Source organism: Pseudophryne corroboree, unplaced genomic scaffold (genome assembly GCF_028390025.1).
Source record: "Pseudophryne corroboree isolate aPseCor3 unplaced genomic scaffold, aPseCor3.hap2 scaffold_129, whole genome shotgun sequence".
NCBI classification, from domain to species: Eukaryota; Metazoa; Chordata; class Amphibia; order Anura; family Myobatrachidae; genus Pseudophryne; species Pseudophryne corroboree.
The window spans coordinates 994,271-1,066,359 of NW_026967915.1; the positions used below are offsets into that span (position 1 = coordinate 994,271).

The 72,089-nt window shown below is 34.3% G+C and overlaps 17 non-coding genes across 17 annotated transcripts; all 17 read right to left on the reverse strand.

Moving 5' to 3' along the window:
• Positions 1 to 3,727: 3,727 nt before the first annotated feature.
• Positions 3,728 to 3,800, reverse strand: TRNAR-CCU (transfer RNA arginine (anticodon CCU)). Its single transcript has one exon. It is a non-coding gene; the product is annotated as a tRNA-Arg (tRNA).
• Positions 3,801 to 6,639: 2,839 nt separating this feature from the next.
• TRNAR-CCU (transfer RNA arginine (anticodon CCU)) lies at positions 6,640 to 6,712 on the reverse strand. The gene has a single exon. It is a non-coding gene; the product is annotated as a tRNA-Arg (tRNA).
• Positions 6,713 to 12,369: 5,657 nt separating this feature from the next.
• Positions 12,370 to 12,442, reverse strand: TRNAR-UCU (transfer RNA arginine (anticodon UCU)). Its single transcript has one exon. It is a non-coding gene; the product is annotated as a tRNA-Arg (tRNA).
• A 907-nt stretch (positions 12,443 to 13,349) lies between these two features.
• On the reverse strand, positions 13,350 to 13,422 carry TRNAR-CCU (transfer RNA arginine (anticodon CCU)). Its single transcript has one exon. It is a non-coding gene; the product is annotated as a tRNA-Arg (tRNA).
• A 927-nt stretch (positions 13,423 to 14,349) lies between these two features.
• TRNAR-CCU (transfer RNA arginine (anticodon CCU)) lies at positions 14,350 to 14,422 on the reverse strand. The gene has a single exon. It is a non-coding gene; the product is annotated as a tRNA-Arg (tRNA).
• A 900-nt stretch (positions 14,423 to 15,322) lies between these two features.
• TRNAR-CCU (transfer RNA arginine (anticodon CCU)) lies at positions 15,323 to 15,395 on the reverse strand. The gene has a single exon. It is a non-coding gene; the product is annotated as a tRNA-Arg (tRNA).
• Positions 15,396 to 17,209: 1,814 nt separating this feature from the next.
• TRNAR-CCU (transfer RNA arginine (anticodon CCU)) lies at positions 17,210 to 17,282 on the reverse strand. Its single transcript has one exon. It is a non-coding gene; the product is annotated as a tRNA-Arg (tRNA).
• A 4,748-nt stretch (positions 17,283 to 22,030) lies between these two features.
• On the reverse strand, positions 22,031 to 22,106 carry TRNAR-CCU (transfer RNA arginine (anticodon CCU)). The gene has a single exon. It is a non-coding gene; the product is annotated as a tRNA-Arg (tRNA).
• An 860-nt stretch (positions 22,107 to 22,966) lies between these two features.
• TRNAR-CCU (transfer RNA arginine (anticodon CCU)) lies at positions 22,967 to 23,039 on the reverse strand. The gene has a single exon. It is a non-coding gene; the product is annotated as a tRNA-Arg (tRNA).
• Positions 23,040 to 23,941: 902 nt separating this feature from the next.
• Positions 23,942 to 24,014, reverse strand: TRNAR-CCU (transfer RNA arginine (anticodon CCU)). Its single transcript has one exon. It is a non-coding gene; the product is annotated as a tRNA-Arg (tRNA).
• An 873-nt stretch (positions 24,015 to 24,887) lies between these two features.
• TRNAR-CCU (transfer RNA arginine (anticodon CCU)) lies at positions 24,888 to 24,960 on the reverse strand. Its single transcript has one exon. It is a non-coding gene; the product is annotated as a tRNA-Arg (tRNA).
• A 3,729-nt stretch (positions 24,961 to 28,689) lies between these two features.
• On the reverse strand, positions 28,690 to 28,762 carry TRNAR-CCU (transfer RNA arginine (anticodon CCU)). Its single transcript has one exon. It is a non-coding gene; the product is annotated as a tRNA-Arg (tRNA).
• Positions 28,763 to 29,650: 888 nt separating this feature from the next.
• TRNAR-CCU (transfer RNA arginine (anticodon CCU)) lies at positions 29,651 to 29,723 on the reverse strand. The gene has a single exon. It is a non-coding gene; the product is annotated as a tRNA-Arg (tRNA).
• An 873-nt stretch (positions 29,724 to 30,596) lies between these two features.
• On the reverse strand, positions 30,597 to 30,669 carry TRNAR-CCU (transfer RNA arginine (anticodon CCU)). Its single transcript has one exon. It is a non-coding gene; the product is annotated as a tRNA-Arg (tRNA).
• A 2,842-nt stretch (positions 30,670 to 33,511) lies between these two features.
• TRNAR-CCU (transfer RNA arginine (anticodon CCU)) lies at positions 33,512 to 33,584 on the reverse strand. The gene has a single exon. It is a non-coding gene; the product is annotated as a tRNA-Arg (tRNA).
• A 905-nt stretch (positions 33,585 to 34,489) lies between these two features.
• On the reverse strand, positions 34,490 to 34,562 carry TRNAR-CCU (transfer RNA arginine (anticodon CCU)). Its single transcript has one exon. It is a non-coding gene; the product is annotated as a tRNA-Arg (tRNA).
• A 3,905-nt stretch (positions 34,563 to 38,467) lies between these two features.
• TRNAS-GCU (transfer RNA serine (anticodon GCU)) lies at positions 38,468 to 38,541 on the reverse strand. Its single transcript has one exon. It is a non-coding gene; the product is annotated as a tRNA-Ser (tRNA).
• Between the last annotated feature and the right edge of the window lie 33,548 nt (positions 38,542 to 72,089).

Below are 72,089 nucleotides of genomic sequence, written 5' to 3' on the forward strand. Positions count from 1 at the left end.
TGCATTACCAAGTCCAGCAAGAAATGTGCTGGTACTATCCAGAGCTGTCAGTATGGATTATCATGCTATATTGCAAAAAATCTATTTGATGCAACTGCTTTACCAACAGTGTGTTAATCTTTTCAATTGCTGTTTTGTTGGCTGACTGAAGGAAGATATGCAGTGCATTTGAACCAAAGCAGATGTGTGCTGACAACTTAAATTCACAATCATAATTGTGTTTTTTCTTTCTTTCTTTCTTTCTTTCTTTCTTTCTTTCTTTCTTTCTTTCTTTCTTTCTTTCTTTCTTTCTTTCTCTCTTTCTTTCTTTCTTTCTTTCTTTCTTCCATCCTTTGTAATATCATATTAAATATTAAGGTAGAAGATTATAATCAATGACTAATGACATAAGAAAAAGGAAAAAAACTGTAAACAAAACTGCTTCAGGTGAGACTTGAATTCACAACCTTGACATTGCTCAACAGATACTGTCTTATAAGTAACACACGCTGTCCAATTGCACCACTGGAGCACTTTGCAGCATAAAACAGTTATGCTAGATGTGGATTTTATTCAATACAATCAGTACAGTCATAAGAATTTAAAAAGAAAATCATTTTTGGTGATGAATGATGAGCAACAAAGGATCATGTATGCCAGATGGCACTTGAATAAGCTTTCCACAGTGATAGAAAAGTAAACAAAAACCCCACAACAATGTTATAATAAATGTCATTTTTAGCTTCTGTGGTCATGTTTTTGCAATCTAAACACTACAAGACTGTTGTACAGTTGAAGCAAGGATAAAATATTAACTCTAGTGACGACACAGCTGCTTTAATGAGTTCCACCCCAGATGGGACTTGAACCCACAATCCCTGGTTTAGTAGGCCAGTGCCTTATCCAAAGGGCCACTGGGGCTTACTGACTTTCTCATTCAAAACTGATAGGTTTTTAATAGTCAATTATTTATTTTTGAGAAAAAGTGAAGCTGTTTACTGTGTTCTTTGCATTACCAAGTTCAGCATGAAATGTGCTAGTACTATCCAGAGCTGCCAGTATGGATTATCATGCTCTATTGCAAAAAATCAATTTGATGCAACTGCTTTACCTACAGTATGTTAATCTTTTCCATTGTTGTTTTGTTGGCTGACTGAAGGAAGATATGCAGTGCATTTGAACCAAAGCAGATGTGTGCTGACAACTTAAATTCACAATCATGTTTGTGTTTTTTCTGTCTTTCTTTCTTTCTTTCTTTCTTTCTTTCTTTCTTTCTTTCTTTCTTTCTTTCTTTCTTTCTTTCTTTCTTTCTTTCTTCCATCCTTTGTAATATCATATTAAATATTAAGGTAGAAGATTATAATCAATGACTAATGACATAAGAAAAAGGAAAAAAACTGTAAACAAAACTGCTCCAGGTGAGGCTTGAATTCACAACCTTTATATTGCTCAACAGATACTGTCTTATAAGTACCACGCTCTGACCAATTGCACCACTGGAGCACTTTGCAGCATAAAACAGTTATGCTAGATGTGGATTTTATTCAATACAATCAGTACAGTCATAAGAATTTAAAAAGAAAATCATTTTTGGTGATGAATGATGAGCAACAAAGGATCGTGCATGCCAGATGGCACTTGAATAAGCTTTCCACAGTGATAGAAAAGTAAAAAAAAAAACCACAACAATGTTATAATAAATGTCATTTTTAGCTTCTGTGGTCATGTTTTTGCAATCTAAACACTACAAGACTGTTGTACAGTTGAAGCAAAGATAAAATATCAACTCTAGTGATGACACAGCTGCTTTAATGAGTTCCACACCAGATAGGACTTAAACCCACAATCTCTGTTTTAGGAGGCCAGTGTCTTATCCATTAGGCCACTGGTGCTTACTGACTTTCTTCGTCAAGACTGATAGGTTTTTAATAGTCAATTATTTATTTTTGAGAAAAAGTGAAGCTGTTTACTGTGTTCTTTGCATTACCAAGTCCAGCATGAAATGTGCTGGTACTATCCACAGCTGCCAGTATGGATTATCATGCTCTATTGCAAAAAATCTATTTGATGCAACTGCTTTACCAACAGTGTGTTAATCTTTTCAATTGCTGTTTTGTTGGCTGACTGAAGGAAGATATGCAGTGCATTTGAACCAAAGCAGATGTGTGCTGACAACTTAAATTCACAATCATAATTGTGTTTTTTCTTTCTTTCTTTCTTTCTTTCTTTCTTTCTTTCTTTCTTTCTTTCTTTCTTTCTTTCTTTCTTTCTTTCTCTCTTTCTTTCTTTCTTCCATCCTTTGTAATATCATATTAAATATTAAGGTAGAAGATTATAATCAATGACTAATGACATAAGAAAAAGGAAAAAAACTGTAAACAAAACTGCTTCAGGTGAGACTTGAATTCACAACCTTGACATTGCTCAACAGATACTGTCTTATAAGTAACACACGCTGTCCAATTGCACCACTGGAGCACTTTGCAGCATAAAACAGTTATGCTAGATGTGGATTTTATTCAATACAATCAGTACAGTCATAAGAATTTAAAAAGAAAATCATTTTTGGTGATGAATGATGAGCAACAAAGGATCATGCATGCCAGATGGCACTTGAATAAGCTTTCCACAGTGATAGAAAAGTAAACAAAAAACCCACAACAATGTTATAATAAATGTCATTTTTAGCTTCTGTGGTCATGTTTTTGCAATCTAAACACTACAAGACTGTTGTACAGTTGAAGCAAGGATAAAATATTAACTCTAGTGACGACACAGCTGCTTTAATGAGTTCCACCCCAGATGGGACTTGAACCCACAATCCCTGGTTTAGGAGGCCAGTGCCTTATCCAAAGGGCCATTGGGGCTTACTTACTTTCTCCTTCAAAACTGATAGGTTTTTAATAGTCAATTATTTATTTTTGAGAAAAAGTGAAGCTGTTTACTGTGTTCTTTGCATTACCAAGTCCAGCATGAAATGTGCTGGTACTATCCAGAGCTGCCAGTATGGATTATCATGCTCTATTGCAAAAAATCAATTTGATGCAACTGCTTTACCTACAGTATGTTAATCTTTTCCATTGTTGTTTTGTTGGCTGACTGAAGGAAGATATGCAGTGCATTTGAACCAAAGCAGATGTGTGCTGACAACTTAAATTCACAAACATGTTTGTGTTTTTTCTTTCTTTCTTTTTTTCTTTCTTTCTTTCTTTCTTTCTTTCTTTCTTTCTTTCTTTCTTTCTTTCTTCCTTCCTTTGTAATATCATTTTAAATATTAAGGTAGAAGATTATAATCAATGACTAATGACATAAGAAAAAGGAAAAAAACTGTAAACAAAACTGCTTCAGGTGAGACTTGAATTCACAACCTTGACATTGCTCAACAGATACTGTCTTATAAGTACCACGCGCTGTCCAATTGCACCACTGGAGCTCTTTGCAGCATAAAACAGTTATGCTAGATGTGGATTTTATTCAATACAATCAGTACAGTCATAAGAATTAAAAAAAAAAATCATTTTTGGTGATGAATGATGAGCAACAAAGGATCATGCATGCCAGATGGCACTTGAATAAGCTTTCCACAGTGATAGAAAAGTTAAAAAAAAAACACAACAATGTTATAATAAATGTAATTTTTAGCTTCTGTGGTCATGTTTTTGCAATCTAAACACTACAAGACTGTTGTACAGTTGAAGCAAGGATAAAATATCAACTCTAATGACAACACAGCAGCTTTAATTAGTTCCACCCCACATGGGACTTGAACCCACAACCCCTGGCTTAGGAGGCCAGTGCCTTATCCATTAGGCTACTGGGGCTTACTGACTTTCTCATTCAAGACTGATAGGTTTTTAATAGTCAATTATTTATTTTTGAGAAAAAGTGAAGCTGTTTACTGTGTTCTTTGCATTACCAAGTCCAGCATGATATGTGCTGGTACTATCCAGAGCTGCCAGTATGGATTATCATGCTCTATTGCAAAAAATCAATTTGATGCAACTGCTTTACCTACAGTATGTTAATCTTTTCCATTGTTGTTTTGTTGGCTGACTGAAGGAAGATATGCAGTGCATTTGAACCAAAGCAGATGTGTGCTGACAACTTAAATTCACAATCATGTTTGTGTTTTTTCTTTCTTTCTTTCTTTCTTTCTTTCTTTCTTTCTTTCTTTCTTTCTTTCTTTCTTTCTTTCTTTCTTTCTTTCTTTCTTTCTTTCTTCCATCCTTTGTAATATCATATTAAATATTAAGGTAGAAGATTATAATCAATGACTAATGACATAAGAAAAAGGAAAAAAACTGTAAACAAAACTGCTTCAGGTGAGACTTGAATTCACAACCTTGACATTGCTCAACAGATACTGTCTTATAAGTAACACACGCTGTCCAATTGCACCACTGGAGCACTTTGCAGCATAAAACAGTTATGCTAGATGTGGATTTTATTCAATACAATCAGTACAGTCATAAGAATTTAAAAAGAAAATCATTTTTGGTGATGAATGATGAGCAACAAAGGATCATGCATGCCAGATGGCACTTGAATAAGCTTTCCACAGTGATAGAAAAGTAAACAAAAAACCCACAACAATGTTATAATAAATGTCATTTTTAGCTTCTGTGGTCATGTTTTTGCAATCTAAACACTACAAGACTGTTGTACAGTTGAAGCAAGGATAAAATATTAACTCTAGTGACGACACAGCTGCTTTAATGAGTTCCACCCCAAATGGGACATGAACCCACAATCCCTGGTTTAGGAGGCCAGTGCCTTATCCAAAGGGCCACTGGGGCTTACTTACTTTCTCCTTCAAAACTGATAGGTTTTTAATAGTCAATTATTTATTTTTGAGAAAAAGTGAAGCTGTTTACTGTGTTCTTTGCATTACCAAGTCCAGCATGAAATGTGCTGGTACTATCCAGAGCTGCCAGTATGGATTATCATGCTCTATTGCAAAAAATCAATTTGATGCAACTGCTTTACCTACAGTATGTTAATCTTTTCCATTGTTGTTTTGTTGGCTGACTGAAGGAAGATATGCAGTGCATTTGAACCAAAGCAGATGTGTGCTGACAACTTAAATTCACAATCATGTTTGTGTTTTTTCTTTCTTTCTTTCTTTCTTTCTTTCTTTCTTTCTTTCTTTCTTTCTTTCTTTCTTTCTTTCTTTCTTTCTTTCTTTCTTCCATCCTTTGTAATATCATATTAAATATTAAGGTAGAAGATTATAATCAATGACTAATGACATAAGAAAAAGGAAAAAAACTGTAAACAAAACTGCTCCAGGTGAGGCTTGAATTCACAACCTTGATATTGCTCAACAGATACTGTCTTATAAGTACCACGCTCTGACCAATTGCACCACTGGAGCACTTTGCAGCATAAAACAGTTATGCTAGATGTGGATTTTATTCAATACAATCAGTACAGTCATAAGAATTTAAAAAGAAAATCATTTTTGGTGATGAATGATGAGCAACAAAGGATCGTGCATGCCAGATGGCACTTGAATAAGCTTTCCACAGTGATAGAAAAGTATAAAAAAAAACACAACAATGTTATAATAAATGTCATTTTTAGCTTCTGTGGTCATGTTTTTGCAATCTAAACACTACAAGACTGTTGTACAGTTGAAGCAAGGATAAAATATCAACTCTAGTGATGACACAGCTGCTTTAATTAGTTCCACCCCAGATAGGACTTGAACCCACAATCCCTGTTTTAGGAGGCCAGTGCCTTATCCATTAGGCCACTGGTGCTTACTGACTTTCTCATTCAAGACTGATAGGTTTTTAATAGTTAATTATTTATTTTTGAGAAAAAGTGAAGCTGTTTACTGTGTTCTTTGCATTACCAAGTCCAGCAAGAAATGTGCTGGTACTATCCAGAGCTGTCAGTATGGATTATCATGCTATATTGCAAAAAATCTATTTGATGCAACTGCTTTACCAACAGTGTGTTAATCTTTTCAATTGCTGTTTTGTTGGCTGACTCAAGGAAGATATGCAGTGCATTTGAACCAAAGCAGATGTGTGCTGACAACTTAAATTCACAATCATGTTTGTGTTTTTTCTTTCTTTCTTTCTTTCTTTCTTTCTTTCTTTCTTTCTTTCTTTCTTTCTTTCTTTCTTTCTTTCTTTCTTTCTTTCTTTCTTCCATCCTTTGTAATATCATATTAAATATTAAGGTAGAAGATTATAATCAATGACTAATGACATAAGAAAAAGGAAAAAAACTGTAAACAAAACTGCTTCAGGTGAGACTTGAATTCACAACCTTGATATTGCTCAACATATACTGTCTTATAAGTACCACGCTCTGACCAATTGCACCACTGGAGCACTTTGCACCATAAAACAGTTATGCTAGATGTGGATTTTATTCAATACAATCAGTACAGTCATAAGAATTTAAAAATAAAATCATTTTTGGTGATGAATGATGAGCAACAAAGGATCATGCATGCCAGATGGCACTTGAATAAGCTTTCCACAGTGATAGAAAAGTTAAAAAAAAACCACAACAATGTTATAATAAATGTCATTTTTTAGCTTCTGTGGTCATGTTTTTGCAATCTAAACACTACAAGACTGTTGTACAGTTGAAGCAAGGATAAAATATCAACTCTAGTGACGACACAGCTGCTTTAATGAGTTCCACCCCAGATGGGACTTGAACCCACAATCCCTGGCTTAGGAGGCCAGTGCCTTATCCATTAGTCCACTGGGGCTTACTGATTTTCTCCTTCAAGACTGATAGGTTTTTAATAGTCAATTATTTATTTTTGAGAAAAAGTGAAGCTGTTTACTGTGTTCTTTGCATTACCAAGTCCAGCATGAAATGTGCTGGTACTATCCAGAGCTGCCAGTATGGATTATCATGCTCTATTGCAAAAAATCAATTTGATGCAACTGCTTTACCTACAGTATGTTAATCTTTTCCATTGTTGTTTTGTTGGCTGACTGAAGGAAGATATGCAGTGCATTTGAACCAAAGCAGATGTGTGCTGACAACTTAAATTCACAATCATGTTTGTGTTTTTTCTTTCTTTCTTTCTTTCTTTCTTTCTTTCTTTCTTTCTTTCTTTCTTTCTTTCTTTCTTTCTTTCTTTCTTTCTTTCTTTCTTTCTTCCATCCTTTGTAATATCATATTAAATATTAAGGTAGAAGATTATAATCAATGACTAATAACATAAGAAAAAGGAAAAAAACTGTAAACAAAACTGCTCCAGGTGAGGCTTGAATTCACAACCTTGATATTGCTCAACAGATACTGTCTTATAAGTACCACGCTCTGACCAATTGCACCACTGGAGCACTTTGCAGCATAAAACAGTTATGCTAGATGTGGATTTTATTCAATACAATCAGTACAGTCATTAGAATTTAAAAAGAAAATCATTTTTGGTGATGAATGATGAGCAACAAAGGATCGTGCATGCCAGATGGCACTTGAATAAGCTTTCCACAGTGATAGAAAAGTAAAAAAAAAAAACCACACAATGTTATAATAAATGTCATTTTTAGCTTCTGTGGTAATGTTTTTGCAATCTAAACACTACAAGACTGTTGTACAGTTGAAGCAAGGATAAAATATCAACTCTAATGACGACACAGCTGCTTTAATGAGTTCCACCCCAGATAGGACTTGAACCCACAATCCCTGTTTTAGGAGGCCAGTGACTTATCCATTAGGCCACTGGTGCTTACTGACTTTCTTAGTCAAGACTGATAGGTTTTTAATAGTCAATTATTTATTTTTGAGAAAAAGTGAAGCTGTTTACTGTGTTCTTTGCATTACCAAGTCCAGCATGAAATGTGCTGGTACTATCCAGAGCTGCCAGTATGGATTATCATGCTCTATTGCAAAAAATCAATTTGATGCAACAGCTTTACCTACAGTATGTTAATCTTTTCCATTATTGTTTTGTTGGCTGACTGAAGGAAGATATGCAGTGCATTTGAACCAAAGCAGATGTGTGCTGACAACTTAAATTCACAATCATAATTGTGTTTTTTCTTTCTTTCTTTCTTTCTTTCTTTCTTTCTTTCTTTCTTTCTTTCTTACTTTCTTTCTTTCTTTCTTTCTTTCTTTCTTCCATCCTTTGTAATATATTAAATATTAAGGTAGAAGATTATAATCAATGACTAATGACATAAGAAAAAGGAAAAAAACTGTAAACAAAACTGCTTCAGGTGAGACTTGAATTCACAACCTTGACATTGCTCAACAGATACTGTCTTATAAGTAACACACGCTGTCCAATTGCACCACTGGAGCACTTTGCAGCATAAAACAGTTATGCTAGATGTGGATTTTATTCAATACAATCAGTACAGTCATAAGAATTTAAAAAGAAAATCATTTTTTGGTGATGAATGATGAGCAACAAAGGATCATGCATGCCAGATGGCACTTGAATAAGCTTTCCACAGTGATAGAAAAGTAAACAAAAAACCCACAACAATGTTATAATAAATGTCATTTTTAGCTTCTGTGGTCATGTTTTTGCAATCTAAACACTACAAGACTGTTGTACAGTTGAAGCAAGGATAAAATATCAACTCTAGTGACGACACAGCTGCTTTAATGAGTTCCACCCCAGATGGGACTTGAACCCACAATCCCTGGTTTAGGAGGCCAGTGCCTTATCCAAAGGGCCACTGGGGCTTACTTACTTTCTCCTTCAAAACTGATAGGTTTTTAATAGTCAATTATTTATTTTTGAGAAAAAGTGAAGCTGTTTACTGTGTTCTTTGCATTACCAAGTCCAGCATGAAATGTGCTGGTACTATCCAGAGCTGCCAGTATGGATTATCATGCTCTATTGCAAAAAATCAAATTGATGCAACTGCTTTACCTACAGTATGTTAATCTTTTCCATTGTTGTTTTGTTGGCTGACTGAAGGAAGATATGCAGTGCATTTGAACCAAAGCAGATGTGTGCTGACAACTTAAATTCACAATCATGTTTGTGTTTTTTCTTTCTTTCTTTCTTTCTTTCTTTCTTTCTTTCTTTCTTTCTTTCTTTCTTTCTTTCTTTCTTTCTTTCTTAAATCCTTTGTAATATCATATTAAATATTAAGGTAGAAGATTATAATCAATGACTAATGACATAAGAAAAAGGAAAAAAACTGTAAACAAAACTGCTTCAGGTGAGACTTGAATTCACAACCTTGACATTGCTCAACAGATACTGTCTTATAAGTACCACGCGCTGTCCAATTGCACCACTGGAGCACTTTGCAGCATAAAACAGTTATGCTAGATGTGGATTTTATTCAATACAATCAGTACAGTCATAAGAATTAAAAAAAAAATCATTTTTGGTGAAGAATGATGAGCAACAAAGGATCATGCATGCCAGATGGCACTTGAATAAGCTTTCCACAGTGATAGAAAAGTTAAAAAAAAACCACAACAATGTTATAATAAATGTCATTTTTAGCTTCTGTGGTCATGTTTTTGCAATCTAAACACTACAAGACTGTTGTACAGTTGAAGCAAGGATAAAATATCAACTCTAATGACAACACAGCTGCTTTAATGAGTTCCACCCCAGATAGGACTTGAACCCACAATCCCTGTTTTAGGAGGCCTGTGACTTATCCATTAGGCCACTGGTGCTTACTGACTTTCTTAATCAAGACTGATAGGTTTTTAATAGTCAATTATTTATTTTTGAGAAAAAGTGAAGCTGTTTACTGTGTTCTTTGCATTACCAAGTCCAGCATGAAATGTGCTGGTACTATCCAGAGCTGCCAGTATGGATTATCATGCTTTATTGCAAAAATCAATTTGATGCAACAGCTTTACCTACAGTATGTTAATCTTTTCCATTATTGTTTTGTTGGCTGACTGAAGGAAGATATGCAGTGCATTTGAACCAAAGCAGATGTGTGCTGACAACTTAAATTCACAATCATAATTGTGTTTTTTCTTTCTTTCTTTCTTTCTTTCTTTCTTTCTTTCTTTCTTTCTTTCTTTCTTTCTTTCTTCCATCCTTTGTAATATATTAAATATTAAGGTAGAAGATTATAATCAATGACTAATGACATAAGAAAAAGGAAAAAAACTGTAAACAAAACTGCTTCAGGTGAGACTTGAATTCACAACCTTGACATTGCTCAACAGATACTGTCTTATAAGTAACACACGCTGTCCAATTGCACCACTGGAGCACTTTGCAGCATAAAACAGTTATGCTAGATGTGGATTTTATTCAATACAATCAGTACAGTCATAAGAATTTAAAAAGAAAATCATTTTTTGGTGATGAATGATGAGCAACAAAGGATCATGCATGCCAGATGGCACTTGAATATGCTTTCCACAGTGATAGAAAAGTAAACAAAAAACCCACAACAATGTTATAATAAATGTCATTTTTAGCTTCTGTGGTCATGTTTTTGCAATCTAAACACTACAAGACTGTTGTACAGTTGAAGCAAGGATAAAATATTAACTCTAGTGACGACACAGCTGCTTTAATGAGTTCCACCCCAGATGGGACTTGAACCCACAATCCCTGGTTTAGGAGGCCAGTGCCTTATCCAAAGGGCCACTGGGGCTTACTTACTTTCTCCTTCAAAACTGATAGGTTTTTAATAGTCAATTATTTATTTTTGAGAAAAAGTGAAGCTGTTTACTGTGTTCTTTGCATTACCAAGTCCAGCATGAAATGTGCTGGTACTATCCAGAGCTGCCAGTATGGATTATCATGCTCTATTGCAAAAAATCAAATTGATGCAACTGCTTTACCTACAGTATGTTAATCTTTTCCATTGTTGTTTTGTTGGCTGACTGAAGGAAGATATGCAGTGCATTTGAACCAAAGCAGATGTGTGCTGACAACTTAAATTCACAATCATGTTTGTGTTTTTTCTTTCTTTCTTTCTTTCTTTCTTTCTTTCTTTCTTTCTTTCTTTCTTTCTTTCTTAAATCCTTTGTAATATCATATTAAATATTAAGGTAGAAGATTATAATCAATGACTAATGACATAAGAAAAAGGAAAAAAACTGTAAACAAAACTGCTTCAGGTGAGACTTGAATTCACAACCTTGACATTGCTCAACAGATACTGTCTTATAAGTACCACGCGCTGTCCAATTGCACCACTGGAGCACTTTGCAGCATAAAACAGTTATGCTAGATGTGGATTTTATTCAATACAATCAGTACAGTCATAAGAATTAAAAAAAAAATAATTTTTGGTGAAGAATGATGAGCAACAAAGGATCATGCATGCCAGATGGCACTTGAATAAGCTTTCCACAGTGATAGAAAAGTAAACAAAAAACCCACAACAATGTTATAATAAATGTCATTTTTAGCTTCTGTGGTCATGTTTTTGCAATCTAAACACTACAAGACTGTTGTACAGTTGAAGCAAGGATAAAATATCAACTCTAGTGACGACACAGCTGCTTTAATGAGTTCCACCCCAGATGGGACTTGAACCCACAATCCCTGGTTTAGGAGGCCAGTGCCTTATCCAAAGGGCCACTGGGGCTTACTGACTTTCTCCTTCAAAACTGATAGGTTTTTAATAGTCAATTATTTATTTTTGAGAAAAAGTGAAGCTGTTTACTGTGTTCTTTGCATTACCAAGTCCAGCATGAAATGTGCTGGTACTATCCAGAGCTGCCAGTATGGATTATCATGCTCTATTGCAAAAAATCAATTTGATGCAACTGCTTTACCTACAGTATGTTAATCTTTTCCATTGTTGTTTTGTTGGCTGACTGAAGGAAGATATGCAGTGCATTTGAACCAAAGCAGATGTGTGCTGACAACTTAAATTCACAATCATGTTTGTGTTTTTTCTTTCTTTCTTTCTTTCTTTCTTTCTTTCTTTCTTTCTTTCTTTCTTTCTTTCTTTCTTCCATCCTTTGTAATATCATATTAAATATTAAGGTAGAAGATTATAATCAATGACTAATGACATAAGAAAAAGGAAAAAAACTGTAAACTAAACTGCTTCAGGTGAGGCTTGAATTCACAACCTTGATATTGCTCAACAGATACTGTCTTATAAGTACCACGCTCTGACCAATTGCACCACTGGAGCACTTTGCAGCATAAAACAGTTATGCTAGATGTGGATTTTATTCAATACAATCAGTACAGTGATAAGAATTTAAAAATTTAATCATTTTTGGTGATGAATGATGAGCAACAAAGGATCATGCATGCCAGATGGCACTTGAATAAGCTTTCCACAGTGATAGAAAAGTAAAAAAAAAATCCACAACAATGTTATAATAAATATCATTTTTAGCTTCTGTGGTTATGTTTTTGCAATCTAAACACTACAAGACTGTTGTACAGTTGAAGCAAGGATAAAATATCAACTCTAGTGACGACACAGCTGCTTTAATGAGTTCCACCCCAGATGGGACTTGAACCCACAATCCCTTGCTTAGAAGGCCAGTGCCTTATCCATTAGGCCACTGGGGCTCACTGACTTTCTCATTCTAGACTGATAGGTTTTTAATAGTCAATTATTTATTTTTGAGAAAAAGTGAAGCTGTTTACTGTGTTCTTTGCATTACCAAGTCCAGCAAGAAATGTGCTGGTACTATCCAGAGCTGTCAGTATGGATTATAATGCTATATTGCAAAAAATCTATTTGATGCAACTGCTTTACCTACAGTGTGTTAATCTTTTCAATTGCTGTTTTGTTGGCTGACTGAAGGAAGATATGTAGTGCATCTGAACAAAAGCAGATGTGTGCTGACAACTTAAATTCACAATCATATTTGTGTTTTTTCTTTCTTTCTTTCTTTCTTTCTTTCTTTCTTTCTTTCTTTCTTTCTTTTCTTTCTTTCTTTCTTTCTTTCTTTCTTTCTTTCTTTCTTTCTTCCATCCTTTGTAATATCATATTAAATATTAAGGTAGAAGATTATAATCAATGACAAATGACATAAGAAAAAGGAAAAAAACTGTAAACAAAACTGCTTCAGGTGAGACTTGAATTCACAACCTTGACATTGCTCAACAGATACTGTCTTACAAGTAACACACGCTGTCCAATTGCACCACTGGAGCACTTTGCAGCATAAAACAGTTATGCTAGATGTGGATTTTATTCAATACAATCAGTACAGTCATAAGAATTTAAAAAGAAAATCATTTTTGGTGATGAATGATGAGCAACAAAGGATCATGCATGCCAGATGGCACTTGAATAAGCTTTCCACAGTGATAGAAAAGTAAACAAAAAACCCACAACAATGTTATAATAAATGTCATTTTTAGCTTCTGTGGTCATGTTTTTGCAATCTAAACACTACAAGACTGTTGTACAGTTGAAGCAAGGATAAAATATCAACTCTAATGACAACACAGCTGCTTTAATGAGTTCCACCCCAGATGGGACTTGAACCCACAATCCCCAGCTTAGGAGGCCAGTGCCTTATCCATTAGGCTACTGGGGCTTACTGACTTTCTCATTCAAGACTGATAGGTTTTTAATAGTCAATTATTTATTTTTGAGAAAAAGTGAAGCTGTTTACTGTGTTCTTTGCATTACCAAGTCCAGCAAGAAATGTGCTGGTACTATCCAGAGCTGTCAGTATGGATTATCATGCTATATTGCAAAAAATCTATTTGATGCAACTGCTTTACCAACAGTGTGTTAATCTTTTCAATTGCTGTTTTGTTGGCTGACTGAAGGAAGATATGCAGTGCATTTGAACCAAAGCAGATGTGTGCTGACAATTTAAATTCACAATCATAATTGTGTTTTTTCTTTCTTTCTTTCTTTCTTTCTTTCTTTCTTTCTTTCTTTCTTTCTTTCTTTCTTTCTTTCTTTCTTTCTTTCTTTCTTCTCTTTCTTTCTTTCTTTCTTTCTTTCTTTCTTCCATCCTTTGTAATATCATATTAAATATTAAGGTAGAAGATTATAATCAATGACTAATGACATAAGAAAAAGGAAAAAAACTGTAAACAAAACTGCTTCAGGTGAGACTTGAATTCACAACCTTGATATTGCTCAACATATACTGTCTTATAAGTACCACGCTCTGACTAATTGCACCACTGGAGCACTTTGCAGCATAAAACAGTTATGCTAGATGTGGATTTTATTCAATACAATCAGTACAGTCATAAGAATTTAAAAAGAAAATCATTTTTGGTGATGAATGATGTGCAACAAAGGATCATGCATGCCAGATGGCACTTGAATAAGCTTTCCACAGTGATAGAAAAGTAAACAAAAAAAACACAACAATGTTATAATAAATGTCATTTTTAGCTTCTGTGGTCTTGTTTTTGCAATCTAAACACTACAAGACTGTTGTACAGTTGAAGCAAGGATAAAATACCAACTCTAATGACAACACAGCTGCTTTAATTAGTTCTACCCCAGATGGGACTTGAACCCACAATCCCTGGCTTAGGAGGCCAGTGCCTTATCCATTAGGCTACTGGGGCTTACTGACTTTCTACTTAAAGACTGATAGGTTTTTAATAGTCAATTATTTATTTTTGAGAAAAAGTGAAGCTGTTTACTGTGTTCTTTGCATTACCAAGTCCAGCATGAAATATGCTGGTACTATCCAGAGCTGCCAGTATGGATTATCATGCTCTATTGCAAAAAATCAATTTGATGTAACAGCTTTACCTACAGTATGTTAATCTTTTCCATTGTTGTTTTGTTGGCTGACTGAAGGAAGATATGCAGTGCATTTGAACCAAAGCAGATGTGTGCTGACAACTTAAATTCACAATCATGTTTGTGTTTGTTTTTTCTTTCTTTCTTTCTTTCTTTCTTTCTTTCTTTCTTTCTTTCTTTCTTTCTTTCTTTCTTTCTTTCTTTCTTTCTTTCTTTCTTCCATCCTTTGTAATATCATATTAAATATTAAGGTAGAAGATTATAATCAATGACTAATGACAAGAAAAAGGAAAAAAACTGTAAACAAAACTGCTCCAGGTGAGGCTTGAATTCACAACCTTGATATTGCTCAACAGATACTGTCTTATAAGTACCACGCTCTGACCAATTGCACCACTGGAGCACTTTGCAGCATAAAACAGTTATGCTAGATGTGGATTTTATTCAATACAATCAGTACAGTCATACGAATTTAAAAAGAAAATCATTTTTGGTGATGAATGATGAGCAACAAAGGATCATGCATGCCAGATGGCACTTGAATAAGCTTTCCACAGTGATAGAAAAGTAAAAAAAAAATCCACAACAATGTTATAATAAATGTCATTTTTATCTTCTGTGGTCATGTTTTTGCAATATAAACACTACAAGACTGTTGTACAGTTGAAGCAAGGATAAAATATCAACTCTAGTGACGACACAGCTGCTTTAATGAGTTCCACCCCAGATGGGACTTGAACCAATATTCCCTGGCTTAGGAGGCCAGTGCCTTATCCATTAGGCCACTGGGGCTTTCTGACTTTCTCATTCAAGACTGATAGGTTTTTAATAGTCAATTATTATTTTTGAGAAAAAGTGAAGCTGTTTACTGTGTCCTTTGCATTACCAAGTCCAGCAAGAAATGTGCTGGTACTATCCAGAGCTGTCAGTATGGATTATCATGCTATATTGCAAAAATTCTATTTGATGCAACTGCTTTACCAACAGTGTGTTAATCTTTTCAATTGCTGTTTTGTTGGCTGACTGAAGGAAGATATGCAGTGCATTTGAACCATAGCAGATGTGTGCTGACAACTTAAATTCACAATCATATTTGTGTTTTTTCTTTCTTTCTTTCTTTCTTTCTTTCTTTCTTTCTTTCTTTCTTTCTTTCTTTCTTTCTTTCTTTCTTTCTTCCATCCTTTGTAATATCATATTAAATATTAAGGTAGAAGATTATAATCAATGACTAATGACATAAGAAAAAGGAAAAAAACTGTAAACAAAACTGCTTCAAGTGAGACTTGAATTCACAACCTTGATATTGCTCAACATATACTGTCTTATAAGTACCACGCTCTGACTAATTGCACCACTGGAGTACTTTGCAGCATAAAACAGTTATGCTAGATGTGGATTTTATTCAATACAATCAGTACAGTCATAAGAATTTAAAAAGAAAATCATTTTTGGTGATGAATTATGTGCAACAAAGGACCATGCATGCCAGATGGCACTTGAATAAGCTTTCCACAGTGATAGAAAAGTAAACAAAAAAAAACACAACAATGTTATAATAAATATCATTTTTAGCTTCTGTGGTCATGTTTTTGCAATCTAAACACTACAAGACTGTTGTACTGTTGAAGCAAGGATAAAATACCAACTCTAAAGACAACACAGCTGCTTTAATTAGTTCCAGCCCAGATGGGACTTGAACCCACAATCCCTGGCTTAAGAGGCCAGTGCCTTATCCATTAGGCTACTGGGGCTTACTGACTTTTTCATTCAAGACTGATAGGTTTTTAATAGTCAATTATTTATTTTTTAGAAAAAGTGAAGCTGTTTACTGTGTTCTTTGCATTACCAAGTCCAGCATGAAATGTGCTGGTACTATCCAGAGCTGCCAGTATGGATTATCATGCTCTATTGCAAAAAATCAATTTGATGCAACTGCTTTACCTACAGTATGTTAATCTTTTCCATTATTATTTTGTTGGCTGACTGAAGGAAGATATGCAGTGCATTTGAACCAAAGCAGATGTGTGCTGACAACTTAAATTCACAATCATGTTTGTGTTTTTTCTTTTTCTTTTTCTTTCTTTCTTTCTTTCTTTCTTTCTTCCATCCTTTGTAATATCATATTAAATATTAAGGCAGAAGATTATAATTAATGACTAATGACATAAGAAAAAGGAAAAAAACTGTAAACAAAACTGCTCCAGGTGAGGCTTGAATTCACAACCTTGATATTGCTCAACAGATACTGTCTTATAAGTACCACGCTCTGACCAATTGCACCACTGGAGCACTTTGCAGCATAAAACAGTTATGCTAGATGTGGATTTTATTCAATACAATCAGTACAGTCATAAGAATTTAAAAAGAAAATCATTTTTGGTGATGAATTATGTGCAACAAAGGACCATGCATGCCAGATGGCACTTGAATAAGCTTTCCACAGTGATAGAAAAGTAAACAAAAAAAAACACAACAATGTTATAATAAATATCATTTTTAGCTTCTGTGGTCATGTTTTTGCAATCTAAACACTACAAGACTGTTGTACAGTTGAAGCAAGGATAAAATACCAACTCTAATGACAACACAGCTGCTTTAATTAGTTCCACCCCAGATGGGTCTTGAACCCACAATCCCTGGCTTAGGAGGCCAGTGCCTTATCCATTAGGCTACTGGGGCTTACTGACTCTTTCATTCAAGACTGATAGGTTTTTAATAGTCAATTATTTATTTTTGAGAAAAAGTGAAGCTGTTTACTGTGTTCTTTGCATTACCAAGTCCAGCAAGAAATGTGCTGGTACTATCCAGATCTGTCAGTATGGATTATCATGCTATATTGCAAAAAATCTATTTGATGCAACTGCTTTACCAACAGTGTGTTAATCTTTTCAATTGCTGTTTTGTTGGCTGACTGAAGGAAGATATGCAGTGCATTTGAACCAAAGCAGATGTGTGCTGACAACTTAAATTCACAATCATAATTGTGTTTTTTCTTTCTTTCTTTCTTTCTTTCTTTCTTTCTTTCTTTCTTTCTTTCTTTCTTTCTTTCTTTCTTTCTTTCTTTCTTTCTTTCTTTCTTTCTTTCTTTTTTTCTTTCTTTCTTTCTTTCTTTCTTCCATCCTTTGTAATATCATATTAAATATTAAGGTAGAAGATTATAATCAATGACTAATGACATAAGAAAAAGGAAAAAAACTGTAAACAAAACTGCTCCAGGTGAGGCTTGAATTCACAACCTTGATATTGCTCAACAGATACTGTCTTATAAGTACCACGCTCTGACCATTTGCACGGAGCACTTTGCAGCATAAAACAGTTATGCTAGATGTGGATTTTATTCAATACAATCAGTACAGTCATAAGAATTTAAAAAGAAAATCATTTTTGGTGATGAATGATGAGCAACAAAGGATCATGCATGCCAGATGGCACTTGAATAAGCTTTCCACAGTGATAGAAAAGTAAAAAAAAAACCTCAACAATGTTATAATAAATGTCATTTTTAGCTTCTGTGGTCATGTTTTTGCAATCTAAACACTACAAGACTGTTGTACAGTTGAAGCAAGGATAAAATATCAACTCTAATGACAACACAGCTGCTTTAATGAGTTCTACCCCAGATGGGACTTGAACCCACAATCCCTGGCTTAGCATGCCAGTGCCTTATCCATTAAGCCACTGGGGGTTACTGACTTTCTCACTCAAGACTGATAGGTTTTTAATAGTCAATTATTTATTTTTGAGAAAAAGTGAAGCTGTTTACTGTGTCCTTTGCATTACCAAGTCCAGCAAGAAATGTGCTGGTACTATCCAGAGCTGTCAGTATGGATTATCATGCTATATTGCAAAAATTCTATTTGATGCAACTGCTTTACCAACAGTGTGCTAATCTTTTCAATTGCTGTTTTGTTGGCTGACTGAAGGAAGATATGCAGTGCATTTGAACCAAAGCAGATGTGTGCTGACAACTTAAATTCACAATCATATTTGTGTTTTTTCTTTCTTTCTTTCTTTCTTTCTTTCTTTCTTTCTTTCTTTCTTTCTTTCTTTCTTTCTTTCTTTCTTTCTTTCTTTCTTTCTTTCTTCCATCCTTTGTAATATCATATTAAATATTAAGGTAGAAGATTATAATCAATGACTAATGACATAAGAAAAAGGAAAAAAACTGTAAACAAAACTGCTTCAGGTGAGACTTGAATTCACAACCTTGATATTGCTCAACATATACTGTCTTATAAGTACCAAGCTCTTACTAATTGCACCACTGGAGCACTTTGCAGCATAAAACAGTTATGCTAGATGTGGATTTTATTCAATACAATCAGTACAGTCATAAGAATTTAAAAAGAAAATCATTTTTGGTGATGAATGATGAGCAACAAAGGATCATGCATGCCAGATGGCACTTGAATAAGCTTTCCACAGTGATAGAAAAGTTAAAAAAAAACCACAACAATGTTATAATAAATGTAATTTTTAGCTTCTGTGGTCATGTTTTTGCAATCTAAACACTACAAGACTGTTGTACAGTTGAAGCAAGGATAAAATATCAACTCTAATGACAACACAGCTGCTTTAATGAGTTCCACCCCAGATGGGACATGAACCCACAATCCATGGCTTAGCAGGCCAGTTCCTTATCCATTAGGCCACTGGGGCTTACTGACTTTCTTATTCAAGACTGATAGGTTTTTAATAGTCAATTATTTATTTTTGAGAAAAAGTGAAGCTGTTTACTGTGTTCTTTGCATTACCAAGTCCAGCATGAAATGTGCTGGTACTATCCAGAGCTGCCAGTATGGATTATCATGCTCTATTGCAAAAAATCAATTTGATGCAACTGCTTTACCTACAGTATGTTAATATTTTCCATTATTGTTTTGTTGGCTGACTGAAGGAAGATATGCAGTGCATTTGAACCAAAGCAGATGTGTGCTGACAACTTAAATTCACAATCATGTTTGTGTTTTTTCTTTCTTTCTTTCTTTCTTTCTTTCTTTCTTTCTTTCTTTCTTTCTTTCTTTCTTTCTTTCTTTCTTCCATCCTTTGTAATATCATATTAAATATTAAGGTAGAAGATTATAATCAATGACTAATGACATAAGAAAAAGGAAAAAAACTGTAAACAAAACTGCTTCAGGTGAGTGTTGAATTCACAACCTTGATATTGCTCAACATATACTGTCTTATAAGTACTACGCTCTTACTAATTGCACCACTGGAGCACTTTGCAGCATAAAACAGTTATGCTAGATGTGGATTTTATTCAATACAATCAGTACAGTCATAAGAATTTAAAAAGAAAATCATTTTTGGTGATGAATGATGAGCAACAAAGGATCATGCATGCCAGATGGCACTTGAATAAGCTTTCCACAGTGATAGAAAAGTAAAAAAAAAAACCACAACAATGTTATAATAAATGTCATTTTTAGCTTCTGTGGTCATGTTTTTGCAATCTAAACACTACAAGACTGTTGTACAGTTGAAGCAAGGATAAAATATCAACTCTAATGACAACACAGCTGCTTTTATGAGTTCCAGCCAAGATGGGACTTGAACCAACAATCCCTGGCTTAGGAGGCCAGTGCCTTATCCATTAGGCTACTGGGGCTTACTGACTTTCTGTTTCAAGACTGATAGGTTTTTAATAGTCAATTATTTATTTTTGAGAAAAAGTGAAGCTGTTTACTGTGTTCTTTGCATTACCAAGTCCAGCATGAAATGTGCTGGTACTATCCAGAGCTGCCAGTATGGATTATCATGCTCTATTGCAAAAAATCAATTTGATGCAACTGCTTTACCTATAGTATGTTAATATTTTCCATTATTATTTTGTTGGCTGACTGAAGGAAGATATGCAGTGCATTTGAACCAAAGCAGATGTGTGCTGACAACTTAAATTCACAATCATGTTTGTGTTTTTTCTTTCTTTCTTTCTTTCTTTCTTTCTTTCTTTCTTTCTTTCTTTCTTTCTTTCTTTCTTTCTTTCTTCCATCCTTTGTAATATCATATTAAATATTAAGGTAGAAGATTATAATCAATGACTAATGACATAAGAAAAAGGAAAAAAACTGTAAACAAAACTGCTCCAGGTGAGGCTTGAATTCACAACCTTGATATTGCTCAACAGATACTGTCTTATAAGTACCACGCTCTGACCAATTGCACAACTGGAGCACTTTGCAGCATAAAACAGTTATGCTAGATGTGGATTTTATTCAATACAATCAGTACAGTCATAAGAATTTAAAAATAAAATCATTTTTGGTGATGAATAATGAGCAACAAAGGATCGTGCATGCCAGATGGCACTTGAATAAGCTTTCCACAGTGATAGAAAAGTAGAAAAAAAACCCACAACAATGTTATAATAAATGTCATTTTTAGCTTCTGTGGTCATGTTTTTGCAATCTAAACACTACAAGACTGTTGTACAGTTGAAGCAAGGATAAAATATCAACTCTAGTGACGACACAGCTGCTTTGATGAGTTCCACCCCAGATAGGACTTGAACCCACAATCCCTGTTTTAGGAGGCCAGTGCCTTATCCATTAGGCCACTGGTGCTTACTGACTTGCTTAGTCAAGACTGATAGGTTTTTAGTAGACAATTATTTATTTTTGAGAAAAAGTGAAGCTGTTTACTGTGTTCTTTGCATTACCAAGTCCAGCAAGAAATGTGCTGGTACTATCCAGAGCTGTCAGTATGGATTATCAAGCTATATTGCAAAAAATCTATTTGATGCAACTGCTTTACCAACAGTGTGTTAATCTTTTCAATTGCTGTTTTGTTGGCTGACTGAAGGAAGAAATGCAGTGCATTTGAACCAAAGCAGATGTGTGCTGACAACTTAAATTCACAATCATAATTGTGTTTTTTCTTTCTTTCTTTCTTTCTTTCTTTCTTTCTTTCTTTCTTTCTTTCTTCCATCCTTTGTAATATCATATTAAATATTAAGGTAGAAGATTATAATCAATGACTAATGACATAAGAAAAAGGAAAAAAACTGTAAACAAAACTGCTTCAGGTGAGACTTGAATTCACAACCTTGATATTGCTCAACATATACTGTCTTATAAGTACCACGCTCTGACTAATTGCACCACTGGAGCACTTTGCAGCATAAAACAGTTATGCTAGATGTGGATTTTATTCAATACAATCAGTACAGTCATAAGAATTTAAAAAGAAAATCATTTTTGGTGATGAATGATAAGCAACAAAGGATCATGCATGCCAGATGGCACTTAAATAAGCTTTTTACAGTGATAGAAAAGTAAAAAAAAAACCACAACAATGTTATAATAAATGTCATTTTTAGCTTCTGTGGTCATGTTTTTGCAATCTAAACACTACAAGACTGTTGTACAGTTGAAGCAAGGATAAAATATCAACTCTAGTGACGACACAGCTGCTTTAATTAGTTCCACCCCAGATGGGACTTGAACCCACAATCCCTGGCTTAGGAGGCCAGTGCCTTATCCATTAGGCTACTGGGGATTACTGACTTTCTCCTTAAAGACTGATAGGTTTTTAATAGTCAATTATTTATTTTTGAGAAAAAGTGAAGCTGTTTACTGTGTTCTTTGCATTACCAAGTCCAGCATGAAATATGCTGGTACTATCCAGAGCTGCCAGTATGGATTATCATGCTCTATTGCAAAAAATCAATTTGATGTAACTGCTTTACCTACAGTATGTTAATCTTTTCCATTGTTGTTTTGTTGGCTGACTGAAGGAAGATATGCAGTGCATTTGAACCAAAGCAGATGTGTGCTGACAACTTAAATTCACAATCATGTTTGTGTTTGTTTTTTCTTTCTTTCTTTCTTTCTTTCTTTCTTTCTTTCTTTCTTTCTTCCATCCTTTGTAATATCTTATTAAATATTAAGGTAGAAGATTATAATCAATGACTAATGACAAGAAAAAGGAAAAAAACTGTAAACAAAACTGCTCCAGGTGAGGCTTGAATTCACAACCTTGATATTGCTCAACAGATACTGTCTTATAAGTACCACGCTCTGACCAATTGCACCACTGGAGCACTTTGCAGCATAAAACAGTTATGCTAGATGTGGATTTTATTCAATACAATCAGTACAGTCATACGAATTTAAAAAGAAAATCATTTTTGGTGATGAATGATGAGCAACAAAGGATCATGCATGCCAGATGGCACTTGAATAAGCTTTCCACAGTGATAGAAAAGTAAAAAAAAAATCCACAACAATGTTATAATAAATGTCATTTTTATCTTCTGTGGTCATGTTTTTGCAATATAAACACTACAAGACTGTTGTACAGTTGAAGCAAGGATAAAATATCAACTCTAGTGACGACACAGCTGCTTTAATGAGTTCCACCCCGGATGGGACTTGAACCCATATTCCCTGGCTTAGGAGGCCAGTGCCTTATCCATTAGGCCACTGGGGCTTTCTGACTTTCTCTTTCAAGACTGATAGGTTTTTAATAGTCAATTATTATTTTTGAGAAAAAGTGAAGCTGTTTACTGTGTCCTTTGCATTACCAAGTCCAGCAAGAAATGTGCTGGTACTATCCAGAGCTGTCAGTATGGATTATCATGCTATATTGCAAAAATTATATTTGATGCAACTGCTTTACCAACAGTGTGTTAATCTTTTCAATTGCTGTTTTGTTGGCTGACTGAAGGAAGATATGCAGTGCATTTGAACCAAAGCAGATGTGTGCTGACAACTTAAATTCACAATCATATTTGTGTTTTTTCTTTCTTTCTTTCTTTCTTTCTTTCTTTCTTTCTTTCTTTCTTTCTTTCTTTCTTTCTTTCTTTCTTTCTTTCTTTCTTTCTTTCTTCCATCCTTTGTAATATCATATTAAATATTAAGGTAGAAGATTATAATCAATGACTAATGACATAAGAAAAAGGAAAAAAACTGTAAACAAAACTGCTTCAGGTGAGACTTGTATTCACAACCTTGATATTGCTCAACATATACTGTCTTATAAGTACCACGCTCTGACTAATTGCACCACTGGAGTACTTTGCAGCATAAAACAGTTATGCTAGATGTGGATTTTATTCAATACAATCAGTACAGTCATAAGAATTTAAAAAGAAAATCATTTTTGGTGATGAATTATGTGCAACAAAGGACCATGCATGCCAGATGGCACTTGAATAAGCTTTCCACAGTGATAGAAAAGTAAACAAAAAAAAACACAACAATGTTATAATAAATATCATTTTTAGCTTCTGTGGTCATGTTTTTGCAATCTAAACACTACAAGACTGTTGTACAGTTGAAGCAAGGATAAAATACCAACTCTAATGACAACACAGCTGCTTTAATTAGTTCCACCCCAGATGGGACTTGAACCCACAATCCCTGGCTTAGGAGGCCAGTGCCTTATCCATTAGGCTACTGGGGCTTACTGACTTTTTCGTTCAAGACTGATAGGTTTTTAATAGTCAATTATTTATTTTTGAGAAAAAGTGAAGCTGTTTACTGTGTTCTTTGCATTACCAAGTCCAGCATGAAATATGCTGGTACTATCCAGAGCTGCCAGTATGGATTATCATGCTCTATTTCAAAAAATCAATTTGATGCAACTGCTTTACCTACAGTATGTTAATCTTTTCCATTGTTGTTTTGTTGGCTGACTGAAGGAAGATATGCAGTGCATTTGAACCAAAGCAGATGTGTGCTGACAACTTAAATTCACAATCATGTTTGTGTTTTTTCTTTCTTTCTTTCTTTCTTTCTTTCTTTCTTTCTTTCTTTCTTTCTTTCTTTCTTTCTTCCATCCTTTGTAATATCATATTAAATATTAAGGTAGAAGATTATAATCAATGACTAATGACATAAGAAAAAGGAAAAAAACTGTAAACAAAACTGCTTCAGGTGAGACTTGAATTCACAACCTTGACATTGCTCAACAGATACTGTCTTATAAGAACCATGCGCTGTCCAATTGCACCACTGGAGCACTTTACAGCATAAAACAGTTATGCTAGATGTGGATTTTATTCAATACAATCAGTACAGTCATAAGAATTTAAAAAGAAAATCATTTTTGGTGATGAATGATGAGCAACAAAGGATCATGCATGCCAGATGGCACTTGAATAAGCTTTCCACAGTGATAGAAAAGTAACAAAAAAACCACAACAATGTTATAATAAATGTCATTTTTAGCTTCTGTGGTCATGTTTTTGCAATCTAAACACTACAAGACTGTTGTACAGTTGAAGCAAGGATAAAATATCAACTCTAATGACAACACAGCTGCTTTAATGAGTTCCACCCCAGATGGGACTTGAACCCACAATTCTCGGCTTAGGAGGCCAGTGCCTTATCCATTAGGCTACTGGGGCTTACTGACTTTCTGTTTCAAGACTGATAGGTTTTTAATAGTCAATTATTTATTTTTGAGAAAAAGTGAAGCTGTTTACTGTGTTCTTTGCATTACCAAGTCCAGCATGAAATGTGCTGGTACTATCCAGAGCTGCCAGTATGGATTATCATGCTCTATTGCAAAAAATCAATTTGATGCAACTGCTTTACCTACAGTATGTTAATCTTTTCCATTATTGTTTTGTTGGCTGACTGAAGGAAGATATGCAGTGCATTTGAACCAAAGCAGATGTGTGCTGACAACTTAAATTCACAATCATGTTTGTGTTTTTTCTTTTTCTTTTTCTTTCTTTCTTTCTTTCTTTCTTTCTTTCTTTCTTTCTTTCTTTCTTTCTTTCTTTCTTTCTTTCTTCCATCCTTTGTAATATCATATTAAATATTAAGGTAGAAGATTATAATCAATGACTAATGACATAAGAAAAAGGAAAAAAACTGTAAACAAAACTGCTTCAGGTGAGACTTGAATTCACAACCTTGACATTGCTCAACAGATACTGTCTTATAAGTACCATGCGCTGTCCAATTGCACCACTGGAGCACTTTACAGCATAAAACAGTTATGCTAGATGTGGATTTTATTCAATATAATCAGTACAGTCATAAGAATTTAAAAAGAAAATCATTTTTGGTGATGAATGATGAGCAACAAAGGATCATGCAGGCCAGATGGCACTTGAATAAGCTTTCCACAGTGATAGAAAAGTAACAAAAAAACCACAACAATGTTATAATAAATGTCATTTTTAGCTTCTGTGGTCATGTTTTTGCAATCTAAACACTACAAGACTGTTGTACAGTTGAAGCAAGGATAACATATCAACTCTAATGACAACACAGCTGCTTTAATGAGTTCCACCCCAGATGGGACTTGAACCCACAATTCTCGGTTTAGGAGGCCAGTGCCTTATCCATTAGGCTACTGGGGCTTACTGACTTTCTCATACAAGACTGATAGGTTTTTAATAGTCAATTATTTATTTTTGAGAAAAAGTGAAGCTGTTTACTGTGTTCTTTGCATTACCAAGTCCAGCATGAAATGTGCTGGTACTATCCAGAGCTGCCAGTATGGATTATCATGCTCTATTGCAAAAAATCAATTTGATGCAACTGCTTTACCTACAGTATGTTAATCTTTTCCATTATTGTTTTGTTGGCTGATTGAAGGAAGATATGCAGTGCATTTGAACCAAAGCAGATGTGTGCTGACAACTTAAATTCACAATCATGTTTGTGTTTTTTCTTTTTCTTTTTCTTTCTTTCTTTCTTTCTTTCTTTCTTTCTTTCTTTCTTTCTTTCTTTCTTTCTTTCTTCCATCCTTTGTAATATCATATTAAATATTAAGGCAGAAGATTATAATTAATGACTAATGACATAAGAAAAAGGAAAAAAACTGTAAACAAAACTGCTCCAGGTGAGGCTTGAATTCACAACCTTGATATTGCTCAACAGATACTGTCTTATAAGTACCATGCTCTGACCAATTGCACCACTGGAGCACTTTGCAGCATAAAACAGTTATGCTAGATGTGGATTTTATTCAATACAATCAGTACAGTCATAAGAATTTAAAAAGAAAATCATTTTTGGTGATGAATTATGTGCAACAAAGGACCATGCATGCCAGATGGCACTTGAATAAGCTTTCCACAGTGATAGAAAAGTAAACAAAAAAAAACACAACAATGTTATAATAAATATCATTTTTAGCTTCTGTGGTCATGTTTTTGCAATCTAAACACTACAAGACTGTTGTACAGTTGAAGCAAGGATAAAATACCAACTCTAATGACAACACAGCTGCTTTAATTAGTTCCACCCCAGATGGGACTTGAACCCACAATCTCTGTTTTAGGAGGCCAGTGCCTTATCCATTAGGCTACTGGGGCTTACTGACTTTTTCATTCAAGACTGATAGGTTTTTAATAGTCAATTATTTATTTTTGAGAAAAAGTGAAGCTGTTTACTGTGTTCTTTGCATTACCAAGTCCAGCATGAAATATGCTGGTACTATCCAGAGCTGCCAGTATGGATTATCATGCTCTATTGCAAAAAATCAATTTGATGCAACTGCTTTACCTACAGTATGTTAATCTTTTCCATTGTTGTTTTGTTGGCTGACTGAAGGAAGATATGCAGTGCATTTGAACCAAAGCAGATGTGTGCTGACAACTTAAATTCACAATCATGTTTGTGTTTTTTCTTTCTTTCTTTCTTTCTTTCTTTCTTTCTTTCTTTCTTTCTTTCTTTCTTTCTTTCTTTCTTCCATCCTTTGCAATATCATATTAAATATTAAGGTAGAAGATTATAATCAATGACTAATGACATAAGAAAAAGGAAAAAAACTGTAAACAAAACTGCTTCAGGTGAGACTTGAATTCACAACCTTGACATTGCTCAACAGATACTGTCTTATAAGTACCATGCGCTGTCCAATTGCACCACTGGAGCACTTTACAGCATAAAACAGTTATGCTAGATGTGGATTTTATTCAATATAATCAGTACAGTCATAAGAATTTAAAAAGAAAATCATTTTTGGTGATGAATGATGAGCAACAAAGGATCATGCAGGCCAGATGGCACTTGAATAAGCTTTCCACAGTGATAGAAAAGTAACAAAAAAACCACAACAATGTTATAATAAATGTCATTTTTAGCTTCTGTGGTCATGTTTTTGCAATCTAAACACTACAAGACTGTTGTACAGTTGAAGCAAGGATAAAATATCAACTCTAATGACAACACAGCTGCTTTAATGAGTTCCACCCCAGATGGGACTTGAACCCACAATTCTCGGTTTAGGAGGTCAGTGCCTTATCCATTAGGCTACTGGGGCTTACTGACTTTCTCATTCAAGACTGATAGGTTTTTAATAGTCAATTATTTATTTTTGAGAAAAAGTGAAGCTGTTTACTGTGTTCTTTGCATTACCAAGTCCAGCATGAAATGTGCTGGTACTATCCAGAGCTGCCAGTATGGATTATCATGCTCTATTGCAAAAAATCAATTTGATGCAACTGCTTTACCTACAGTATGTTAATCTTTTCCATTATTGTTTTGTTGGCTGATTGAAGGAAGATATGCAGTGCATTTGAACCAAAGCAGATGTGTGCTGACAACTTAAATTCACAATCATGTTTGTGTTTTTTCTTTTTCTTTTTCTTTCTTTCTTTCTTTCTTTCTTTCTTCCATCCTTTGTAATATCATATTAAATATTAAGGCAGAAGATTATAATTAATGACTAATGACATAAGAAAAAGGAAAAAAACTGTAAACAAAACTGCTTCAGGTGAGACTTGAATTCACAACCTTGACATTGCTCAACAGATACTGTCTTATAAGAACCATGCGCTGTCCAATTGCACCACTGGAGCACTTTACAGCATAAAACAGTTATGCTAGATGTGGATTTTATTCAATACAATCAGTACAGTCATAAGAATTTAAAAAGAAAATCATTTTTGGTGATGAATGATGAGCAACAAAGGATCATGCATGCCAGATGGCACTTGAATAAGCTTTCCACAGTGATAGAAAAGTAACAAAAAAACCACAACAATGTTATAATAAATGTCATTTTTAGCTTCTGTGGTCATGTTTTTGCAATCTAAACACTACAAGACTGTTGTACAGTTGAAGCAAGGATAAAATATCAACTCTAATGACAACACAGCTGCTTTAATGAGTTCCACCCCAGATGGGACTTGAACCCACAATTCTCGGCTTAGGAGGCCAGTGCCTTATCCATTAGGCTACTGGGGCTTACTGACTTTCTGTTTCAAGACTGATAGGTTTTTAATAGTCAATTATTTATTTTTGAGAAAAAGTGAAGCTGTTTACTGTGTTCTTTGCATTACCAAGTCCAGCATGAAATGTGCTGGTACTATCCAGAGCTGCCAGTATGGATTATCATGCTCTATTGCAAAAAATCAATTTGATGCAACTGCTTTACCTACAGTATGTTAATCTTTTCCATTATTGTTTTGTTGGCTGACTGAAGGAAGATATGCAGTGCATTTGAACCAAAGCAGATGTGTGCTGACAACTTAAATTCACAATCATGTTTGTGTTTTTTCTTTTTCTTTTTCTTTCTTTCTTTCTTTCTTTCTTTCTTTCTTTCTTTCTTTCTTTCTTTCTTTCTTTCTTCCATCCTTTGTAATATCATATTAAATATTAAGGCAGAAGATTATAATTAATGACTAATGACATAAGAAAAAGGAAAAAAACTGTAAACAAAACTGCTCCAGGTGAGGCTTGAATTCACAACCTTGATATTGCCCAACAGATACTGTCTTATAAGTACCATGCTCTGACCAATTGCACCACTGGAGCACTTTGCAGCATAAAACAGTTATGCGAGATGTGGATTTTATTCAATACAATCAGTACAGTCATAAGAATTTAAAAAGAAAATCATTTTTGGTGATGAATTATGTGCAACAAAGGACCATGCATGCCAGATGGCACTTGAATAAGCTTTCCACAGTGATAGAAAAGTAAACAAAAAAAAAACACAACAATGTTATAATAAATATCATTTTTAGCTTCTGTGGTCATGTTTTTGCAATCTAAACACTACAAGACTGTTGTACAGTTGAAGCAAGGATAAAATACCAACTCTAATGACAACACAGCTGCTTTAATTAGTTCCACCCCAGATGGGACTTGAACCCACAATCCCTGGCTTAGGAGGCCAGTGCCTTATCCATTAGGCTACTGGGGCTTACTGACTTTTTCATTCAAGACTGATAGGTTTTTAATAGTCAATTATTTATTTTTGAGAAAAAGTGAAGCTGTTTACTGTGTTCTTTGCATTACCAAGTCCAGCATGAAATATGCTGGTACTATCCAGAGCTGCCAGTATGGATTATCATGCTCTATTTCAAAAAATCAATTTGATGCAACTGCTTTACCTACAGTATGTTAATCTTTTCCATTGTTGTTTTGTTGGCTGACTGAAGGAAGATATGCAGTGCATTTGAACCAAAGCAGATGTGTGCTGACAACTTAAATTCACAATCATGTTTGTGTTTTTTCTTTCTTTCTTTCTTTCTTTCTTTCTTTCTTTCTTTCTTTCTTTCTTTCTTTCTTTCTTCCATCCTTTGTAATATCATATTAAATATTAAGGTAGAAGATTATAATCAATGACTAATGACATAAGAAAAAGGAAAAAAACTGTAAACAAAACTGCTTCAGGTGAGACTTGAATTCACAACCTTGACATTGCTCAACAGATACTGTCTTATAAGAACCATGCGCTGTCCAATTGCACCACTGGAGCACTTTACAGCATAAAACAGTTATGCTAGATGTGGATTTTATTCAATACAATCAGTACAGTCATAAGAATTTAAAAAGAAAATCATTTTTGGTGATGAATGATGAGCAACAAAGGATCATGCATGCCAGATGGCACTTGAATAAGCTTTCCACAGTGATAGAAAAGTAACAAAAAAACCACAACAATGTTATAATAAATGTCATTTTTAGCTTCTGTGGTCATGTTTTTGCAATCTAAACACTACAAGACTGTTGTACAGTTGAAGCAAGGATAAAATATCAACTCTAATGACAACACAGCTGCTTTAATGAGTTCCACCCCAGATGGGACTTGAACCCACAATTCTCGGCTTAGGAGGCCAGTGCCTTATCCATTAGGCTACTGGGGCTTACTGACTTTCTGTTTCAAGACTGATAGGTTTTTAATAGTCAATTATTTATTTTTGAGAAAAAGTGAAGCTGTTTACTGTGTTCTTTGCATTACCAAGTCCAGCATGAAATGTGCTGGTACTATCCAGAGCTGCCAGTATGGATTATCATGCTCTATTGCAAAAAATCAATTTGATGCAACTGCTTTACCTACAGTATGTTAATCTTTTCCATTATTGTTTTGTTGGCTGACTGAAGGAAGATATGCAGTGCATTTGAACCAAAGCAGATGTGTGCTGACAACTTAAATTCACAATCATGTTTGTGTTTTTTCTTTTTCTTTTTCTTTCTTTCTTTCTTTCTTTCTTTCTTTCTTTCTTTCTTTCTTTCTTTCTTTCTTTCTTTCTTTCTTTCTTTCTTTCTTCCATCCTTTGTAATATCATATTAAATATTAAGGCAGAAGATTATAATTAATGACTAATGACATAAGAAAAAGGAAAAAAACTGTAAACAAAACTGCTCCAGGTGAGGCTTGAATTCACAACCTTGATATTGCTCAACAGATACTGTCTTATAAGTACCATGCTCTGACCAATTGCACCACTGGAGCACTTTGCAGCATAAAACAGTTATGCTAGATGTGGATTTTATTCAATACAATCAGTACAGTCATAAGAATTTAAAAAGAAAATCATTTTTGGTGATGAATTATGTGCAACAAAGGACCATGCATGCCAGATGGCACTTGAATAAGCTTTCCACAGTGATAGAAAAGTAAACAAAAAAAAACACAACAATGTTATAATAAATATCATTTTTAGCTTCTGTGGTCATGTTTTTGCAATCTAAACACTACAAGACTGTTGTACAGTTGAAGCAAGGATAAAATACCAACTCTAATGACAACACAGCTGCTTTAATTAGTTCCACCCCAGATGGGACTTGAACCCACAATCCCTGTTTTAGGAGGCCAGTGCCTTATCCATTAGGCTACTGGGGCTTACTGACTTTTTCATTCAAGACTGATAGGTTTTTAATAGTCAATTATTTATTTTTGAGAAAAAGTGAAGCTGTTTACTGTGTTCTTTGCATTACCAAGTCCAGCATGAAATATGCTGGTACTATCCAGAGCTGCCAGTATGGATTATCATGCTCTATTGCAAAAAATCAATTTGATGCAACTGCTTTACCTACAGTATGTTAATCTTTTCCATTGTTGTTTTGTTGGCTGACTGAAGGAAGATATGCAGTGCATTTGAACCAAAGCAGATGTGTGCTGACAACTTAAATTCACAATCATGTTTGTGTTTTTTCTTTCTTTCTTTCTTTCTTTCTTTCTTTCTTTCTTTCTTTCTTTCTTTCTTTCTTTCTTTCTTTCTTTCTTCCATCCTTTGTAATATCATATTAAATATTAAGGTAGAAGATTATAATCAATGACTAATGACATAAGAAAAAGGAAAAAAACTGTAAACAAAACTGCTTCAGGTGAGACTTGAATTCACAACCTTGACATTGCTCAACAGATACTGTCTTATAAGTACCATGCGCTGTCCAATTGCACCACTGGAGCACTTTACAGCATAAAACAGTTATGCTAGATGTGGATTTTATTCAATATAATCAGTACAGTCATAAGAATTTAAAAAGAAAATAATTTTTGGTGATGAATGATGAGCAACAAAGGATCATGCAGGCCAGATGGCACTTGAATAAGCTTTCCACAGTGATAGAAAAGTAACAAAAAAAACACAACAATGTTATAATAAATGTCATTTTTAGCTTCTGTGGTCATGTTTTTGCAATCTAAACACTACAAGACTGTTGTACAGTTGAAGCAAGGATAAAATATCAACTCTAATGACAACACAGCTGCTTTAATGAGTTCCACCCCAGATGGGACTTGAACCCACAATTCTCGGTTTAGGAGGCCAGTGCCTTATCCATTAGGCTACTGGGGCTTACTGACTTTCTCATTCAAGACTGATAGGTTTTTAATAGTCAATTATTTATTTTTGAGAAAAAGTGAAGCTGTTTACTGTGTTCTTTGCATTACCAAGTCCAGCATGAAATGTGCTGGTACTATCCAGAGCTGCCAGTATGGATTATCATGCTCTATTGCAAAAAATCAATTTGATGCAACTGCTTTACCTACAGTATGTTAATCTTTTCCATTATTGTTTTGTTGGCTGACTGAAGGAAGATATGCAGTGCATTTGAACCAAAGCAGATGTGTGCTGACAACTTAAATTCACAATCATGTTTGTGTTTTTTCTTTTTCTTTTTCTTTCTTTCTTTCTTTCTTTCTTTCTTTCTTTCTTTCTTTCTTTCTTTCTTTCTTTCTTTCTTTCTTTCTTTCTTCCATCCTTTGTAATATCATATTAAATATTAAGGCAGAAGATTATAATTAATGACTAATGACATAAGAAAAAGGAAAAAAACTGTAAACAAAACTGCTCCAGGTGAGGCTTGAATTCACAACCTTGATATTGCTCAACAGATACTGTCTTATAAGTACCATGCTCTGACCAATTGCACCACTGGAGCACTTTGCAGCATAAAACAGTTATGCTAGATGTGGATTTTATTCAATACAATCAGTACAGTCATAAGAATTTAAAAAGAAAATCATTTTTGGTGATGAATTATGTGCAACAAAGGACCATGCATGCCAGATGGCACTTGAATAAGCTTTCCACAGTGATAGAAAAGTAAACAAAAAAAAAACACAACAATGTTATAATAAATATCATTTTTAGCTTCTGTGGTCATGTTTTTGCAATCTAAACACTACAAGACTGTTGTACAGTTGAAGCAAGGATAAAATACCAACTCTAATGACAACACAGCTGCTTTAATTAGTTCCACCCCAGATGGGACTTGAACCCACAATCCCTGGCTTAGGAGGCCAGTGCCTTATCCATTAGGCTACTGGGGCTTACTGACTTTTTCATTCAAGACTGATAGGTTTTTAATAGTCAATTATTTATTTTTGAGAAAAAGTGAAGCTGTTTACTGTGTTCTTTGCATTACCAAGTCCAGCATGAAATATGCTGGTACTATCCAGAGCTGCCAGTATGGATTATCATGCTCTATTTCAAAAAATCAATTTGATGCAACTGCTTTACCTACAGTATGTTAATCTTTTCCATTGTTGTTTTGTTGGCTGACTGAAGGAAGATATGCAGTGCATTTGAACCAAAGCAGATGTGTGCTGACAACTTAAATTCACAATCATGTTTGTGTTTTTTCTTTCTTTCTTTCTTTCTTTCTTTCTTTCTTTCTTTCTTTCTTTCTTTCTTTCTTTCTTTCTTTCTTTCTTTCTTTCTTTCTTTCTTTCTTCCATCCTTTGTAATATCATATTAAATATTAAGGTAGAAGATTATAATCAATGACTAATGACATAAGAAAAAGGAAAAAAACTGTAAACAAAACTGCTTCAGGTGAGACTTGAATTCACAACCTTGACATTGCTCAACAGATACTGTCTTATAAGAACCATGCGCTGTCCAATTGCACCACTGGAGCACTTTACAGCATAAAACAGTTATGCTAGATGTGGATTTTATTCAATACAATCAGTACAGTCATAAGAATTTAAAAAGAAAATCATTTTTGGTGATGAATGATGAGCAACAAAGGATCATGCATGCCAGATGGCACTTGAATAAGCTTTCCACAGTGATAGAAAAGTAACAAAAAAACCACAACAATGTTATAATAAATGTCATTTTTAGCTTCTGTGGTCATGTTTTTGCAATCTAAACACTACAAGACTGTTGTACAGTTGAAGCAAGGATAAAATATCAACTCTAATGACAACACAGCTGCTTTAATGAGTTCCACCCCAGATGGGACTTGAACCCACAATTCTCGGCTTAGGAGGCCAGTGCCTTATCCATTAGGCTACTGGGGCTTACTGACTTTCTGTTTCAAGACTGATAGGTTTTTAATAGTCAATTATTTATTTTTGAGAAAAAGTGAAGCTGTTTACTGTGTTCTTTGCATTACCAAGTCCAGCATGAAATGTGCTGGTACTATCCAGAGCTGCCAGTATGGATTATCATGCTCTATTGCAAAAAATCAATTTGATGCAACTGCTTTACCTACAGTATGTTAATCTTTTCCATTATTGTTTTGTTGGCTGACTGAAGGAAGATATGCAGTGCATTTGAACCAAAGCAGATGTGTGCTGACAACTTAAATTCACAATCATGTTTGTGTTTTTTCTTTTTCTTTTTCTTTCTTTCTTTCTTTCTTTCTTTCTTTCTTTCTTTCTTTCTTTCTTTCTTTCTTTCTTTCTTCCATCCTTTGTAATATCATATTAAATATTAAGGCAGAAGATTATAATTAATGACTAATGACATAAGAAAAAGGAAAAAAACTGTAAACAAAACTGCTCCAGGTGAGGCTTGAATTCACAACCTTGATATTGCTCAACAGATACTGTCTTATAAGTACCATGCTCTGACCAATTGCACCACTGGAGCACTTTGCAGCATAAAACAGTTATGCTAGATGTGGATTTTATTCAATACAATCAGTACAGTCATAAGAATTTAAAAAGAAAATCATTTTTGGTGATGAATTATGTGCAACAAAGGACCATGCATGCCAGATGGCACTTGAATAAGCTTTCCACAGTGATAGAAAAGTAAACAAAAAAACACACAACAATGTTATAATAAATATCATTTTTAGCTTCTGTGGTCATGTTTTTGCAATCTAAACACTACAAGACTGTTGTACAGTTGAAGCAAGGATAAAATACCAACTCTAATGACAACACAGCTGCTTTAATTAGTTCCACCCCAGATGGGACTTGAACCCACAATCCCTGTTTTAGGAGGCCAGTGCCTTATCCATTAGGCTACTGGGGCTTACTGACTTTTTCATTCAAGACTGATAGGTTTTTAATAGTCAATTATTTATTTTTGAGAAAAGTGAAGCTGTTTACTGTGTTCTTTGCATTACCAAGTCCAGCATGAAATATGCTGGTACTATCCAGAGCTGCCAGTATGGATTATCATGCTCTATTGCAAAAAATCAATTTGATGCAACTGCTTTACCTACAGTATGTTAATCTTTTCCATTGTTGTTTTGTTGGCTGACTGAAGGAAGATATGCAGTGCATTTGAACCAAAGCAGATGTGTGCTGACAACTTAAATTCACAATCATGTTTGTGTTTTTTCTTTCTTTCTTTCTTTCTTTCTTTCTTTCTTTCTTTCTTTCTTTCTTTCTTTCTTTCTTTCTTTCTTTCTTTCTTTCTTTCTTTCTTTCTTTCTTCCATCCTTTGTAATATCATATTAAATATTAAGGTAGAAGATTATAATCAATGACTAATGACATAAGAAAAAGGAAAAAAACTGTAAACAAAACTGCTTCAGGTGAGACTTGAATTCACAACCTTGACATTGCTCAACAGATTCTGTCTTATAAGTACCATGCGCTGTCCAATTGCACCACTGGAGCACTTTACAGCATAAAACAGTTATGCTAGATGTGGATTTTATTCAATATAATCAGTACAGTCATAAGAATTTAAAAAGAAAATCATTTTTGGTGATGAATGATGAGCAACAAAGGATCATGCAGGCCAGATGGCACTTGAATAAGCTTTCCACAGTGATAGAAAAGTAACAAAAAAACCACAACAATGTTATAATAAATGTCATTTTTAGCTTCTGTGGTCATGTTTTTGCAATCTAAACACTACAAGACTGTTGTACAGTTGAAGCAAGGAAAAAATATCAACTCTAATGACAACACAGCTGCTTTAATGAGTTCCACCCCAGATGGGACTTGAACCCACAATTCTCGGTTTAGGAGGCCAGTGCCTTATCCATTAGGCTACTGGGGCTTACTGACTTTCTCATTCAAGACTGATAGGTTTTTAATAGTCAATTATTTATTTTTGAGAAAAAGTGAAGCTGTTTACTGTGTTCTTTGCATTACCAAGTCCAGCATGAAATGTGCTGGTACTATCCAGAGCTGCCAGTATGGATTATCATGCTCTATTGCAAAAAATCAATTTGATGCAACTGCTTTACCTACAGTATGTTAATCTTTTCCATTATTGTTTTGTTGGCTGATTGAAGGAAGATATGCAGTGCATTTGAACCAAAGCAGATGTGTGCTGACAACTTAAATTCACAATCATGTTTGTGTTTTTTCTTTTTCTTTTTCTTTCTTTCTTTCTTTCTTTCTTTCTTTCTTTCTTTCTTTCTTTCTTTCTTTCTTTCTTTCTTTCTTTCTTTCTTTCTTTCTTTCTTCCATCCTTTGTAATATCATATTAAATATTAAGGCAGAAGATTATAATTAATGACTAATGACATAAGAAAAAGGAAAAAAACTGTAAACAAAACTGCTCCAGGTGAGGCTTGAATTCACAACCTTGATATTGCTCAACAGATACTGTCTTATAAGTACCACGCTCTGACCAATTGCACCACTGGAGCACTTTGCAGCATAAAACAGTTATGCTAGATGTGGATTTTATTCAATACAATCAGTACAGTCATAAGAATTTAAAAAGAAAATCATTTTTGGTGATGAATGATGAGCAACAAAGGATCGTGCATGCCAGATGGCACTTGAATAAGCTTTCCACAGTGATAGAAAAGTAAAAAAAAAAACCACAACAATGTTATAATAAATGTCATTTTTAGCTTCTGTGGTCATGTTTTTGCAATCTAAACACTACAAGACTGTTGTACAGTTTAAGCAAGGATAAAATATCAACTCTAGTGATGACACAGCTGCTTTAATGAGTTCCACCCCAGATAGGACTTGAACCCACAATCCCTGTTTTAGGAGGCCAGTGCCTTATCCATTAGGCCACTGGTGCTTACTGACTTTCTTAGTCAAGACTGATAGGTTATTAATAGTCAATTATTTATTTTTGAGAAAAAGTGAAGCTGTTTACTGTGTTCTTTGCATTACCAAGTCCAGCAAGAAATGTGCTGGTACTATCCAGAGCTGTCAGTATGGATTATCATGCTATATTGCAAAAAATCTATTTGATGCAACTGCTTTACCAACAGTGTGTTAATCTTTTCAATTGCTGTTTTGTTGGCTGACTGAAGGAAGATATGCAGTGCATTTGAACCAAAGCAGATGTGTGCTGACAACTTAAATTCACAATCATAATTGTGTTTTTTCTTTCTTTCTTTCTTTCTTTCTTTCTTTCTTTCTTTCTTTCTTTCTTTCTTTCTTTCTTTCTTTCTTTCTTTCTTTCTTTCTTTCTTTCTTTCTTTCTTTCTTTCTTTCTTTCTTTTTTTCTTTCTTTCTTTCTTTCTTTCTTTCTTTCTTTCTTTCTTTCTTCCATCTTTTGTAATATCATATTAAATATTAAGGTAGAAGATTATAATCAATGACTAATGACATAAGAAAAAGGAAAAAAACTGTAAACAAAACTGCTCCAGGTGAGGCTTGAATTCACAACCTTGATATTGCTCAACAGATACTGTCTTATAAGTACCACGCTCTGACCGTTTGCACGGAGCACTTTGCAGCATAAAACAGTTATGCTAGATGTGGATTTTATTCAATACAATCAGTACAGTCATAAGAATTTAAAAAGAAAATCATTTTTGGTGATGAATGATGAGCAACAAAGGATCATGCATGCCAGATGGCACTTGAATAAGCTTTCCACAGTGATAGAAAAGTAAAAAAAAAACCACAACAATGTTATAATAAATGTCATTTTTAGCTTCTGTGGTCATGTTTTTGCAATCTAAACACTACAAGACTGTTGTACAGTTGAAGCAAGGATAAAATATCAACTCTAATGACAACACAGCTGCTTTAATGAGTTCTACCCCAGATGGGACTTGAACCCACAATCCCTGGCTTAGCAGGCCAGTGCCTTATCCATTAAGCCACTGGGGGTTACTGACTTTCTCACTCAAGACTGATAGGTTTTTAATAGTCAATTATTTATTTTTGAGAAAAAGTGAAGCTGTTTAATGTGTCCTTTGCATTACCAAGTCCTGCAAGAAATGTGCTGGTACTATCCAGAGCTGTCAGTATGGATTATCATGCTATATTGCAAAAATTCTATTTGATGCAACTGCTTTACCAACAGTGTGCTAATCTTTTCAATTGCTGTTTTGTTGGCTGACTGAAGGAAGATATGCAGTGCATTTGAACCAAAGCAGATGTGTGCTGACAACTTAAATTCACAATCATATTTGTGTTTTTTCTTTCTTTCTTTCTTTCTTTCTTTCTTTCTTTCTTTCTTTCTTTCTTTCTTTCTTTCTTCCATCCTTTGTAATATCATATTAAATATTAAGGTAGAAGATTATAATCAATAACTAATGACATAAGAAAAAGGAAAAAAACTGTAAACAAAACTGCTTCAGGTGAGACTTGAATTCACAACCTTGATATTGCTCAACATATACTGTCTTATAAGTACCAAGCTTTTACTAATTGCACCACTGGAGCACTTTGCAGCATAAAACAGTTATGCTAGATGTGGATTTTATTCAATACAATCAGTACAGTCATAAGAATTTAAAAAGAAAATCATTTTTGGTGATGAATGATGAGCAACAAAGGATCATGCATGCCAGATGGCACTTGAATAAGCTTTCCACAGTGATAGAAAAGTAAAAAAAAACCCACAACAATGTTATAATAAATGTCATTTTTAGCTTCTGTGGTCATGTTTTTGCAATCTAAACACTACAAGACTGTTGTACAGTTGAAGCAAGGATAAAATATCAACTCTAGTGATGACACAGCTGCTTTAATGAGTTCCACCCCAGATGGGACTTGAACCCACAATCGATGGCTTAGGAGGCCAGTTCCTTATCCATTAGGCCACTGGGGCTTACTGACTTTCTTATTCAAGACTGATAGGTTTTTAATAGTCAATTATTTATTTTTGAGAAAAAGTGAAGCTGTTTACTGTGTTCTTTGCATTACCAAGTCCAGCATGAAATGTGCTGGTACTATCCAGAGCTGCCAGTATGGATTATCATGCTCTATTGCAAAAAATCAATTTGATGCAACTGCTTTACCTACAGTATGTTAATATTTTCCATTATTGTTTTGTTGGCTGACTGAAGGAAGATATGCAGTGCATTTGAACCAAAGCAGATGTGTGCTGACAACTTAAATTCACAATCATGTTTGTGTTTTTTCTTTCTTTCTTTCTTTCTTTCTTTCTTTCTTTCTTTCTTTCTTTCTTTCTTTCTTTCTTTCTTTCTTTCTTTCTTTCTTTCTTTCTTCCATCCTTTGTAATATCATATTAAATATTAAGGTAGAAGATTATAATCAATGACTAATGACATAAGAAAAAGGAAAAAAACTGTAAACAAAACTGCTCCAGGTGAGGCTTGAATTCACAACCTTGATATTGCTCAACAGATACTGTCTTATAAGTACCACGCTCTGACCAATTGCACCACTGGAGCACTTTGCAGCATAAAACAGTTATGCTAGATGTGGATTTTATTCAATACAATCAGTACAGTCATAAGAATTTAAAAATAAAATCATTTTTGGTGATGAATAATGAGCAACAAAGGATCGTGCATGCCAGATGGCACTTGAATAAGCTTTCCACAGTGATAGAAAAGTAGAAAAAAACCCCACAACAATGTTATAATAAATGTCATTTTTAGCTTCTGTGGTCATGTTTTTGCAATCTAAACACTACAAGACTGTTGTACAGTTGAAGCAAGGATAAAATATCAACTCTAGTGACGACACAGCTGCTTTAATGAGTTCCACCCCAGATGCGACTTGAACCCACAATCCCTGGCTTAAGAGGCCAGTGCCTTATCCATTAGGCCACTGGGGCTTACGGACTTTCTCATTCAAGACTGATAGGTTTTTAATAGTCAATTATTAATTTTTGAGATAAAGTGAAGCTGTTTACTGTGTTCTTTGCATTACCAAGTCCAGCAAGAAATGTGCTGGTACTATCCAGAGCTGTCAGTATGGATTATCATGCTATATTGCAAAAAATCTATTTGATGCAACTGCTTTACCAACAGTGTGTTAATCTTTTCAATTGCTGTTTTGTTGGCTGACTGAAGGAAGATATGCAGTGCATTTGAACCAAAGCAGATGTGTGCTGACAACTTAAATTCACAATCATAATTGTGTTTTTTCTTTCTTTCTTTCTTTCTTTCTTTCTTTCTTTCTTTCTTTCTTTCTTTCTTTCTTTCTTTCTTTCTTTCTTTCTTTCTTTCATTCTTTCTTTCTTTCTTTCTTTCTTTCTTTCTTTCTTTCTTCCATCCTTTGTAATATCATATTAAATATTAAGGTAGAAGATTATAATCAATAACTAATGACATAAGAAAAAGGAAAAAAACTGTAAACAAAACTGCTCCAGGTGAGGTTTGAATTCACAACCTTGATATTGCTCAACAGATACTGTCTTATAAGTACCACGCTCTGACCTATTGCACCACTGGAGCACTTTGCAGCATAAAACAGTTATGCTAGATGTGGATTTTATTCAATACAATCAGTACAGTCATAAGAATTTAAAAAGAAAATCATTTTTGGTGATGAATGATGAGCAAAAAAGGATCATGCATGCCAGATGGCACTTGAATAAGCTTTCCACAGTGATAGAAAAGTAAACAAAAAAAAAACACAACAATGTTATAATAAATGTAATTTTTAGCTTCTGTGGTCATGTTTTTGCAATCTAAACACTACAAGACTGTTGTACAGTTGAAGCAAGGATAAAATATCAACTCTAATGACAACACAGCTGCTTTAATGAGTTCCACCACAGATGGGACTTGAACCCACAATCCCTGGCTTAAGAGGCCAGTGCCTTATCCATTAGAACACTGGGGCTTACTGACTTTCTCAATCAAGACTGATAGGTTTTTAATAGTCAATTATTTATTTTTGAGAAAAAGTGAAGCTGTTTACTGTGTTCTTTGCATTACCAAGTCCAGCATGAAATGTGCTGGTACTATCCAGAGCTGCCAGTATGGATTATCATGCTCTATTGCAAAAAATCAATTTGATGCAACTGCTTTACCTACAGTATGTTAATCTTTTCCATTATTGTTTTGTTGTCTGACTGAAGGAAGATATGCAGTGCATTTGAACCAAAGCAGATGTGTGCTGACAACTTAAATTCACAATCATAATTGTGTTTTTTCTTTCTTTCTTTCTTTCTTTCTTTCTTTCTTTCTTTCTTTCTTTCTTTCTTTCTTTCTTTCTTTCTTTCTTTCTTTCTTTCTTTCTTTCTTCCATCCTTTGTAATATCATATTAAATATTAAGGTAGAAGATTATAATCAATGACTAATGACATAAGAAAAAGAAAAAAAAACTGTAAACAAAACTGCTTCAGGTGAGACTTGAATTCACAACCTTGATATTGCTCAACATATACTGTCTTATAAGTACCACGCTCTGACTAATTGCACCACTGGAGCACTTTGCAGCATAAAACAGTTATGCTAGATGTGTATTTTATTCAATACAATCAGTACAGTCATAAGAATTTAAAAAGAAAATCATTTTTGGTGATGAATGATGAGCAAAAAAGGATCATGCATGCCAGATGGCACTTGAATAAGCTTTCCAAAGTGATAGAAAAGTAAACAAAAAAAACACAACAATGTTATAATAAATGTCATTTTTAGCTTCTGTGGTCATGTTTTTGCAATCTAAACACTACAAGACTGTTGTACAGTTGAAGCAAGGATAAAATATCAACTCTAGTGATGACACAGCTGCTTTAATGAGTTCCACCCCAGAGGGGACTTGAACCCACAATCGCTGGCTTAAAAGGCCAGTGTCTTATCCATTAGGCCACTGGGGCTTACTGACTTTCTCATTCAAGACTGATAGGTTTTTAATAGTCAATTATTAATTTTTGAGAAAAAGTGAAGCTGTTTACTGTGTTCTTTGCATTACCAAGTCCAGCAAGAAATGTGCTGGTACTATCCAGAGCTGTCAGTATGGATTATCATGCTATATTGCAAAAAATCTATTTGATGCAACTGCTTTACCAACAGTGTGTTAATCTTTTCAATTGCTGTTTTGTTGGCTGACTGAAGGAAGATATGCAGTGCATTTGAACCAAAGCAGATGTGTGCTGACAACTTAAATTCACAATCATATTTGTGTTTTTTCTTTCTTTCTTTCTTTCTTTCTTTCTTTCTTTCTTTCTTTCTTTCTTTCTTTCTTTCTTTCTTTCTTTCTTCCATCCTTTGTAATATCATATTAAATATTAAGGTAGAAGATTATAATCAATGACTAATGAAATAAGAAAAAGGAAAAAAACTGTAAACAAAACTGCTTCAGGTGAGACTTGAATTCACAACCTTGACATTGCTCAACAGATACTGTCTTATAAGTACCACGCGCTGTCCAATTGCACCACTGGAGCACTTTGCAGCATAAAACAGTTATGCTACATGTGGATTTTATTCAATACAATCAGTACAGTCATAAGAATTTAAAAAGAAAATCATTTTTGGTGATGAATGATGAGCAATAAAGGATCATGCATGCCATATGGCACTTGAATAAGCTTTCCACAGTGATAGAAAAGTAAACAAAAAAAAACAACAATGTTATAATAAATGTCATTTTTAGCTTCTGTGGTCATGTTTTTGCAATCTAAACACTACAAGACTGTTGTACAGTTGAAGCAAGGATAAAATATCAACTCTAGTGACGACACAGCTGCTTTAATGAGTTCCACCCCAGATGCGACTTGAACCCACAATCCCTGGCTTAAGAGGCCAGTGCCTTATCCATTAGGCCACTGGGGCTTACTGACTTTCTCATTCAAGACTGATAGGTTTTTAATAGTCAATTATTAATTTTTGAGATAAAGTGAAGCTGTTTACTGTGTTCTTTGCATTACCAAGTCCAGCAAGAAATGTGCTGGTACTATCCAGAGCTGTCAGTATGGATTATCATGCTATATTGCAAAAAATCTATTTGATGCAACTGCTTTACCAACAGTGTGTTAATCTTTTCAATTGCTGTTTTGTTGGCTGACTGAAGGAAGATATGCAGTGCATTTGAACCAAAGCAGATGTGTGCTGACAACTTAAATTCACAATCATGTTTGTGTTTTTTCTTTCTTTCTTTCTTTCTTTCTTTCTTTCTTTCTTTCTTTCTTTCTTTCTTCCATCCTTTGTAATATCATATTAAATATTAAGGTAGAAGATTATAATCAATGACTAATGACATAAGAAAAAGGAAAAAAACTGTAAACAAAGCTGTTTCAGGTGAGGCTTGAATTCACAAACTCGACATTGCTCAACAGATACTGTCTTATAAGTACCACGCGCTGTCCAATTGCACCACTGGAGCACTTAGCAGCATAAAACGGTTATGCTAGATGTGGATTTTATTCAATACAATCAGTACAGTCATTAAATTTATTAAGAAAATCATTTTTGGTGATGAATGGTGAGCAACAAAGGAACATGCATGCAAATGGCACTTGAATAAGCTGTCCACAGTGATAGAAAAGTTTAAAAAAAAACCACAACAATGTTATAATAAATGTCATTTTTAGCTTCTGTGGTCATGTTTTTGCAATCTAAACACTACAAGACTGTTGTACAGTTGAATCAAGGATAAAATATTAACTCTAGTGATGACACAGCTGTTTTAATGACTTCCACCCAAGATGGGACTTGAACCCACAATCCCTGGCTTTGGAGGTCAGTGCCTTATCCATTAGGCCACTGTGGCTTACTGATGTTCTCATTGAAGACTGATAGGTTTTTAATAGTCAATTATGTATTTTTGAGAAATAGTAAAGCTGTTTACTGTGTTCTTTGCATTACCAAATCAAGCAAGAAATGTGCTGGTACTATCCAGAGCTGTCAGTATGGATTATCATGCTATATTGCAAAAAATCTATTTGATGCAACTGCTTTACCACCAGTGTGCTAATATTTTTGATTGCTGTTTTGTTGGCTGACTGAAGGAATATATGCAGTGCATTTGAACCAAAGCAGACGTGTGCTGACAACTTAAATTCACAATCATGTTTGTGTTTTTTCTTTCTTTCTTTCTTTCTTTCTTTCTTTCTTTCTTTCTTTCTTTCTTTCTTTCTTCCATTCTTTATAATATCATATTAAATATTAAGGTAGAAGATTATAATCAATGACTAATGACATAAGAAAAAGGAAAAAAACTGTAAACAAAGCTGCTCCAGGTGAGGTTTGAATTCACAAACTCGACATTGCTCAACAGATACTGTCTTATAAGTACCACGCGCTGACCAATTGAACCACTGGAGCACTTTGCAGCATAAAACAGTTATGCTAGATGTGGATTTTATTCAATACAATCAGTACAGTCATAAGAATTTAAAAAGAAAATCATTTTTGGTGATGAATGATGAGCAACAAAGGATCATGCATGCCAGATGGCACTTGAATAAGCTTTCCACAGTGATAGAAAAGTAAAATAAAAACCCACAACAATGTTATAATAAATGTAATTTTTAGCTTCTGTGGTCATGTTTTTGCAATTTAAACACTACAAGACTGTTGTACAGTTGAAGCAAGGATAAAATTTATCTCTAGTGACAACACAGCTGTTTTAATGACTTCCACCCAAGATGGGACTTGAACCCACAATCCCTGGCTTTGGAGGTCAGTGGCTTATCCATTAGGCCACTGTGGCTTACTTATGTTCTCATTGAAGACTGATAGGTTTTTAATAGTCAATTATGTATTTTTGAGAAATAGTGAAGCTGTTTACTGTGTTCTTTGCATTACCAAATCAAGCAAGAAATGTGCTGGTACTATCCAGAGCTGTCAGTATGGATTATCATGCTATATTGCAAAAAATCTATTTGATGCAACTGCTTTACCACCAGTGTGCTAATATTTTTGATTGCTGTTTTGTTGGCTGACTGAAGGAATATATGCAGTGCATTTGAACCAAAGCAGACGTGTGCTGACAACTTAAATTCACAATCATGTTTGTGTTTTTTCTTTCTTTCTTTCTTTCTTTCTTTCTTTCTTTCTTTCTTTCTTTCTTTCTTTCTTTCTTTCTTCCATTCTTTATAATATCATATTAAATATTAAGGTAGAAGATTATAATCAATGACTAATGACATAAGAAAAAGGAAAAAAACTGTAAACAAAGCTGCTCCAGGTGAGGTTTGAATTCACAAACTCGACATTGCTCAACAGATACTGTCTTATAAGTACCACGCGCTGACCAATTGAACCACTGGAGCACTTTGCAGCATAAAACAGTTATGCTAGATGTGGATTTTATTCAATACAATCAGTACAGTCATAAGAATTTAAAAAGAAAATCATTTTTGGTGATGAATGATGAGCAACAAAGGATCATGCATGCCAGATGGCACTTGAATAAGCTTTCCACAGTGATAGAAAAGTAAACAAAAAACAACAACAATGTTATAATAAATGTCATTTTTAGCTTCTGTGGTCATGTTTTTGCAATCTAAACACTACAAGACTGTTGTACAGTTGAAGCAAGGATAAAATATAAACTCTAGTGACGACACAGCTGCTTTAATGAGATCCACCCCAGATGCGACTTGAACCCACAATCCCTGGCTTAAGAGGCCAGTGCCTTATCCATTAGGCCACTGGGGCTTACTGACTTTCTCATTCAAGACTGATAGGTTTTTAATAGTCAATTATTAATTTTTGAGAAAAAGTGAAGCTGTTTACTGTGTTCTCGGCATTACCAAGTCCAGCAAGAAATGTGCTGGTACTATCCAGAGCTGTCAGTATGGATTATCATGCTATATTGCAAAAAATCTATTTGATGCAACTGCTTTACCAACAGTGTGTTAATCTTTTCAATTGCTGTTTTGTTGGCTGACTGAAGGAAGATATGCAGTGCATTTGAACCAAAGCAGATGTGTGCTGACAACTTAAATTCACAATCAAGTTTGTGTTTTTTCTTTCTTTCTTTCTTTCTTTCTTTCTTTCTTTCTTTCTTTCTTTCTTTCTTTCTTTCTTTCTTTCTTTCTTTCTTCCATCCTTTGTAATATCATATTAAATATTAAGGTAGAAGATTATAATCAATGACTAATGACATAAGAAAAAGGAAAAAAACTGTAAACAAAACTGCTCCAGGTGAGGCTTGAATTCACAACCTTGATATTGCTCAACAGATACTGTCTTATAAGTACCACGCTCTGACCAATTGCACCACTGGAGCACTTTGCAGCATAAAACAGTTATGCTAGATGTGGATTTTATTCAATACAATCAGTACTGTCATAAGAATTTAAAAAGAAAATCATTTTTGGTGATGAATGATGAACAACAAAGGATCGTACATGCCAGATGGCACTTGAATAAGCTTTCCACAGTGATAGAAAAGTATTAAAAAAAACCACAACAATGTTATAATAAATGTCATTTTTAGCTTCAGTGGTCATGTTTTTGCAATCTAAACACTGCAAGACTGTTGTACAGTTGAAGCAAGGATAAAATATCAACTCTAGTGACGACACAGCTGCTTTAATAAGTTCCACCCCAGATAGGACTTGAACCCACAATCCCTGTTTTAGAAGGCCAGTGATTTATCCATTAGGCCACTGGTGCTTACTGACTTTCTTTATCAAGACTGATAGATTTTTAATAGTTAATTATTTATTTTTGAGAAATAGTGAAGCTGTTTACTGTGTTCTTTGCATTACCAAGTCCAGCAAGAAATGTGCTGGTACTATCCAGAGCTGTCAGTATGGATTATCATGCTATATTGCAAAAAATCTATTTGATGCAACTGCTTTACCACCAGTGTGCTAATATTTTTGATTGCTGTTTTGTTGGCTGACTGAAGGAATATATGCAGTGCATTTGAACCAAAGCAGACGTGTGCTGACAACTTAAATTCACAATCATGTTTGTGTTTTTTCTTTCTTTCTTTCTTTCTTTCTTTCTTTCTTTCTTTCTTTCTTTCTTTCTTCCATTCTTTATAATATCATATTAAATATTAAGGTAGAAGATTATAATCAATGACTAATGACATAAGAAAAAGGAAAAAAACTGTAAACAAAGCTGCTCCAGGTGAGGTTTGAATTCACAAACTCGACATTGCTCAACAGATACTGTCTTATAAGTACCACGCGCTGACCAATTGAACCACTGGAGCACTTTGCAGCATAAAACAGTTATGCTAGATGTGGATTTTATTCAATACAATCAGTACAGTCATAAGAATTTAAAAAGAAAATCATTTTTGGTGATGAATGATGAGCAACAAAGGATCATGCATGCCAGATGGCACTTGAATAAGCTTTCCACAGTGATAGAAAAGTAAACAAAAAACAACAACAATGTTATAATAAATGTCATTTTTAGCTTCTGTGGTCATGTTTTTGCAATCTAAACACTACAAGACTGTTGTACAGTTGAAGCAAGGATAAAATATAAACTCTAGTGACGACACAGCTGCTTTAATGAGATCCACCCCAGATGCGACTTGAACCCACAATCCCTGGCTTAAGAGGCCAGTGCCTTATCCATTAGGCCACTGGGGCTTACTGACTTTCTCATTCAAGACTGATAGGTTTTTAATAGTCAATTATTAATTTTTGAGAAAAAGTGAAGCTGTTTACTGTGTTCTCGGCATTACCAAGTCCAGCAAGAAATGTGCTGGTACTATCCAGAGCTGTCAGTATGGATTATCATGCTATATTGCAAAAAATCTATTTGATGCAACTGCTTTACCAACAGTGTGTTAATCTTTTAAATTGCTGTTTTGTTGGCTGACTGAAGGAAGATATGCAGTGCATTTGAACCAAAGCAGATGTGTGCTGACAACTTAAATTCACAATCAAGTTTGTGTTTTTTCTTTCTTTCTTTCTTTCTTTCTTTCTTTCTTTCTTTCTTTCTTTCTTTCTTTCTTTCTTTCTTTCTTTCTTTCTTTCTTTCTTCCATCCTTTGTAATATCATATTAAATATTAAGGTAGAAGATTATAATCAATGACTAATGACATAAGAAAAAGGAAAAAAACTGTAAACAAAACTGCTCCAGGTGAGGCTTGAATTCACAACCTTGATATTGCTCAACAGATACTGTCTTATAAGTACCACGCTCTGACCAATTGCACCACTGGAGCACTTTGCAGCATAAAACAGTTATGCTAGATGTGGATTTTATTCAATACAATCAGTACTGTCATAAGAATTTAAAAAGAAAATCATTTTTGGTGATGAATGATGAACAACAAAGGATCGTACATGCCAGATGGCACTTGAATAAGCTTTCCACAGTGATAGAAAAGTATTAAAAAAAACCACAACAATGTTATAATAAATGTCATTTTTAGCTTCAGTGGTCATGTTTTTGCAATCTAAACACTGCAAGACTGTTGTACAGTTGAAGCAAGGATAAAATATCAACTCTAGTGACGACACAGCTGCTTTAATAAGTTCCACCCCAGATAGGACTTGAACCCACAATCCCTGTTTTAGAAGGTCAGTGAATTATCCATTAGGCCACTGGTGCTTACTCACTTTCTTCATCAAGACTGATAGGTTTTTAATAGTTAATTATTTATTTTTGAGAAATAGTGAAGCTGTTTACTGTGTTCTTTGCATTACCAAGTCCAGCAAGAAATGTGCTGGTACTATCCAGAGCTGTCAGTATGGATTATCATGCTATATTGCAAAAAATCTATTTGATGCAACTGCTTTACCAACAGTGTGTTAATCTTTTCAATTGCTGTTTTGTTGGCTGACTGAAGGAAGATATGCAGTGCATTTGAACCAAAGCAGATGTGTGCTGACAACTTAAATTCACAATCATATTTGTGTTTTTTCTTTCTTTCTTTCTTTCTTTCTTTCTTTCTTTCTTTCTTTCTTTCTTTCTTTCTTTCTTTCTTTCTTTCTTTCTTTCTTCCATCCTTTGTAATATCATATTAAATATTAAGGTAGAAGATTATAATCAATGACTAATGACATAAGAAAAAGGAAAAAAACTGTAAACAAAACTGCTTGAGGTGAGACTTGAATTCACAACCTTGACATTGCTCAATAGATACTGTCTTATAAGTACCACGCGCTGTCCAATTGCACCACTGGAGCACTTTGAAGCATAAAACAGTTATGCTAAATTTGAATTTTATTCACAACCTTGATATTGCTCAACAGATACTGTCTTATAAGTACCACGCTCTGATCACTTGCACCACTGGAGCACTTTGCAGCATAAAACAGTTATGCTAGATGTGGATTTTATTCAATACAATCAGTACAGTCATAAGAATTTAAAAAGAAAATCATTTTTGGTGATGAATGATGAGCAACAAAGGATCGTGCATGCCAGATGGCACTTGAATAAGCTTTCCACAGTGATAGAAAAGTAAAAAAAAAAACCCTCAACAATGTTATAATAAATGTCATTTTTAGCTTCTGTGGTCATGTTTTTGCAATCTAAACACTACAAGACTGTTGTATAGTTGAAGCAAGGATAAAATATCAACTCTAGTGACGACACATCTGCTTTAATGAGTTCCACCCCAGATAGGACTTGAACCCACAATCCCTGTTTTAGGAGGCCAGTGCCTTGTCCATCAGGCCACTGGTGCTTACTGACTTTCTTAGTCAAGACTGATAGGTTTTTAATAGTCAATTATTTATTTTTTAGAAAAAGTAAAGCTGTTTACTGTGTTCTTTGCATTACCAAGTCCAGCAAGAAATGTGCTGGTATTATCCAGAGCTGTCAGTATGGATTATCATGCTATATTGCAAAAAATCTTTTTGATGCAACTGCTTTACCAACAGTGTGTTAATCTTTTCAATTGCTGTTTTGTTGGCTGACTGAAGGAAGATATGCAGTGCATTTGAACCAAAGCAGATGTGTGCTGACAACTTAAATTCACAATCATAATTGTGTTTTTTCTTTCTTTCTTTCTTTCTTTCTTTCTTTCTTTCTTTCTTTCTTTCTTTCTTTCTTTCTTTCTTTCTTTGTAATATCATATTAAATATTAAGGTAGAAGATTATAATCAATGACTAATGACATAAGAAAAAGGAAAAAATCTGTAAACAAAACTGCTTCAGGTGAGACTTGAATTCACAACCTTGACATTGCTCAACAGATACTGTCTTATAAGTACCACGCGCTGTCCAATTGCACCACTGGAGCACTTTGAAGCATAAAACAGTTATGCTAAATTTGAATTTTATTCACAACCTTAATATTGCTCAACAGATACAGTCTTATAAGTACCACGCTCTGACCACTTGCACCACTGGAGCACTTTGCAGCATAAAACAGTTATGCTAGATGTGGATTTTATTCAATACAATCAGTACAGTCATAAGAATTTAAAAAGAAAATCATTTTTGGTGATGAATGATGAGCAACAAAGGATCGTGCATGCCAGATGGCACTTGAATAAGCTTTCCACAGTGATAGAAAAGTAAAAAAAAAAACCACAACAATGTTATAATAAATGTCATTTTTAGCTTCTGTGGTCATGTTTTTGCAATCTAAACACTACAAGACTGTTGTACAGTTGAAGCAAGGATAAAATATCAACTCTAGTGACGACACAGCTGCTTTAATGAGTTCCACCCCAGATAGGACTTGAACCCACAATCCCTGTTTTAGGAGGCCAGTGCCTTATCCATTAGGCCACTGTGGCTTACTGGTGTTCTCATTGAAGACTGATAGGTTTTTAATAGTCAATTATGTATTTTTGAGAAATAGTGAAGCTGTTTACTGTGTTCTTTGCATTACCAAATCAAGCAAGAAATGTGCTGGTACTATCCAGAGCTGTCAGTATGGATTATCATGCTATATTGCAAAAAATCTATTTGATGCAACTGCTTTACCACCAGTGTGCTAATATTTTTGATTGCTGTTTTGTTGGCTGACTGAAGGAATATATGCAGTGCATTTGAACCAAAGCAGACGTGTGCTGACAACTTAAATTCACAATCATGTTTGTGTTTTTTCTTTCTTTCTTTCTTTCTTTCTTTCTTTCTTTCTTTCTTTCTTTCTTTCTTTCTTTCTTTCTTTCTTTCTTTCTTCCATTCTTTATAATATCATATTAAATATTAAGGTAGAAGATTATAATCAATGTCTAATGACATAAGAAAAAGGAAAAAAACTGTAAACAAAGCTGCTCCAGGTGAGGTTTGAATTCACAAACTCGACATTGCTCAACAGATACTGTCTTATAAGTACCACGCGCTGACCAATTGCAACACTGGAGCACTTTGCAGCATAAAACAGTTATGCTAGATGTGGATTTTATTCAATACAATCAGTACAGTCATAAGAATTTAAAAAGAAAATCATTTTTGGTGATGAATGATGAGCAACAAAGGATCATGCATGCCAGATGGCACTTGAATAAGCTTTCCACAGTGATAGAAAAGTATAAAAAAAAAACCACAACAATGTTATAATAAATGTAATTATTAGCTTCTGTGGTCATGTTTTTGCAATTTAAACACTACAAGACTGTTGTACAGTTGAAGCAAGGATAAAATATTAACTCTAGTGACGACACAGCTGTTTTAATGACTTCCACCCCAGATGGGACTTGAACCCACAATCCCTGGCTTTGGAGGTCAGTGGCTTATCCATTAGGCCACTGTGGCTTACTGATGTTCTCATTGAAGACTGATAGGTTTTTAATAGTCAATTATGTATTTTGGAGAAATAGTGAAGCTGTTTACTGTGTTCTTTGCATTACCAAATCAAGCAAGAAATGTGCTGGTACTATCCAGAGCTGTCAGTATGGATTATCATGCTATATTGCAAAAAATCTATTTGATGCAACTGCTTTACCACCAGTGTGCTAATATTTTTGATTGCTGTTTTGTTGGCTGACTGAAGGAATATATGCAGTGCATTTGAACCAAAGCAGACGTGTGCTGACAACTTAAATTCACAATCATGTTTGTGTTTTTTCTTTCTTTCTTTCTTTCTTTCTTTCTTTCTTTCTTTCTTTCTTTCTTTCTTTCTTTCTTTCTTTCTTTCTTTCTTTCTTTCTTTCTTCCATTCTTTATAATATCATATTAAATATTAAGGTAGAAGATTATAATCAATGACTAATGACATAAGAAAAAGGAAAAAAACTGTAAACAAAGCTGCTCCAGGTGAGGTTTGAATTCACAAACTCGACATTGCTCAACAGATACTGTCTTATAAGTACCACGCGCTGACCAATTGAACCACTGGAGCACTTTGCAGCATAAAACAGTTATGCTAGATGTGGATTTTATTCAATACAATCAGTACAGTCATAAGAATTTAAAAAGAAAATCATTTTTGGTGATGAATGATGAGCAACAAAGGATCATGCATGCCAGATGGCACTTGAATAAGCTTTCCACAGTGATAGAAAAGTAAACAAAAAACAACAACAATGTTATAATAAATGTCATTTTTAGCTTCTGTGGTCATGTTTTTGCAATCTAAACACTACAAGACTGTTGTACAGTTGAAGCAAGGATAAAATATTAACTCTAGTCACGACACAGCTGCTTTAATGAGATCCACCCCAGATGCGACTTGAACCCACAATCCCTGGCTTAAGAGGCCAGTGCCTTATCCATTAGGCCACTGGGGCTTACTGACTTTCTCATTCAAGACTGATAGGTTTTTAATAGTCAATTATTAATTTTTGAGATAAAGTGAAGCTGTTTACTGTGTTCTTTGCATTACCAAGTCCAGCAAGAAATGTGCTGGTACTATCCAGAGCTGTCAGTATGGATTATCATGCTATATTGCAAAAAATCTATTTGATGCAACTGCTTTACCAACAGTGTGTTAATCTTTTCAATTGCTGTTTTGTTGGCTGACTGAAGGAAGATATGCAGTGCATTTGAACCAAAGCAGATGTGTGCTGACAACTTAAATTCACAATCAAGTTTGTGTTTTTTCTTTCTTTCTTTCTTTCTTTCTTTCTTTCTTTCTTTCTTTCTTTCTTTCTTTCTTTCTTTCTTTCTTTCTTTCTTTCTTTCTTTCTTTCTTTCTTTCTTTCTTCCATCCTTTGTAATATCATATTAAATATTAAGGTAGAAGATTATAATCAATGACTAATGACATAAGAAAAAGGAAAAAAACTGTAAACAAAACTGCTCCAGGTGAGGCTTGAATTCACAACCTTGATATTGCTCAACAGATACTGTCTTATAAGTACCACGCTCTGACCAATTGCACCACTGGAGCACTTTGCAGCATAAAACAGTTATGCTAGATGTGGATTTTATTCAATACAATCAGTACTGTCATAAGAATTTAAAAAGAAAATCATTTTTGGTGATGAATGATGAACAACAAAGGATCGTACATGCCAGATGGCACTTGAATAAGCTTTCCACAGTGATAGAAAAGTATTAAAAAAAACCACAACAATGTTATAATAAATGTCATTTTTAGCTTCAGTGGTCATGTTTTTGCAATCTAAACACTGCAAGACTGTTGTACAGTTGAAGCAAGGATAAAATATCAACTCTAGTGACGACACAGCTGCTTTAATAAGTTCCACCCCAGATAGGACTTGAACCCACAATCCCTGTTTTAGAAGGTCAGTGAATTATCCATTAGGCCACTGGTGCTTACTGACTTTCTTCATCAAGACTGATAGGTTTTTAATAGTTAATTATTTATTTTTGAGAAATAGTGAAGCTGTTTACTGTGTTCTTTGCATTACCAAGTCCAGCAAGAAATGTGCTGGTACTATCCAGAGCTGTCAGTATGGATTATCATGCTATATTGCAAAAAATCTATTTGATGCAACTGCTTTACCAACAGTGTGTTAATCTTTTCAATTGCTGTTTTGTTGGCTGACTGAAGGAAGATATGCAGTGCATTTGAACCAAAGCAGATGTGTGCTGACAACTTAAATTCACAATCATATTTGTGTTTTTTCTTTCTTTCTTTCTTTCTTTCTTTCTTTCTTTCTTTCTTTCTTTCTTTCTTTCTTCCATCCTTTGTAATATCATATTAAATATTAAGGTAGAAGATTATAATCAATGACTAATGACATAAGAAAAAGGAAAAAAACTGTAAACAAAACTGCTTGAGGTGAGACTTGAATTCACAACCTTGACATTGCTCAATAGATACTGTCTTATAAGTACCACGCGCTGTCCAATTGCACCACTGGAGCACTTTGAAGCATAAAACAGTTATGCTAAATTTGAATTTTATTCACAACCTTGATATTGCTCAACAGATACTGTCTTATAAGTACCACGCTCTGATCACTTGCACCACTGGAGCACTTTGCAGCATAAAACAGTTATGCTAGATGTGGATTTTATTCAATACAATCAGTACAGTCATAAGAATTTAAAAAGAAAATCATTTTTGGTGATGAATGATGAGCAACAAAGGATCGTGCATGCCAGATGGCACTTGAATAAGCTTTCCACAGTGATAGAAAAGTAAAAAAAAAAACCCTCAACAATGTTATAATAAATGTCATTTTTAGCTTCTGTGGTCATGTTTTTGCAATCTAAACACTACAAGACTGTTGTATAGTTGAAGCAAGGATAAAATATCAACTCTAGTGACGACACATCTGCTTTAATGAGTTCCACCCCAGATAGGACTTGAACCCACAATCCCTGTTTTAGGAGGCCAGTGCCTTGTCCATCAGGCCACTGGTGCTTACTGACTTTCTTAGTCAAGACTGATAGGTTTTTAATAGTCAATTATTTATTTTTTAGAAAAAGTAAAGCTGTTTACTGTGTTCTTTGCATTACCAAGTCCAGCAAGAAATGTGCTGGTATTATCCAGAGCTGTCAGTATGGATTATCATGCTATATTGCAAAAAATCTTTTTGATGCAACTGCTTTACCAACAGTGTGTTAATCTTTTCAATTGCTGTTTTGTTGGCTGACTGAAGGAAGATATGCAGTGCATTTGAACCAAAGCAGATGTGTGCTGACAACTTAAATTCACAATCATAATTGTGTTTTTTCTTTCTTTCTTTCTTTCTTTCTTTCTTTCTTTCTTTCTTTCTTTCTTTCTTTCTTTCTTTCTTTCTTTGTAATATCATATTAAATATTAAGGTAGAAGATTATAATCAATGACTAATGACATAAGAAAAAGGAAAAAATCTGTAAACAAAACTGCTTCAGGTGAGACTTGAATTCACAACCTTGACATTGCTCAACAGATACTGTCTTATAAGTACCACGCGCTGTCCAATTGCACCACTGGAGCACTTTGAAGCATAAAACAGTTATGCTAAATTTGAATTTTATTCACAACCTTAATATTGCTCAACAGATACAGTCTTATAAGTACCACGCTCTGACCACTTGCACCACTGGAGCACTTTGCAGCATAAAACAGTTATGCTAGATGTGGATTTTATTCAATACAATCAGTACAGTCATAAGAATTTAAAAAGAAAATCATTTTTGGTGATGAATGATGAGCAACAAAGGATCGTGCATGCCAGATGGCACTTGAATAAGCTTTCCACAGTGATAGAAAAGTAAAAAAAAAAACCACAACAATGTTATAATAAATGTCATTTTTAGCTTCTGTGGTCATGTTTTTGCAATCTAAACACTACAAGACTGTTGTACAGTTGAAGCAAGGATAAAATATCAACTCTAGTGACGACACAGCTGCTTTAATGAGTTCCACCCCAGATAGGACTTGAACCCACAATCCCTGTTTTAGGAGGCCAGTGCCTTATCCATTAGGCCACTGTGGCTTACTGGTGTTCTCATTGAAGACTGATAGGTTTTTAATAGTCAATTATGTATTTTTGAGAAATAGTGAAGCTGTTTACTGTGTTCTTTGCATTACCAAATCAAGCAAGAAATGTGCTGGTACTATCCAGAGCTGTCAGTATGGATTATCATGCTATATTGCAAAAAATCTATTTGATGCAACTGCTTTACCACCAGTGTGCTAATATTTTTGATTGCTGTTTTGTTGGCTGACTGAAGGAATATATGCAGTGCATTTGAACCAAAGCAGACGTGTGCTGACAACTTAAATTCACAATCATGTTTGTGTTTTTTCTTTCTTTCTTTCTTTCTTTCTTTCTTTCTTTCTTTCTTCCATTCTTTATAATATCATATTAAATATTAAGGTAGAAGATTATAATCAATGTCTAATGACATAAGAAAAAGGAAAAAAACTGTAAACAAAGCTGCTCCAGGTGAGGTTTGAATTCACAAACTCGACATTGCTCAACAGATACTGTCTTATAAGTACCACGCGCTGACCAATTGCAACACTGGAGCACTTTGCAGCATAAAACAGTTATGCTAGATGTGGATTTTATTCAATACAATCAGTACAGTCATAAGAATTTAAAAAGAAAATCATTTTTGGTGATGAATGATGAGCAACAAAGGATCATGCATGCCAGATGGCACTTGAATAAGCTTTCCACAGTGATAGAAAAGTATAAAAAAAAAACCACAACAATGTTATAATAAATGTAATTATTAGCTTCTGTGGTCATGTTTTTGCAATTTAAACACTACAAGACTGTTGTACAGTTGAAGCAAGGATAAAATATTAACTCTAGTGACGACACAGCTGTTTTAATGACTTCCACCCCAGATGGGACTTGAACCCACAATCCCTGGCTTTGGAGGTCAGTGGCTTATCCATTAGGCCACTGTGGCTTACTGATGTTCTCATTGAAGACTGATAGGTTTTTAATAGTCAATTATGTATTTTGGAGAAATAGTGAAGCTGTTTACTGTGTTCTTTGCATTACCAAATCAAGCAAGAAATGTGCTGGTACTATCCAGAGCTGTCAGTATGGATTATCATGCTATATTGCAAAAAATCTATTTGATGCAACTGCTTTACCACCAGTGTGCTAATATTTTTGATTGCTGTTTTGTTGGCTGACTGAAGGAATATATGCAGTGCATTTGAACCAAAGCAGACGTGTGCTGACAACTTAAATTCACAATCATGTTTGTGTTTTTTCTTTCTTTCTTTCTTTCTTTCTTTCTTTCTTTCTTTCTTTCTTTCTTTCTTTCTTTCTTTCTTTCTTTCTTTCTTTCTTTCTTTCTTCCATTCTTTATAATATCATATTAAATATTAAGGTAGAAGATTATAATCAATGACTAATGACATAAGAAAAAGGAAAAAAACTGTAAACAAAGCTGCTCCAGGTGAGGTTTGAATTCACAAACTCGACATTGCTCAACAGATACTGTCTTATAAGTACCACGCGCTGACCAATTGAACCACTGGAGCACTTTGCAGCATAAAACAGTTATGCTAGATGTGGATTTTATTCAATACAATCAGTACAGTCATAAGAATTTAAAAAGAAAATCATTTTTGGTGATGAATGATGAGCAACAAAGGATCATGCATGCCAGATGGCACTTGAATAAGCTTTCCACAGTGATAGAAAAGTAAACAAAAAACAACAACAATGTTATAATAAATGTCATTTTTAGCTTCTGTGGTCATGTTTTTGCAATCTAAACACTACAAGACTGTTGTACAGTTGAAGCAAGGATAAAATATTAACTCTAGTCACGACACAGCTGCTTTAATGAGATCCACCCCAGATGCGACTTGAACCCACAATCCCTGGCTTAAGAGGCCAGTGCCTTATCCATTAGGCCACTGGGGCTTACTGACTTTCTCATTCAAGACTGATAGGTTTTTAATAGTCAATTATTAATTTTTGAGATAAAGTGAAGCTGTTTACTGTGTTCTTTGCATTACCAAGTCCAGCAAGAAATGTGCTGGTACTATCCAGAGCTGTCAGTATGGATTATCATGCTATATTGCAAAAAATCTATTTGATGCAACTGCTTTACCAACAGTGTGTTAATCTTTTCAATTGCTGTTTTGTTGGCTGACTGAAGGAAGATATGCAGTGCATTTGAACCAAAGCAGATGTGTGCTGACAACTTAAATTCACAATCAAGTTTGTGTTTTTTCTTTCTTTCTTTCTTTCTTTCTTTCTTTCTTTCTTTCTTTCTTTCTTTCTTTCTTTCTTTCTTTCTTTCTTTCTTTCTTTCTTTCTTCCATCCTTTGTAATATCATATTAAATATTAAGGTAGAAGATTATAATCAATGACTAATGACATAAGAAAAAGGAAAAAAACTGTAAACAAAACTGCTTCAGGTGAGACTTGAATTCACAACCTTGACATTGCTCAACAGATACTGTCTTATAAGTACCACGCGCTGTCCAATTGCACCACTGGAGCACTTTGAAGCATAAAACAGTTATGCTAAATTTGAATTTTATTCACAACCTTGATATTGCTCAACAGATACTGTCTTATAAGTACCACGCTCTGATCACTTGCACCACTGGAGCACTTTGCAGCATAAAACAGTTATGCTAGATGTGGATTTTATTCAATACAATCAGTACAGTCATAAGAATTTAAAAAGAAAATTATTTTTGGTGATGAATGATGAGCAACAAAGGATCGTGCATGCCAGATGGCACTTGAATAAGCTTTCCACAGTGATAGAAAAGTTAAAAAAAACCCACAACAATGTTATAATAAATGTCATTTTTAGCTTCTGTGGTCATGTTTTTGCAATCTAAACACTACAAGACTGTTGTACAGTTGAAGCAATGATAAAATATCAACTCTAGTGACGACACAGCTGCTTTAATGAGTTCCACCCCAGATAGGACTTGAACCCACAATCCCTGTTTTAGGAGGCCAGTGCCTTGTCCATTAGGCCACTGGTGCTTACTGACTTTCTTAGTCAAGACTGATAGGTTTTTAATAGTCAATTATTTATTTTTTAGAAAAAGTAAAGCTGTTTACTGTGTTCTTTGCATTACCAAGTCCAGCAAGAAATGTGCTGGTATTATCCAGAGCTGTCAGTATGGATTATCATGCTATATTGCAAAAAATATTTTTGATGCAACTGCTTTACCAACAGTGTGTTAATCTTTTCAATTGCTGTTTTGTTGGCTGACTGAAGGAAGATATGCAGTGCATTTGAACCAAAGCAGATGTGTGCTGACAACTTAAATTCACAATCATAATTGTGTTTTTTCTTTCTTTCTTTCTTTCTTTCTTTCTTTCTTTCTTTCTTTCTTTCTTTCTTTCTTTCTTTCTTTCTTTCTTCCTTCCTTTGTAATATCATATTAAATATTAAGGTAGAAGATTATAATCAATGACTAATGACATAAGAAAAAGGAAAAAAACTGTAAACAAAACTGCTTCAGGTGAGACTTGAATTCACAACCTTGACATTGCTCAACAGATACTGTCTTATAAGTACCACGCGCTGTCCAATTGCACCACTGGAGCACTTTGAAGCATAAAACAGTTATGCTAAATTTGAATTTTATTCACAACCTTAATATTGCTCAACAGATACAGTCTTATAAGTACCACGCTCTGACCACTTGCACCACTGGAGCACTTTGCAGCATAAAACAGTTATGCTAGATGTGGATTTTATTCAATACAATCAGTACAGTCATAAGAATTTAAAAAGAAAATCATTTTTGGTGATGAATGATGAGCAACAAAGGATCGTGCATGCCAGATGGCACTTGAATAAGCTTTCCACAGTGATAGAAAAGTAAAAAAAAAAACCACAACAATGTTATAATAAATGTCATATTTAGCTTCTGTGGTCATGTTTTTGCAATCTAAACACTACAAGACTGTTGTACAGTTGAAGCAAGGATAAAATATCAACTCTTGTGACGACACAGCTGCTTTAATGAGTTCCACCCCAGATAGGACTTGAACCCACAATCCCTGTTTTAGGAGGCCAGTGCCTTATCCATTGGGCCACTGTGGCTTACTGGTGTTCTCATTGAAGACTGATAGGTTTTTAATAGTCAATTATGCATTTTTGAGAAATAGTGAAGCTGTTTACTGTGTTCTTTGCATTACCAAATCAAGCAAGAAATGTGCTGGTACTATCCAGAGCTGTCAGTATGGATTATCATGCTATATTGCAAAAAATCTATTTGATGCAACTGCTTTACCACCAGTGTGCTAATATTTTTGATTGCTGTTTTGTTGGCTGACTGAAGGAATATATGCAGTGCATTTGAACCAAAGCAGACGTGTGCTGACAACTTAAATTCACAATCATGTTTGTGTTTTTTCTTTCTTTCTTTCTTTCTTTCTTTCTTTCTTTCTTTCTTTCTTTCTTTCTTTCTTTCTTTCTTTCTTTCTTTCTTTCTTTCTTTCTTTCTTTCTTTCTTTCTTTCTTTCTTCCATTCTTTATAATATCATATTAAATATTAAGGTAGAAGATTATAATCAATGTCTAATGACATAAGAAAAAGGAAAAAAACTGTAAACAAAGCTGCTCCAGGTGAGGTTTGAATTCACAAACTCGACATTGCTCAACAGATACTGTCTAATAAGTACCACGCGCTGACCAATTGCACCACTGGAGCACTTTGCAGCATAAAACAGTTATGCTAGATGTGGATTTTATTCAATACAATCAGTACAGTCATAAGAATTTAAAAAGAAAATCATTTTTGGTGATGAATGATGAGCAACAAAGGATCATGCATGCCAGATGGCACTTGAATAAGCTTTCCACAGTGATAGAAAAGTATAAAAAAAAACCCACAACAATGTTATAATAAATGTCATATTTAGCTTCTGTGGTCATGTTTTTGCAATCTAAACACTACAAGACTGTTGTACAGTTGAAGCAAGGATAAAATATCAACTCTAGTGACGACACAGCTGCTTTAATGAGTTCCACCCCAGATAGGACTTGAACCCACAATCCCTGTTTTAGGAGGCCAGTGCCTTATCCATTGGGCCACTGTGGCTTACTGGTGTTCTCATTGAAGACTGATAGGTTTTTAATAGTCAATTATGCATTTTTGAGAAATAGTGAAGCTGTTTACTGTGTTCTTTGCATTACCAAATCAAGCAAGAAATGTGCTGGTACTATCCAGAGCTGTCAGTATGGATTATCATGCTATATTGCAAAAAATCTATTTGATGCAACTGCTTTACCACCAGTGTGCTAATATTTTTGATTGCTGTTTTGTTGGCTGACTGAAGGAATATATGCAGTGCATTTGAACCAAAGCAGACGTGTGCTGACAACTTAAATTCACAATCATGTTTGTGTTTTTTCTTTCTTTCTTTCTTTCTTTCTTTCTTTCTTTCTTTCTTTCTTTCTTTCTTTCTTTCTTTCTTTCTTTCTTTCTTTCTTTCTTTCTTTCTTTCTTTCTTTCTTTCTTCCATTCTTTATAATATCATATTAAATATTAAGGTAGAAGATTATAATCAATGACTAATGACATAAGAAAAAGGAAAAAAACTGTAAACAAAGCTGCTCCAGGTGAGGTTTGAATTCACAAACTCGACATTGCTCAACAGATACTGTCTTATAAGTACCACGCGCTGACCAATTGAACCACTGGAGCACTTTGCAGCATAAAACAGTTATGCTAGATGTGGATTTTATTCAATACAATCAGTACAGTCATAAGAATTTAAAAAGAAAATCATTTTTGGTGATGAATGATGAGCAACAAAGGATCATGCATGCCAGATGGCACTTGAATAAGCTTTCCACAGTGATAGAAAAGTAAACAAAAAACAACAACAATGTTATAATAAATGTCATTTTTAGCTTCTGTGGTCATGTTTTTGCAATCTAAACACTACAAGACTGTTGTACAGTTGAAGCAAGGATAAAATATAAACTCTAGTGACGACACAGCTGCTTTAATGAGATCCACCCCAGATGCGACTTGAACCCACAATCCCTTGCTTAAGACGCCAGTGCCTTATCCATTAGGCCACTGGGGCTTACTGACTTTCTCATTCAAGACTGATAGGTTTTTAATAGTCAATTATTAATTTTTGAGATAAAGTGAAGCTGTTTACTGTGTTCTTTGCATTACCAAGTCCAGCAAGAAATGTGCTGGTACTATCCAGAGCTGTCAGTATGGATTATCATGCTATATTGCAAAAAATCTATTTGATGCAACTGCTTTACCAACAGTGTGTTAATCTTTTCAATTGCTGTTTTGTTGGCTGACTGAAGGAAGATATGCAGTGCATTTGAACCAAAGCAGATGTGTGCTGACAACTTAAATTCACAATCAAGTTTGTGTTTTTTCTTTCTTTCTTTCTTTCTTTCTTTCTTTCTTTCTTTCTTTCTTTCTTTCTTTCTTTCTTTCTTTCTTTCTTTCTTTCTTTCTTTCTTTCTTCCATCCTTTGTAATATCATATTAAATATTAAGGTAGAAGATTATAATCAATGACTAATGACATAAGAAAAAGGAAAAAAACTGTAAACAAAACTGCTCCAGGTGAGGCTTGAATTCACAACCTTGATATTGCTCAACAGATACTGTCTTATAAGTACCACGCTCTGACCAATTGCACCACTGGAGCACTTTGCAGCATAAAACAGTTATGCTAGATGTGGATTTTATTCAATACAATCAGTACAGTCATAAGAATTTAAAAAGAAAATCATTTTTGGTGATGAATGATGAACAACAAAGGATCGTGCATGCCAGATGGCACTTGAATAAGCTTTCCACAGTGATAGAAAAGTATTAAAAAAAACCACAACAATGTTATAATAAATGTCATTTTTAGCTTCAGTGGTCATGTTTTTGCAATCTAAACACTGCAAGACTGTTGTACAGTTGAAGCAAGGATAAAATATCAACTCTAGTGACGACACAGCTGCTTTAATAAGTTCCACCCCAGATAGGACTTGAACCCACAATCCCTGTTTTAGAAGGCCAGTGATTTATCCATTAGGCCACTGGTGCTTACTGACTTTCTTCATCAAGACTGATAGGTTTTTAATAGTTAATTATTTATTTTTGAGAAAAAGTGAAGCTGTTTACTGTGTTCTTTGCATTACCAAGTCCAGCAAGAAATGTGCTGGTACTATCCAGAGCTGTCAGTATGGATTATCATGCTATATTGCAAAAAATCTATTTGATGCAACTGCTTTACCAACAGTGTGTTAATCTTTTCAATTGCTGTTTTGTTGGCTGACTGAAGGAAGATATGCAGTGCATTTGAACCAAAGCAGATGTGTGCTGACAACTTAAATTCACAATCATATTTGTGTTTTTTCTTTCTTTCTTTCTTTCTTTCTTTCTTTCTTTCTTTCTTTCTTTCTTTCTTTCTTTCTTTCTTTCTTTCTTTCTTCCATCCTTTGTAATATCATATTAAATATTAAGGTAGAAAATTATAATCAATGACTAATGACATAAGAAAAAGGAAAAAAACTGTAAACAAAACTGCTTCAGGTGAGACTTGAATTCACAACCTTGATATTGCTCAACAGATACTGTCTTATAAGTACCACGCGCTGTCCAATTGCACCACTGGAGCACTTTGAAGCATAAAACAGTTATGCTAAATTTGAATTTTATTCACAACCTTGATATTGCTCAACAGATACTGTCTTATAAGTACCACGCTCTGATCACTTGCACCACTGGAGCACTTTGCAGCATAAAACAGTTATGCTAGATGTGGATTTTATTCAATACAATCAGTACAGTCATAAGAATTTAAAAAGAAAATTATTTTTGGTGATGAATGATGAGCAACAAAGGATCGTGCATGCCAGATGGCACTTTAATAAGCTTTCCACAGTGATAGAAAAGTAAAAAAAAACCGACAACAATGTTATAATAAATGTCATTTTTAGCTTCTGTGGTCATGTTTTTGCAATCTAAACACTACAAGACTGTTGTACAGTTGAAGCAATGATAAAATATCAACTCTAGTGACGACACAGCTGCTTTAATGAGTTCCAACCCAGATAGGACTTGAACCCACAATCCCTGTTTTAGGAGGCCAGTGCCTTGTCCATTAGGCCACTGGTGCTTACTGACTTTCTTAGTCAAGACTGATAGGTTTTTAATAGTCAATTATTTATTTTTTAGAAAAAGTAAAGCTGTTTACTGTGTTCTTTGCATTACCAAGTCCAGCAAGAAATGTGCTGGTATTATCCAGAGCTGTCAGTATGGATTATCATGCTATATTGCAAAAAATATTTTTGATGCAACTGCTTTACCAACAGTGTGTTAATCTTTTCAATTGCTGTTTTGTTGGCTGACTGAAGGAAGATATGCAGTGCATTTGAACCAAAGCAGATGTGTGCTGACAACTTAAATTCACAATCATAATTGTGTTTTTTCTTTCTTTCTTTCTTTCTTTCTTTCTTTCTTTCTTTCTTTCTTTCTTTCTTTCTTTCTTTCTTTCTTTCTTTCTTTCTTTCTTCCATCCTTTATAATATCATAATAAATATTAAGGTAGAAGATTATAATCAATGACTAATGACATAAGAAAAAGGAAAAAAACTGTAAACAAAACTGCTTCAGGTGAGACTTGAATTCACAACCTTGACATTGCTCAACAGATACTGTCTTATAAGTACCACGCGCTGTCCAATTGCACCACTGGAGCACTTTGAAGCATAAAACAGTTATGCTAAATTTGAATTTTATTCACAACCTTAATATTGCTCAACAGATACAGTCTTATAAGTACCACGCTCTGACCACTTGCACCACTGGAGCACTTTGCAGCATAAAACAGTTATGCTAGATGTGGATTTTATTCAATACAATCAGTACAGTCATAAGAATTTAAAAAGAAAATCATTTTTGGTGATGAATGATGAGCAACAAAGGATCGTGCATGCCAGATGGCACTTGAATAAGCTTTCCACAGTGATAGAAAAGTAAAAAAAAAAACCACAACAATGTTATAATAAATGTCATATTTAGCTTCTGTGGTAATGTTTTTGCAATCTAAACACTACAAGACTGTTGTACAGTTGAAGCAAGGATAAAATATCAACTCTAGTGACGACACAGCTGCTTTAATGAGTTCCACCCCAGATAGGACTTGAACCCACAATCCCTGTTTTAGGAGGCCAGTGCCTTATCCATTGGGCCACTGTGGCTTACTGGTGTTCTCATTGAAGACTGATAGGTTTTTAATAGTCAATTATGCATTTTTGAGAAATAGTGAAGCTGTTTACTGTGTTCTTTGCATTACCAAATCAAGCAAGAAATGTGCTGGTACTATCCAGAGCTGTCAGTATGGATTATCATGCTATATTGCAAAAAATCTATTTGATGCAACTGCTTTACCACCAGTGTGCTAATATTTTTGATTGCTGTTTTGTTGGCTGACTGAAGGAATATATGCAGTGCATTTGAACCAAAGCAGACGTGTGCTGACAACTTAAATTCACAATCATGTTTGTGTTTTTTCTTTCTTTCTTTCTTTCTTTCTTTCTTTCTTTCTTTCTTTCTTTCTTTCTTTCTTTCTTTCTTTATTTCTTTCTTTCTTTCTTCCATTCTTTATAATATCATATTAAATATTAAGGTAGAAGATTATAATCAATGTCTAATGACATAAGAAAAAGGAAAAAAAACTGTAAACAAAGCTGCTCCAGGTGAGGTTTGAATTCACAAACTCGACATTGCTCAACAGATACTGTCTTATAAGTACCACGCGCTGACCAATTGCACCACTGGAGCACTTTGCAGCATAAAACAGTTATGCTAGATGTGGATTTTATTCAATACAATCAGTACAGTCATAAGAATTTAAAAAGAAAATCATTTTTGGTGATGAATGATGAGCAACAAAGGATCATGCATGCCAGATGGCACTTGAATAAGCTTTCCACAGTGATAGAAAAGTATAAAAAAAACCCCACAACAATGTTATAATAAATGTAATTATTAGCTTCTGTGGTCATGTTTTTGCAATTTAAACACTACAAGACTGTTGTACAGTTGAAGCAAGGATAAAATATTAACTCTAGTGACGACACAGCTGTTTTAATGACTTCCACCCAAGATGGGACTTTAACCCACAATCCCTGGCTTTGGAGGTCAGTGGCTTATCCATTAGGCCACTGTGGCTTACTGATATTCTCATTGAAGACTGATAGGTTTTTAATAGTCAATTATGTATTTTGGAGAAATAGTGAAGCTGTTTACTGTGTTCTTTGCATTACCAAATCAAGCAAGAAATGTGCTGGTACTATCCAGAGCTGTCAGTATGGATTATCATGCTATATTGCAAAAAATCTATTTGATGCAACTGCTTTACCACCAGTGTGCTAATATTTTTGATTGCTGTTTTGTTGGCTGACTGAAGGAATATATGCAGTGCATTTGAACCAAAGCAGACGTGTGCTGACAACTTAAATTCACAATCATGTTTGTGTTTTTTCTTTCTTTCTTTCTTTCTTTCTTTCTTTCTTTCTTTCTTTCTTTCTTTCTTTCTTTCTTTCTTTCTTTCTTTCTTTCTTTCTTTCTTCCATTCTTTATAATATCATATTAAATATTAAGGTAGAAGATTATAATCAATGACTAATGACATAAGAAAAAGGAAAAAAACTGTAAACAAAGCTGCTCCAGGTGAGGTTTGAATTCACAAACTCGACATTGCTCAACAGATACTGTCTTATAAGTACCACGCGCTGACCAATTGAACCACTGGAGCACTTTGCAGCATAAAACAGTTATGCTAGATGTGGATTTTATTCAATACAATCAGTACAGTCATAAGAATTTAAAAAGAAAATCTTTTTTGGTGATGAATGATGAGCAACAAAGGATCATGCATGCCAGATGGCACTTGAATAAGCTTTCCACAGTGATAGAAAAGTAAACAAAAAACAACAACAATGTTATAATAAATGTCATTTTTAGCTTCTGTGGTCATGTTTTTGCAATCTTAACACTACAAGACTGTTGTACAGTTGAAGCAAGGATAAAATATAAACTCTAGTGACGACACAGCTGCTTTAATGAGATCCACCCCAGATGCGACTTGAACCCACAATCCCTTGCTTAAGAGGCCAGTGCCTTATCCATTAGGCCACTGGGGCTTACTGACTTTCTCATTCAAGACTGATAGGTTTTTAATAGTCAATTATTAATTTTTGAGATAAAGTGAAGCTGTTTACTGTGTTCTTTGCATTACCAAGTCCAGCAAGAAATGTGCTGGTACTATCCAGAGCTGTCAGTATGGATTATCATGCTATATTGCAAAAAATCTATTTGATGCAACTGCTTTACCAACAGTGTGTTAATCTTTTCAATTGCTGTTTTGTTGGCTGACTGAAGGAAGATATGCAGTGCATTTGAACCAAAGCAGATGTGTGCTGACAACTTAAATTCACAATCAAGTTTGTGTTTTTTCTTTCTTTCTTTCTTTCTTTCTTTCTTTCTTTCTTTCTTTCTTTCTTTCTTTCTTTCTTTCTTTCTTCCATCCTTTGTAATATCATATTAAATATTAAGGTAGAAGATTATAATCAATGACTAATGACATAAGAAAAAGGAAAAAAACTGTAAACAAAACTGCTCCAGGTGAGGCTTGAATTCACAACCTTGATATTGCTCAACAGATACTGTCTTATAAGTACCACGCTCTGACCAATTGCACCACTGGAGCACTTTGCAGCATAAAACAGTTATGCTAGATGTGGATTTTATTCAATACAATCAGTACAGTCATAAGAATTTAAAAAGAAAATCATTTTTGGTGATGAATGATGAACAACAAAGGATCGTGCATGCCAGATGGCACTTGAATAAGCTTTCCACAGTGATAGAAAAGTATTAAAAAAAACCACAACAATGTTATAATAAATGTCATTTTTAGCTTCAGTGGTCATGTTTTTGCAATCTAAACACTGCAAGACTGTTGTACAGTTGAAGCAAGGATAAAATATCAACTCTAGTGACGACACAGCTGCTTTAATAAGTTCCACCCCAGATAGGACTTGAACCCACAATCCCTGTTTTAGAAGGCCAGTGATTTATCCATTAGGCCACTGGTGCTTACTGACTTTCTTCATCAAGACTGATAGGTTTTTAATAGTTAATTATTTATTTTTGAGAAAAAGTGAAGCTGTTTACTGTGTTCTTTGCATTACCAAGTCCAGCAAGAAATGTGCTGGTACTATCCAGAGCTGTCAGTATGGATTATCATGCTATATTGCAAAAAATCTATTTGATGCAACTGCTTTACCAACAGTGTGTTAATCTTTTCAATTGCTGTTTTGTTGGCTGACTGAAGGAAGATATGCAGTGCATTTGAACCAAAGCAGATGTGTGCTGACAACTTAAATTCACAATCATATTTGTGTTTTTTCTTTCTTTCTTTCTTTCTTTCTTTCTTTCTTTCTTTCTTTCTTTCTTTCTTTCTTTCTTTCTTTCTTTCTTTCTTTCTTTCTTTCTTTCTTTCTTTCTTCCATCCTTTGTAATATCATATTAAATATTAAGGTAGAAGATTATAATCAATGACTAATGACATAAGAAAAAGGAAAAAAACTGTAAACAAAACTGCTTCAGGTGAGACTTGAATTCACAACCTTGACATTGCTCAACAGATACTGTCTTATAAGTACCACGCGCTGTCCAATTGCACCACTGGAGCACTTTGAAGCATAAAACAGTTATGCTAAATTTGAATTTTATTCACAACCTTGATATTGCTCAACAGATACTGTCTTATAAGTACCACGCTCTGATCACTTGCACCACTGGAGCACTTTGCAGCATAAAACAGTTATGCTAGATGTGGATTTTATTCAATACAATCAGTACAGTCATAAGAATTTAAAAAGAAAATTATTTTTGGTGATGAATGATGAGCAACAAAGGATCGTGCATGCCAGATGGCACTTGAATAAGCTTTCCACAGTGATAGAAAAGTAAAAAAAAACCCACAACAATGTTATAATAAATGTCATTTTTAGCTTCTCTGGTCATGTTTTTGCAATCTAAACACTACAAGACTGTTGTACAGTTGAAGCAATGATAAAATATCAACTCTAGTGACGACACAGCTGCTTTAATGAGTTCCACCCCAGATAGGACTTGAACCCACAATCCCTGTTTTAGGAGGCCAGTGCCTTGTCCATTAGGCCACTGGTGCTTACTGACTTTCTTAGTCAAGACTGATAGGTTTTTAATAGTCAATTATTTATTTTTTAGAAAAAGTAAAGCTGTTTACTGTGTTATTTGCATTACCAAGTCCAGCAAGAAATGTGCTGGTATTATCCAGAGCTGTCAGTATGGATTATCATGCTATATTGCAAAAAATCTTTTTGATGCAACTGCTTTACCAACAGTGTGTTAATCTTTTCAATTGCTGTTTTGTTGGCTGACTGAAGGAAGATATGCAGTGCATTTGAACCAAAGCAGATGTGTGCTGACAACTTAAATTCACAATCATAATTGTGTTTTTTCTTTCTTTCTTTCTTTCTTTCTTTCTTTCTTTCTTTCTTTCTTTCTTTCTTTCTTTCTTTCTTTCTTTCTTTCTTCCTTCCTTTGTAATATCATATTAAATATTAAGGTAGAAGATTATAATCAATGACTAATGACATAAGAAAAAGGAAAAAAACTGTAAACAAAACTGCTTCAGGTGAGACTTGAATTCACAACCTTGACATTGCTCAACAGATACTGTCTTATAAGTACCACGCGCTGTCCAATTGCACCACTGGAGCACTTTGAAGCATAAAACAGTTATGCTAAATTTGAATTTTATTCACAACCTTAATATTGCTCAACAGATACAGTCTTATAAGTACCACGCTCTGACCACTTGCACCACTGGAGCACTTTGCAGCATAAAACAGTTATGCTAGATGTGGATTTTATTCAATACAATCAGTACAGTCATAAGAATTTAAAAAGAAAATCATTTTTGGTGATGAATGATGAGCAACAAAGGATCGTGCATGCCAGATGGCACTTGAATAAGCTTTCCACAGTGATAGAAAAGTAAAAAAAAAAACCACAACAATGTTATAATAAATGTCATATTTAGCTTCTGTGGTCATGTTTTTGCAATCTAAACACTACAAGACTGTTGTACAGTTGAAGCAAGGATAAAATATCAACTCTAGTGACGACACAGCTGCTTTAATGAGTTCCACCCCAGATAGGACTTGAACCCACAATCCCTGTTTTAGGAGGCCAGTGCCTTATCCATTGGGCCACTGTGGCTTACTGGTGTTCTCATTGAAGACTGATAGGTTTTTAATAGTCAATTATGCATTTTTGAGAAATAGTGAAGCTGTTTACTGTGTTCTTTGCATTACCAAATCAAGCAAGAAATGTGCTGGTACTATCCAGAGCTGTCAGTATGGATTATCTTGCTATATTGCAAAAAATCTATTTGATGCAACTGCTTTACCACCAGTGTGCTAATATTTTTGATTGCTGTTTTGTTGGCTGACTGAAGGAATATATGCAGTGCATTTGAACCAAAGCAGACGTGTGCTGACAACTTAAATTCACAATCATGTTTGTGTTTTTTCTTTCTTTCTTTCTTTCTTTCTTTCTTTCTTTCTTTCTTTCTTTCTTTCTTTCTTCCATTCTTTATAATATCATATTAAATATTAAGGTAGAAGATTATAATCAATGTCTAATGACATAAGAAAAAGGAAAAAAACTGTAAACAAAGCTGCTCCAGGTGAGGTTTGAATTCACAAACTCGACATTGCTCAACAGATACTGTCTTATAAGTACCACGCGCTGACCAATTGCACCACTGGAGCACTTTGCAGCATAAAACAGTTATGCTAGATGTGGATTTTATTCAATACAATCAGTACAGTCATAAGAATTTAAAAAGAAAATCATTTTTGGTGATGAATGATGAGCAACAAAGGATCATGCATGCCAGATGGCACTTGAATAAGCTTTCCACAGTGATAGAAAAGTATAAAAAAAAACCCACAACAATGTTATAATAAATGTAATTATTAGCTTCTGTGGTCATGTTTTTGCAATTTAAACACTACAAGACTGTTGTACAGTTGAAGCAAGGATAAAATATTAACTCTAGTGACGACACAGCTGTTTTAATGACTTCCACCCAAGATGGGACTTGAACCCACAATCCCTGGCTTTGGAGGTCAGTGGCTTATCCATTAGGCCACTGTGGCTTACTGATATTCTCATTGAAGACTGATAGGTTTTTAATAGTCAATTATGTATTTTGGAGAAATAGTGAAGCTGTTTACTGTGTTCTTTGCATTACCAAATCAAGCAAGAAATGTGCTGGTACTATCCAGAGCTGTCAGTATGGATTATCATGCTATATTGCAAAAAATCTATTTGATGCAACTGCTTTACCACCAGTGTGCTAATATTTTTGATTGCTGTTTTGTTGGCTGACTGAAGGAATATATGCAGTGCATTTGAACCAAAGCTGACGTGTGCTGACAACTTAAATTCACAATCATGTTTGTGTTTTTTCTTTCTTTCTTTCTTTCTTTCTTTCTTTCTTTCTTTCTTTCTTTCTTTCTTTCTTTCTTTCTTTCTTTCTTTCTTTCTTTCTTTCTTTCTTCCTTCCATTCTTTATAATATCATATTAAATATTAAGGTAGAAGATTATAATCAATGACTAATGACATAAGAAAAAGGAAAAAAACTGTAAACAAAGCTGCTCCAGGTGAGGTTTGAATTCACAAACTCGACATTGCTCAACAGATACTGTCTTATAAGTACCACGCGCTGA